This window comes from Muscardinus avellanarius, assembly GCF_963383645.1.
Source record: "Muscardinus avellanarius genome assembly, chromosome: 14".
Taxonomy (NCBI): Eukaryota; Metazoa; Chordata; class Mammalia; order Rodentia; family Gliridae; genus Muscardinus; species Muscardinus avellanarius.
In genome coordinates, this window is record NC_137800.1 from 50,126,568 (window position 1) to 50,198,656 (window position 72,089).

Sequence of the window (72,089 nt, forward strand, 5' to 3'; positions counted from 1 at the left end):
GGCCCTGGGCCGGAATGCACTTAGCACGCCAGACCCCTGGAGAAACCGGGCCCAGTACCCTGGGTCCCGGGCGGGGGTCTCACAGGGCACACAAGCTGGGGCCCGGGTCGCAGGACTCTGGGCCCTGGGCCAAACTGTGTGTAGCACGCCAGACCCCTGGAGAAACTGGGCCCAGTACCCTGGGTCCTGGGTGGGGGTGGCCTGGGGCATGCCAGCCAGGGCCCGAATTGCGAGACTCTGGGCCCCGGACCGGAATGAGTGTAGCACGCCAGACCCCTGGAGAAACCGGGCCCAGTACCCTGAGTCCCGGGTGGGGGTCACGCGGGGCACGCCAGCTGGGGCTCGGGTCACGTGACCCTGGGCTCCAGGCAGAGTAGTGCGGAGAACTCTGGACCCATGGGGAAACCGTCACAGTGATACTGAGTGCCTGATCCCACTACCTCCTCAAACCACATATACTGTCTTCTCTTATTAAAAAAAAAAAAAGGAAAAGAAAAAGAAAAAGAAAAATATCGGAGAGGAGTTAAGAAAGCCGTTGCGGATGCCAGGACACTGGAGATGCAGACAAAACTTATCTAAATGCACTGGAACTTATGGAAAAATTCTATGTGAAGGAGGAGAAAGGTGGTGTTGAAAGTGGTCTCCGTGATGGTGGTGGAGACTTGTATTCAGGAGAAGCAGAAACCAGATCCTACCAACCTTATTTTTTTAGAGAAATTATACCAAATGTTGAATGCTACCGTCACGCATGCTTAGGAACACTGGACAACATTCAGAATGGAAAAAGAGCCTGGGAAGGATTTGAAATGGTGGAGGCAGTGGTAATGGCAGTGGCCAGTACTCAGGGGAGGCAGAGATCTGATACATTACACCTAGAACCTTTGAAATAATAACCCCAGAGACAGTGATCGGAGCCTGCTGAGGGGTTAGGCCAGTGCCGGGGACAATGGCCGACATTGGAGCCTGCTATGAAGCAAGGTCACTACTAGGTCCTCCAAGGCCGAGATCAGTGCCTGCTGAGGGATTAGGCCAGTGCCAGGGCCAGCAAGGCCGGGATCGGAGCCTGCCGAGGGCTTAGGCCGGTGCTGGAGCCAGTGAGGATGGCATCGGAGCCTGCTGTGAGGCAAGGCCGGTACTGGGGCCTCCGAGGCCAGTATAAGAGCCTACTGAGGGGTAAGGCCGGTGCCGGGGCCAGCAGCCGGCATCGGAGCCTTCCGTGAGGCAAGGCCACTACTGAGGCCTCCAAGGCCGGGATTGGAGCCTGCCGAGGGGTTAGGCTAGTGCTGGGGCCAGCAAGGCCGGCATCAGAGCCTGCCATGAGGCAAGGCCGGTATTGGGGCCTCCGAGGCCGGAATAAGAGCCTGCCGAGAGGTTAGGCCGGTGCTGGGGCCAGCGAGGCTGGCATCGGAGCCTGCTGTGAGGCAGGGCCAATGCTGGGGCCTCCGAAGCCAGGATAGGAGCCAGCCGAGGGGTTAGGCCGGTGCCGGGGCCAGTGGCCGGCATTGGAGCCTGCCGTGAGGCAAGGCCACTACTGGGGCATCCGAGGCTGGGATCGGAGCCTGCCAAGGGGTTAGGCCGGTGCTGGGGCCTCCAAGGCCGGGATCGGAGCCTGCCGAGGGGTTAGGCTGGTGCTGGGGCCAGCAAGGCCGGGATCGGAGCTCACCGTGAGGGAAGGCTGGTGCTGGGGCCTCCGAGGCTGGGATCGGAGCCTGCTGAGGGGTTAGGCCAATGCCTGGGCCAACGGCCGGCATCGGAGCCTGACAGGAGGCAAGGCTACTACTGGGGCCTCTGAGGCTGGGATCGGAGCCTGCTGAGGGGTTAGGCCAGTGCTGGGGCCAGCCAGGCCGGGATTGGAGCCTGCTGTGAGGCTAGGCCGGTGCTGGGGCCTCTGAGGCTGGGATCAGAGCCTGCCAAGGGGTTAGGCCGGTGCCGGGGCCAATGGCCGGCATTGGAGCCTGCCGTGAGGCAAGGCTACTACTGCGGCCAGCGAGACCAGAATCGGGGCTTCCCATGAGGCAAGGCTGCTGCTTGAGCCAGCGAGGTCTGGATCAGTCCACCGGGTAGCCAGGACACTACTGGGACTGTCAAGAGTGGGATCGGTACTTGCAACGCGGCATGCACAGAGAAATATTGCAGAAAATATAAATCAGATGCTTCCCCTAATCAGCAATAACTAGGAGGAAAGGGGCAACAGGAAGAGGTTGAGCTATAGAAAGGACCCTATAGTGAAGCAACTAATATGACCAATCAGAGGGTATGGAATAGTGGAAGACGGAGCCTCTTTAAAATGCAGGAGGTATATAAACAAATGTATCAAAGTTAATCACCAAACAAGCATGGGATCAAGGGAGGGGGAGGGAATGGGATGGGGACTGGATGAAGGCTGATTGGATGATGTGTGCTTGTATATCCTATCAAGTCTTGTACTCCAATGTGATTGATATACGACTACAGTGCACCAATGAAAAAAAAGAATAAAAAAATTTAAAATTTTTTTATTGGTGCATTGTATTTATACATCATAATGAAGCAAAAAACTTGTGTAGGCATAAATTCACACATTACCCAGCCAGCCACCTCCCAATTCCCACCCTATTCCCTCCCCATCTCTCCCTCTCATACTTGGCTTAGTGGTTGACTATGATATAAATTAGTACATCATATGCTTGAAAGAGTTTCCTTCTCCCCCCTCCCATCCCCACAGTTAGGTTACTTTATTTGCTCCTCTATAAGATCTCCTTTTGCACCTGGAGTTCCTTCTATGACACCTTTCACCTTAGCTTTCACATATTATGGAAAGCATCTGATTCCTTACTTTTTGTGACTGACTTATCTCACTTAGCATAATGTCTTCAAGATGCATCCATTCCCCTGTAAATGCTGCAATTGTTTTTATTTTTTTATTTTTATTTATTATTTTTTTTTTTTGCGGGTCTGGGGGTGGAACCCAGAGGCACTCGACCTCCGAGCTACACCTCCTGCCCTATTTTTTATTCTTTATTTTGAAACTGAGTCTCACTGAGTTGCAGAGTGCCTCACTGAGTTGCAGAGGGCCTCAGTAAGTAGCTGAGGCAGTCTGCGAACCGCAATCCTCTGTTCTCAGCCCCCCGAATGCTGGGATTACAAGCTTGTGCCACCACGCCTGGCTTGTTTGTTTGTTTGCTTGTTTCTTTTGTAATGGCTGAGTAACATTCCATTGTGTATATATCCCATGATTTTGTAATCCATTCATCTTTTGATGGACATCTTGTCTGGTTCCATAGTTTGGTAATGGTGAATTGTTCAGCTATGAACATAGATACACATACATTTGTTTGGTAGTTTGGTTTCCTTTCTTTTGGGTAGATACTCAGAAGTGGTATTGCTGGATTGAATGGTAAATTTGTTCCCATTCTTTAGCGGATTCTCCATACTGTTTTCCAAGGTGGCTTCACTAATTTGCAATCCCACCAACAATGTTTTGGAGTTCCTACTTCTCCACTTCCTCGCCAGCATTTGTTGTTGATTGTGTTTTGAATGGTTACAATTCTGGTTGGGGTAAGGTAAAATCACAGGGTAGTTTTGATTTGCATCTCTCTGATTGCCAATGATGTTGAACATTTTTTTATGCATTTATCAGCCATTTGAATTTTTTTTTTCATGAAGTGTCTATTTAGTCCACTTGCCCATTTTTTTGATTGGATTATTTGTTTTTATAGTGTTGAGTTTCTTGAGTTCTATATATTCTAGATATTAGTCCTCTCTTGGAGAAGTAGGTGGTGAAAATCTCCCATTCTGTTGGCTCTCGGTTGAGGATCCTGACAGTTTCCTTTGCTGAACAGAAGCTCTTCAGTTTAATGCAATCCCACGTTATTGATACACATTTTAGTTTGTTGTGCCTTTGGGGTATTTTTGAGAAAGTTTTTATCTGTGCCTATGAGCTGCAGTGTTGGTTCTATGCCCTCTTCAAGGAGCCTCAAGATCTCTGGTATCATTTCCAAGTCTTTGATCCATCTTGAATTGACTCTTGTCCAGGGTGAGAAAGTGGGATTAATTTTCAAATTTCTACATATGATTAAGACGTTTTGCCAATACCATTTGTTGAACAGGCTATCTTTCTTTAGTGTATATATTTTGGCCCCTTTGTCAAAAATCAAATGGCTGTAAGTGTGTGGATTTGTTTCTCTGTCTTCTATTCTTTCTCAATAGTCTATGTATCTGTTTTTGTGCCAATACCATGCTGTTTTTATTACAATGGCTTTGTAGTATAGTTTGAAGTCAGGTATTGTGAGTCCTCCTGCATGGTTTCTGTTGCTGAGAACTACTTTGACTATTCTGGTGTTTGTGTTCTTCCAATTGAATTTAAGGACAGATTTTTCTATGTCTGTAAGGAATGACAGTGGTAACTTAATGGGTATTACATTGAATCTGTAGATTACTTTTGGAAGCATTGACATTTTGATGATATTTATTCTGCCTATCCATGAACATGAAAGATCTTTCCATTTTTCAAGATCTTCTTTGATTTCTTTTTTCAATGTTTTATAATTTTCTTTGTAATTTTACCTCCTTGGTTAAGTTTACTCCTAAGTATTTTATTTTATTTTTTTTTTGTGGGAGATCCTGAGTGGAAGTGTTTTCTGAATTTCTTTTTCAGTGGATTTATGGTTGGTGTACAGAAAATCTTCTGATTTTTAAAGATTGATTTTGTATCCAGATTCTTTGCTGAATTTGTTGATCAGATCTATAAGCCTTTTGGTTGAATCTGTTAGGTTTCTAGATATAGTATCATGTCATCTGCAAATAGTGAAAGTTTGAGTTCTTTTTCTATTTTAACTCCTCTGATTTTCTTTTCTTGCCTTATTGCTATGTCCAGGGTCTCAAGTACTGTATTGAAGAGAAGTGGTGATAATGGGCATCCTTGTCTTGTTCCTTTTTTAGGGGAAATTCTTGAAGTTTTCCCCCATTTAATATGATATTGGCTGGGTCTTATTGTAGATTTTCTTTACGATGTTGAGCTATGTTCCTTCTGTTCTGATTATCTGCAGTGCCTTTAGCATAAATGGATGTTGCATTTTATCAAATGGTTTTTCAGCATCTACTGAAATGATCATGTGAAGCCTGGCGTGGTGGTGCACGCTTGTAATCCCTGCGCTTGGGAGGCGGAGACAGGAGGAATGCGTAGGTTCGAAGCCAGCCGTGCTGGCTTAAGAAACCCTGTTTCCAAAAATAAAATAGGTCTGGGAGTGTAGCCTGGAGGTAGAAGGGCTTCCAGGAACCCCAGTACCACCAAAAAAAAAAATGATCATGTGATTTTTGTCTTTGGTTCTGTTCATATGATGTATTGCATGGATTGATTTTTGTATGTTGAACCAGCCTTGCATCCATGGGATGAACCCTACCTGGTCATGATGTATGATTTTCTTGATGGTTTTGAATGCGTGTTGCTAGTATTTTGTTTAGCAGTTTTACATTCAAATTCATCAAAGATATAGGCCTGTAGTTCTCTTTCCTTGAACTGTCTTTATTTGGTTTTGGTAGCAATGTGATGTTGGCTTCATAGAATGAATTTGGAAGAGTTCCATTTCTTTCTATTTCATGAAATAGATTGAGGAGTATTGGGATTAGCTCTTCTATGAAGATTTTATAGAATTCACTTGGGAAACCATCTGGTCCTGGGCTTTTCTTTGATGGTAAGCTCTTTATTGCTGTTTCAATCTCTTTGTTATTGGATGGTTTAAATGTTCTATATCTTCTTGACTCAGTTTAGGAAGGTTGTATTGATCTAGAAATTTGTCAATTTTCTCCAGATTTTCCTTTTTGTTGGAGTATAGTTTTTCAAAATAGTTTGTAATAATCCTCTGGATTTCTACACTGTCAGTAGAAATATCTTCTTTTTCATCTCTTATCATCATAATTTGGTTTGATTCTCTTTTTTTAAGTTAGGTTGGCTACTGGTTTGTCCATCATATTAATTTTTCTGAGAAACCAGTTTTTGGTTTTGTTGATTTTCTATATTATTTTTTTTATTCTCTACTTCGTTATTTTCTGCTTTGATTTTAATAATTTCCTGTGTTCTACTGGCTTTGGGGTTAGATTGCTCCTGTTTTTCAAGGGCTTTGAGGAGTGTCTTTAGGTTATTTATTTGATGATTTTCTGTTTTTCTTATTTGAGCACTCAGTGCTATAAAGTTTTCTCTTAAAGCTGCCTTCAAAGTGTCCCAGAGGATTTGATATGTTGTATGTCTATTTTCATTTGTTTCTAGAAATTTCTTGATTTTACTTCTTATGTTTTCTATGACCCATTATTCATTTAGAAGTGTGGTGTTCAGCCTCCAAATGTTCATGTGGTTTCTCTGCATCTTTTTATAATTGATTTCTAATTTCACTCAATTATGGTTTGAAAACACACAGGGAAGTATGTCACGTTTTCTGAATTTGTTAGTGCTCACTTTGTGGCACAGGATGTGATCTATTTTGGAGAAGGTTCTTTAAGCAGCTGAGAAGAATATGAACTTCACTGTAGTTGGGTGAAAATTCTATATGTGTCCAACAGGTCCACTTGATTAATGGTGTTCTTTAGTTCTGAGGTATCTTTATTGACCTTTTGTCTAGAAGATCGGTCTAATGGTGTAAGAAGTGTGTTGAAGTCTCCCAGTATTATTGTATTGAGATTTATATGTGTTTTAATGTCACTGAGTTTGTTTTATGACAGTAGCCACACCTATGTTTGGGGCATAAATGTTGATTATGTTATTTCCTCTTGTTGTATTGTTCCTTTTTTGTGTGGTACTGGAGTTCCTGGAAGTCCTTCTACCTCCAGGATACACTCCCAGACCTATTTTATAATTATTTGGAAACAGTGTCTCTTAAGCCAGCGCAGCCAGCTTGGAACCAGTGCGATCCTCCTGTCTCTGCTTCCCAAGTGCGGGGACTAAAAGCATACGCCACCATGCCCGCCTAGATTGTTCCTTTCATCAGTAAAAAATGATTTCCTTTGTCTCTTCTAATAAGCTTGGGCTTTAAGTCTAATTTGTCTGATAGCATAGTTGCTCTCCTGCTTGTCTTCGAGTTCTGTTGGCATGGTTTACCTTTCTCCAGCCCTTTACCTTAAGTTTGTTACTATCTTTACTTCTGAGCTGTGTTTCTTGCAACTAGCAGATAGATGGATTATGTTTTTTAATCCATATTTCCAATTTATGTCTTTTTATTGGGGAATTGAGGCAATTTACATTTAGTGTGATTATTGAGAGATGTTTTTTAATTCCTAACATGTTAAGATTTTATTTCAGTTTGAAATACTGTTTGTTCTTTTTTGTTTAGTTGTCTGCTGGATGGAAATTCTTGTTTCTCTGGTTCTGGAGTGTTTTACTTATTTCTTCTTTGTAGTTAATCTCTTTGAGTATTTTATCTAGTGATGGTTTTGAAGACATAAATTGCTTCAGCTTCTGTTTGTTATGGAAGCTTCTTATTTCCCCATCTAATTTGTAAGGTAGATTTGCTGGGTAGGAAATTTTTGGCTGGAAGTAGTTTTCTTTCAGAGTTTGGAATATGTTACAACCGGCCCTTCTGGCTTTCATGACTTAGTGTGGAAAGTCTGGATGATTCTAATTGGTATGCCTCTGAATGTCACGTGGTCTTTTGTTTTTGTTTCCTTTAATATTGTCTCCTTGGCTTCTACATTGGTCATTTTCACTATTATGTGATGTGGGGAAATTTTTCCTGGATCTTGTCTAAAGAGAGTTCTATACATTTTCTGAACCTGTGCATTGACCTCATGCTCTATGAAAAGAATCTTTGAAAATATTGTTGATCCCTTTGGTTTCACCTTCTTTTTCCCCCTCTATCCTGATAATTCTTACATTAGCTCTCTTAAGATAGGCCCATATTTCAATGTCCAATTCCTGTTGATTAATTGTTTTTTCTGTTATAAAGTATGTGTTCATTTTTGGAGTGATCATCTTCTAGGAGCAAGATTCTATTCTCCATGTGGTCTAATGAATTGTTTACAGTTTGAATTGATGCCTTTACTTCAATAATCACATCCTTTATTTCTTTCAGACTCTCTCTAAATTATTTTCTAAAATCCTGAATTATTTCTACAGTTACATTCCTGATTTGATCTTCTGGTAATCTCTGCATTTCGGTGTTATCAGGTTCTGTTGTTGTGGGATTGTGAGAGCTCATTGCTCTGTTGTTGTTCCTCCTTCCCATGATTTCAGAAGTTTATACCTGTTGCTTTTGGTAGATTTCTCTCAGTCTCTAGGTGTCAACTGGTATATTCAAGGTCAAGTTGTATTCAACACTGAAGGTTGAGTAAGGAGGGAAGTGAAGGAGTGAATAGAAGAATAAGGTAAGGTTGAGAAGTTGAGTATATGAGTTTGTTAAGGTAGTATATACTTGAGATTAGAGATAGTACCAGTGTAGTAGAATTCTAGTAACCAATATAGAGTTTCTGGTATAGTAATATGAATTTGATTTAATACAAGACAAGGGAGTGATAAAAGGAAAACATAGAAGATGGAAAGGGAGGAGAGAGTAGATTTATACAAGGGAAGAAAGAAGCTTGGAGGATTTGGTATGAGGGTTAAAAGGCAACAAAAACAAACAAAGCAAAACAAAATATATAAAAACAAAACAACACAAAAAATACACAGTAAACCCCACAAACCTCCTCCAAAAAAAGAAAAAACAAAACAAAACAAAACCCAATGAGGTATACACACAATAAAAAAGAACAAAAAACCCCAAACAATCCCAACAATAAATTGATGAGACTCTACAAATAAATTAAGCAGTTCCCTCTGTGTAGATACTGAGTACTACTGGCACCTTTCCCTCTGTGAGTCTGGTTCTCTGAGTCTTCTCAGTCTATGCAGATGGTTTGATATCTATGGGGTTGGATTTAATATTGAGTGAAGGTCACTCTCCACACTTTCCACTAATCTGAGCCTGAGTCTGTCTGAGCTTCGGATATGATCAACAGCAGATCCCACTCCCATCTTCTCTTGGTTCTTCTCCAGTTCCCCACAACTTCACTTATTGTGCAATGGATCTCTGGGGTGTGTGGTTATCTCCACCGCCACCATTCCTTCCCTGAGTTATACTGCAAAGTCTCAGATGTAGGGAGTTAGTCACAGCTGTGCCAGACCCTGAGGGCACCAGGCTGGTTGCTCTTCTTCAGGGAACTGAGACTAGGGTGTAGTAATTTCTGCAACCCCTACTCCCGCACTGTGTTGAACTGCTAGATTTCAGACCCAGAGAGTTTATCAAAGCTGGTTGAGTCCCTGAGGGCACAACAATGGGATTTCTCATGTAGTGTGCACTGGGCTGGAGCTCGAGGGCATGGTGAACTCACCACTGTTGCTGGCAATATGGGGACACTGCCATACCCTCTGATGTAAGGATGGCATATCTACCCTCTGGTTTTGAGCTCTGTTCTGAATCCCTGGAGAAACTGATGGGGTTGGTTGCTGAAAATTTTAGCCTATCTTTGGACTGAAAGAACTACTGAATTGCATTCAACTGGACTGCAACTGGTCACTTCAGCTCCTTTGCTTTTCCTCCCTGGAGTCTGCTTCTGTGTGGAAAGATGGTGTCAGCGTAGTGGCCACCACCATGGCAGGCCAGTTTCTTTTCTGTTTCTCTGGTTTTTCTAGTCTTCTGTTTTTCTGTCTCTTGTATTTATAGCTTTTATTTATTGTTAGTATTTTTTTTGGCTCTGTAAGGCTTTATTTTTGATACTATGGAGATTGAGTGTCAGCAGTACTCATAGAAGCTGCTTAACTTGGTTGCCATCTTCTCCAGAGTCTGATATGCTGATGTTAGATAATTATTTTCTTGGCATTAACCAACACTCACAAGAATAATAGGTTTTTTAATAGTTTGTCTCAGGCACTTGAAATTATTTTGAAACATGCTATTTCTCTGAAAATTCCCCGAACTTAATATTCCCATTCTTTTGGCTATTCTTTCCTTGGTTAGGGTGAGAGTTTTCTCTGATATTCCACTGTAAGTACATATTTACATATGCATAAGGTGCATATTTTCTACTCATATTTATATTTCTATGAAAATGGAGCAGTTGTTCACTAGGTCATAATATGAATGTAAAAATATATTCCAACTCAAGCATTAACATAATTTAATGTGCATTCAGTGAAATTAATGCAGCCAATATAGAATATAATTCTTATTAACATTTTGAAATGAGAGTAACAAAAGGTTATGTTGCCTTTTTTATAAATGCAAACTGCACACTGATTTAAGCTCTTTTAAAATTTTATGAATTGCACAATATACTCAATTTTAAGTTCCATTGCTAGATTCAATCTCTCATTGATTAATTTAAGGTTCTTTGATTAGGTAGAGCATAAAAATTAATGCCATAAAGAAGAAAATATGCTTAATCTAATTTCCCCTGAACTTTCTATAACATGAGCCATTAATCTACATCAATATATGATGAAGATATGTAAGCAAAATTACTATGTATAAGCTATACACATATCAAGATAAAATATATCTTAAATACCATAGCTTCATTAAGAATCTTTGGGTTTTATAATCTGTTTTTATTGCTGCTATGATTCTTATTTTTATGCTGTTATTGTTTTATGCCAAAAAAATGGGCATAAATAAATAAATACGCATGCCCAAGAAATGGTTTCTGGTGGTTTAAACAACTAGAGATTTAGGGTTATCTTACTAGCTTGGCCTAACCTATATAGGAACAAATATTTATATGCTAGTTTCAAAGTAGTTCTAGCATTTTTCCTCAAATTCTTGTTTGAGAAATTTTTTTCTCAAATTTATTGTTATATGTTTTTTATTGCCGCTATGGTCTTATTTATTTCAAATTTTAATACATCTGTTTATCCTTTGAGAAAATGTAGACAACTGATACTGTAATTGAGATTAAATTTTGAGAAATATGATAAAAGAACTACATAGAACTAATATTTGGCTGACTTAAGTTTTATTATGTTCAGGTGTCAAGTAAACTAAGATATCCAAAACAGATATGATGAGGTATGAATTAAATTTTGAGTTGTGCCGGGCGTGGGTGGTGGCGCACGCTTGTAATCCCTGTGCTTGGGAGGCAGAGACAGGAGGATCGCGCAGGTTCGAAGCCAGCCGTGCTCTGGCTTAGGAGACCCTGTTTCCAAAATGAAAATGTAAAAATAGGTCTGGGAGTGTAGCCCCGAGGTAGAAGGGCTTCCAGGAACCCCAGTACCACAAAAAAAAAATGGGGTTGTACGCATTATATCTTAGAAATTAACTTAAGACACTATGCTACTAGCACATAAACAGATACATAGACCAATGTAGCAGAATAGAAGACTTGGAAACAAATCAATATACTTTCAGCCAATTGATTTTTGACAAAGGAGCCAAAAACCTGCATTGGAAAAAAGATAGCCTGTTCAACAAATGGTGTTGGCAAAACTGGTTAACCATATGCAGAAAAGTGAAAATAAATCCCACTTTCTCACCCTGCACAAGAGTCAATTCAAGATGGATTAAAGACTTGAAAATTAGATTAGAGACCTTGATGCTCCTTGAAGAGGGCATATGTCCAACAATGCAACACATAGGCACAGGTAAAATCTTTCTCAACAAGACCCCAAAGGGACAAGAAACTAAAAGGCGAACTAATATGTGGAATTGCATGAAACTGAAGAGCTTTTGTACAGCAAAGGAAACTCTCAAGAACCTCAATTGAGAATCAACAGAATGGGAGAAGATTTTTGCCAACTATGCCTCTGATAGAAGATTAATATCTAGAGTATACAGAGAACTCAAGAAACTCAGCACTAAGAAAACAACCCAATCAAGAAATGGGCAAGTGAATTAAATAGACACTTCACAAAGGAAGAATTTCAATTGCCCAATAAATGCATGAAAAAATGCTCAACATCATTAGAAATCAGAGAGATGAAAATCAAAACTACCCTGAGATTTTACCTAACTCCAACTAGAATGGCAATCATTCAAAACACAAACAACAACAAATGCTTGCAAGGATGTAGAGAAGTGGGAACTCTAACACACTGTTGGTGGGATTGCAAATTAGTGCAACCACTTTTGGAAGAGAGTATGGAGGATCCTCAGAAGAATGGGAACAAACTTACCATATGATCCAGCAATACCATTTCTGGGTATCTACTCCAAAGAAAGAAAACCAAACTATTAAACCAATTAATGCATGTATATCTATGTTCACAGCTGCACAATTAACAATTGCCAAACTATGGAACCAGCTAAGATTTCCATGAACAGATGAATGGATTACAAAACTGTGGGATATGTGCACAATGAAATTTTACTCAGCCATAAAGAAAAACACAATTACATCATTTACAGAGAAATGGATGGAACTGAAAGATATTATGCTCAGTGAGATTAGTCAGTCACAAAAAATAAGAAATCGGATGTTCTCCCTAATATTTGGAATCTAGGGATAAAATGGGTCATAGGATGAACTCTAGATGAAGAAGATTCTATGGATGAGAAAATAAGGCAACCTGAGGAGATGAGAGGGGGGAAGAGAGAAATTCCCTAATGCACATCATGTGCTTGTTATTTGTTAAAATAAAGATACATGGCTTCCAATCTCTTGAGAAATCTTTCTTTATGAAAAAGATGAGAAATCCCCATTTCTATTTACAAGTATGAATAAATATCACAAAAGACCTATCATTTGTTTATACAAAATATATAATTCTTTCTTTGACATTATTTTGGATCCACAACTATCAATGACATTTGTGAGAAATGAAGTGTATTAAATTCACCTGAGAGAGTGAGGAGAAATTCTGTACCTTCTTTACCTTGTGATAGATTTCATTATTCCAGACCTTTTCTAGACAGCCCAGTAATATCTACTTTCTCTGAATTGATAAGGTTTATGATAGTCTTGGTGATTAATTGTGCAATGAATTAATACATGGTCTGGGTGTGTTTTATTGAAGAGATATTGTTATATTGGGTCCTTGAGAAACATATTTTTGGGCTCTGAGATTTATAAGAAAAAAGTTTATTGGGGAATCCTTTTAGAAATGATGCAAAAAATGGGAATGGGCAAAGGGAGAAGTTGAAATAAAGATTCAATAGAATCCCCACCAGTCTCTGCAGGGGTGAGTCGGCCTTTGGCTGACAAGGCTATCTTTGCCTAGGGGCAAGTTTTAAGAAAAGAGCAAGCTTAAAGGACTCACTGGTACCCCATGCCAGCATTTTATAATAGATCCTGGGTCCTGAAGTGGGGTTCATATTCAGGAGGTGTACTACAGTATCCACTAGAAGAGGCAATAACAGCATGTATTGGGTAACAGCATGCCTCAGGAGTCACATAACCTGGTTTGAAATTTGTTTCTACTAAATACTGTCTATGACCTTGGGGAAGGCTATTTAACCTTTCTGCTTCTATGAAGTGAATACTGAAGGTAATCTTAGTGAGTTATGAAAAATGGATGAGTAAATACATGTAAAATATATAGCAATTATTGTAATATGGTGATCACTCAATAATTGTCAACTATCATTATTAGAATTTGAGAAAAAATGCTAGAACTACTTTGAAACTAACATAAAAATATTTGTTCCTATATAGGTCAGGCCAAGCTAGTAAGATAACCCTAAATCTCTAGTTGTTTAAACCACCAGAAACCATTTCTTGGGCATGCTACATGTATTTCATGTGTTTACTGGTATTATACAACTGTAGAACTCAAGCTGATAGAGAAGTCACTAACTGGATAACTCCTATTGTGTTGGTGGAGATAAAAGTAGTATTTGAAGTCCTTCATAGAATGTTCCTCTTAAAGCGATACATGCCATGTTAACCCACATTTTATTGATTAAAAAATCACAGGGGTACATGCTTCCTGAGAGTTGGAAGGAAAGAGCCATCCCAAATCTTTGTCCAGAAGGAAAACTGGAAATATTTTATGAATAGCATTAACCGCTAATACAATTTCACTTCTTAAAAAATGGGAAGATATACACTTGACAGTGAAAAATAAATTTTCTTGAGCACTTATCACATGCCAGGAACACATACAAAACAATATTGTGAAATCCTATTAATATCCAGTCTTGTAAATTAAGAAAAATCTGAGGCTTAGAAAAACTTAATGTATATCACAGTAGTGGTAAACATCTGCTTTACTTCAGGCTTATTTCCTCCCAAGAACTTCAGGGATAGCAGCATGACTCAAAATATTTTTAATACACACGCTCAATTTTTATTTTTATTATTATTTTTATTTTTGTTGGTGCATTGATTTTATACTTCTTAATGGGATAAAAACTTTGTTAAGATATACATGCACACATCACCCCATTAAATCCTACTCCTCCCTGTCCCATTCCCTTCCCTTCCCTCCCTCCATGCTTGGCTTAGTGATTGACATCTATATGTTTTTTTATGCACATCATGTGCTTTAGAGAGTTTCCCTCTTCTCCCCTCGCATTCCCTCAGTTAGGTTGCCTTGTTTGCTCCTCCATAGGATCTCCTTTTTCACCTGGAGTTCCTCCTGTAACCCATTTCACCTAAGCTTTCATACATTAGTGAAAGCATCCATTTTCTTACTTTTTGTGACTGACTAACCTCGCTTAGCATAATGTCCTCCAGTTCCATACATTTTCCTAAAAATGATATAATTTGTTTTTTTAAATGACTGAGTAAAATTCCATTGTGTACATATCCCATAGTTTTGTAATCCATTCATCTGATGATGGACCTCTTGGCTGGTTCCATAGTTTGGCAATGGTGAATTGTACAACAATGAACATAGATACACATGGATTAGTTTGATAGTTTGCATTGCTTTCTTTTGGATAGGTACCCAGAAATGGTATTGCTGGGTCAAATGGTAAATTAGTTCCCATTTTTATGAGGATTCTCCATACTGTTTTCCATAGTGGTATGGTAAATTCTGGGAAGTAGAATCAACTCTAATAAGACACTGCTCTGGAGAAGAAATGTATTACAAAATGAAGTGTTTTTGAGATATTCTCTGTTAGCCTCAAGTGTATTTACCTGATGCTAAGGTTTCTTCATTTCCATGAAAACATAAAGCGTAGTCCATGAGATGGATAATGCTTCATAGGCACACAGCTGAACTACATGTCCTAGCCTTCCATGTAGTCTCAAGTGGCCCTCAGCATGAGTTTATAGTCAAATGGTAATTATTAGTTTATAGTTAAAAGGTAATTATGTATATAACTACCATGACTGGTCTATAGATGCCCTTCTGGCTGTCTGGAAGGAAGATGTCCCTTGGATGCCTTGTGCTGAATAGGGTGAAATCTCCATCTGTTTGACTAAGTTACAAAGTTGAAAAGGATCACTATGCTTAACTCTTTTCCCATATAATACTATCACTGAACAAGAAATAAGTTTTTACCACAAGAGAGACTATATATATTTGCAGAATAACTGAGGAATTATATTTATCTAAATCATAGACCTTTTTGCCATAGTTTTTCACTGGTTAAGAATGCTTGTAGCATTCTTTGGTAATAACTAATAAAAGAGGCTGTAGTCTGAACTAGAAGAGGTTTGCATAGGCTCCTGTGATGCATGTTTTAGGAGCCCATCAGACAACCAGACAGCTCAAAGTCTGGGAGGAGAGTAAACAGTTCCACATTTATCTTCTAGACTCCCCCTCAAACTATAATTTCACATGACATGGAATGGTGGATTGAATTTCTGAGCCACAAGATAATTTTGAAAACCATTGCAATTAATTGGAAGGCTTAAACTTAAATTTTTAAAATGGAAATAGGGATTAAACACAGGGCAGTCTACCTCAGATCTATACTACCAGCACCCCCTCTTTATTTTTTTGGAAATAAGGTCATGCTAGTTTGCTGACACTGGTCTCAAGCATGCAATCCTACTGTCTTAGTCTCACAAGTCCTGGGATTACAGGCTTGCACCACTGCACCTGGATCTGATGAACTTTTATTTATATGTATCATATTGAAAATGGCATACATTCATACAGTGCTTGGTGCTCTCCCCTCCACTTCCCCTTTCCCCCATCCCAACAATGAGTTTCTAGGTTAACCATGCTATATTCACACTTATACACATATGTAAATATAACTCCTCCACTAATCAACCTCCATCTTCGTTCTCTCCTACCCTTCCTTTCTAGCTTTGCTGAGGTTTCCCCTTCATTATATGGAGTCCCTTTGGTATCGCTAATACTCCCTATTTTGGACATATTAGAGAAAACATATGTCCCTTCTGTTAAGTTTGTGCATGGGGAAGTAAAGGTATGAGAGAGACCAGGAAGCGTGGTACCAGCTTTAATGGTCGAATGCGGTCCTCTAGAGGATGGGGGATGGGCAGTCTCAAAGACCAGCAGGCCCCTCTGAGGCCAGAGTGCAAAAGCTGCTTCTTAAAAGGGGGTGTCTTGGAGGTGGGACTAAGCATGAGAATGCTGCTTTTCTTGCGATATCTGTAGTCTGCTGAGTGAACTCTCCACCTCCAGGGTTCTGCCTCCTGCCTTTGCTGTGAGATCACGTGGGGAAGGGGGAGGGACCCAACTCATCATCCTGGCCTTTTGGTGATAATTGGCAGAGATTCGAATCTTAAACTACTTCCTGCTGTCAAGGGTGTCGTAAGGGGGCCCCTTGGCCAGGAGAAGTCGGGTCCTTCAGAAGTGGGCAGGTGGGAATATGGCTGCAGCATGAGTCACAGGTTACTCTGCACAGCTTGGTGATGTGTGCTTGAGAAGACTTCAGCAGGCAAGGGGCTATTAAAATAAAAGGAAAATCATGAGAGCGGGTCCCAGGTTGGGCAGGAGCCCTTTTAGAGATGAGGTAGATTGTCACTAGATTTATTAATATGCTAGCATTTTCCCTGAATAAGACATACACTGTCCTTTTAGCAGTTTTTTTTCATTTGACCAGAGTCATTCATAGTAGCATTTTCCTGAGAGAGACACACATGCCACTCTTTTCATCAGTGAGTGGGTTTAGGTCCATCTGGTTAAATGAAAACATGCTATTGGGTCAGGAGTATCAGTAATAGATTTCAGAGGTTTAATACTTATGCAGTTTGGCATCTGAGGAGGGAGAGCACTGCAGTATGTAAACAAGTGGATCTGCTAAAATAAAAACATCAAAGAGAGTTATGCCAAGAAAAACAAAACTTAGTAGGCCCTAACACTGTGCAAGATAATTTGTCATGGGACTGTTGTAACAGAGCCCTTTTAGATTTGGCCTAAGCTTCAGGCAGAGCAATTTTGTCCTGTAGAAGAGGGCCTGTAGTGTGTGGGCAGGAGAACTTGCTGTCAATCCCCTGGACCAAGATCAGAAAAGGAAACTAGGACCTGAATGGATGGAAAGACTGAGCAGGCAAGCAATAAGGAGATTGGCTTACCCTGTACCTGTAGAGTTACCTTGGGCCAGCAAGAAGGATGGAGATTGAGGGATCCAGGAGCTGTCAGTCTTCAGCCAGGCTGAGCAGGGCCAATGACAGGTCCTGGTCTGGAAGGGTAGTCCCCCTGTGTTGAGGCACCTGGGGTTCACCGCTTTTCCAAGGGCACTCACCTTTCCAGTGGCCACTTAATCCACACTTAAAACAGGCTCCTAGAGGTGGTTGTCATTGCTGTTCTCTTTCCCTAGGTGGCACTCATTGCCCTGAGGGCTGACCATTCTCAGCTGGCAGCAGGGCTGCTACCAGGGCTTGGGCCTGTAAATCTGCCACCTGGCAAAATCAGAGTGTATGTTGTAATTCTGCCTGTTCTTCTCTGGAGTTAAAAACTTTAAATGCCGTGTTCACCAAATCTCGGATAGGCGTTTGAGGACTGTCTTCAGCCTTTCTTAATTTTTCCGAATATCAGGGCCTGATTGCCTAATAAAATGGGTTGCCAATACTACTGAGCCTGTCTCAGAAGATGGATCTAAGCAGGTAGAGAGGGTAAAAGCCTCTTGCAACCAATTAAGAAAAACAGCTGGGTTTTCATTTGGACCCTGGGTGATTTCCTTAAGCTTATCATAATAAACTGCTTTGTGGGTGGTGTCTCGCATGCTATCAAAAAGGCAAAGTATCATGTGATTTCTGTTTTTTTATTCCCTCACCCCTATCATTATAATTCCAGTGGGGGTCCTTGGAGGGAACTGCAGCTGTTCCAGAAGGGAGCTGCAGATTGGTTAGGTGAGCCTGGTCAGCCTGTTCCCTGGCACCCTTCAGAATACGACTGTGTTTGTCTGGAGTTAAAGAAGAGGTTAAAATGACATGAAAATCCCACCAAGTTAAATCATATGCTTTACAATATGTTGGAATTCCTTAATAAAAACTGGAAGGAAAAAGAACCCAGTCTCTTTTCAAGTTGAGCAAGGTCAGGAAGGGAAAAAGAAACATGGACATGGACTACACCCTCTGCACCAGCCACCTCATGAAGCGGGGCCAAGAGAGAAGGGGGAGTCTCTGGAATGGGTATGGTGACCTACAGTGGTAGGCAATGGGGAGGTAAGGGTTGGTCCCTTAAGGGAGGAAGGTGGGGGAGAAAGGAGTGGGTTAGAGTGGGAGGCTGCCCCAGAATAAGATCGTGGTAGTAAGGAGAGGTCTTGTGGGTAAGGGTGGTCAGAAAATGGGGCCTATAACTTGGCCAGGTCACACTACAGCATCCATGTGTCATGACAAAATGGTGACCATGAGTCAGCAGAATTGCAGGCCTGTGACCCAGAAAGACCACCAGGTGGCACCTGTGAGTTGCCATGAGGTGACCAAGATGGAGGCTGCGGCTGTTGGGAATTCCCAGCCAGCATGACTTGGGTGGTAGAGTCGGGATGGGTGGAAAGGGAAAGCCAAGGACACATGTACAGAAAAGCCTGTACGTACAGAACCTATGACTATTTACCTGCCCACTTGCAGAAGTTACTGAGATCAGTCAACATTCTAAGATCCAACAAACCCATCTCAGGCCATCAAGAACCATTACCCAACTCCTAAGTGGGTCAGACCTTTGTGCAGAAAAAAATGAGTCATTTGGGGCACAGTTCCCCAGATAAACCTAGAGTCTGGAGATTAACCAGAACACAAGATAGTGCAGACTGGGAGTTGATCTTTGATGGCTGGCTCCCCCCATGACTGGTCAGCAGGTGAGGATTAAAGCAGGGAATTTGCATCCCAAATCCTGCCATCATCCGGAAATAACATGGCTGTGTTTGAGAAAGGACATCTCCGTTTCTTTTACACAACCATAGGGTGGCCTGGCCACCCCCAGAGAACTTGGAACCAAATATTTGGATTTATTTAACAGCTGTGAGCCCATGTCCAGAAGAGGCTAAAAGCTGGGACCCGCTTGCCCAAGGAAGGGGAAGCTTACTGCAGTGTAAGCGCTAAGAGGTTGCAGAGCTGGGGGCGTGCTGTGGAGCTGTCAGGTGGAATCAGGGCTGGATGAGATTTAAGATGGCCGCTAGGTGCGTGGGTGGGTGGTATCCAAGATGGCGGCTGGCTCTCTGGGCTGATTGGAAGTCTCAGGGAAAGATAGAAGTCAAGATGTTCACTGGCTGACCCCACTCCCAGGTCGCTGGTTGAATGGTGTGGTTACCGGGTCCACAGTACCAAAACAAAACAGCTACCAGGCTCCCACCAGACACTGAGGGCAGGCCATGTGGCATGCACCCACGGGAGTCTAACTCAGGTGAGCAGGAGGGCCTAAGTCTGGGCTGGGCTGAAGCTGAGGTGGGCAGGAGCCAGCAGGGAGTACAAAGAAGAAGCTTCAGTTGTGGGAGGGTGGTGGGGTTTTTTTTTTTTTTTGGCAGCTTCAGGCCAGAGCAGGTGTGGCAGGGAAGGGCAAGATGTTGGTTTGGGGAGCTGAGGCACAGGCAGGCGGAGAAAGCACTAAAACAGCAGGATTTGGATCCCGGGTGTGAGCGCACCTGCTGGCTGAAACCCGGTGGAAAGAAACTGCAGTCGTGTGAGAGGGTCCTGAGTCCAGGCTGAAGCAGAGGTGGGTGCTCCTGAGTCCAGGCTGGAGTCCCCGTAGCATGCAGAGTCCAATATGGGTGCACCGAGCCCATGGGGAGCTGAGGTGCAGGGAGCCCAGAAGAGCGGGACACCAGGCTGGATGAAGTGCAGACAGAGGAAGCACAGAAAGGAACTGGGGCACCTGCCTGGGTAGGTTGAAGGTCGAGCTTAGGCAGAGCCACGAGGAGCCACAGCCACGGGATGCAGGACCAGAAAAGGGTGGCCCCCAGTCTCCAGTCCGGGCCGGCACATGGCAGTGCTGGTTTCAGAACCATGGCAGTTTCAGGGCCATGGGTGTGGTGGTCCGAGGGACCTGCAGTCCAAAGGCTGCCCAGGCAGCAGGCAGATCCAGCAGTTCACGGGATGGTGAATTTAGCCACGCAGGTCAAAGAAAAAAATCCGACAAAAGTTCAGCACCATAATGTTAAGTTTGCGTCTTGGGAGTAAAGGCACTAGAGAGACCAGGAAGCATGGTACCAGCTTTAATGGTGGAATACGGCCCACTCAGGGATGGGGACTGGGAAGTCCCGAAGACCAGTGGCCCCATCTGAGGCCAGAATGCAAAAGCTGCTTCTTAAAAGGGGGTGTCTTGGAGGTGGGACTAATCATGAGAATGCCGCTTCCTTTGTGATATCTGTAGTCTGCTGAGTGGACTCTCCACCTTCAGGGTTCTGCTTCCTGCCTTTGCTGTGAGATCACATAGGGGAGGGGGAGGGACCTGACTAATCACCTTTTCTTTCTGTAGTTGGCTGATCTCACTTAATGTAATGTTCTCCAGGTCTTTCCAACTTCTTGTGAATGACATAATTTCATTCTTTTTTTTTTAATAAACTTTTTTTGGTGCATTGTAGTCATGCATCTCAGTGGGGAAAAAACTTATGGGGATATACATGCATACATCACCCAATTAGCCCCTACCCAATCTCTAACCCCTTTCATCCCCCTCCCACCTAACCATGCTTGGCTTCCTGATTGACTTTGATATGTTTAAGTACATCATGTGATTTAAAGAGCTTCCCTTATCCTCCCTCTTATCCCCTCAGATATTCCACCTTCATTGTTCCTCTATAGGGTCCCTTCTTCATCTAGAGTTCCTCCTGTTACCCATTTCTCCCCAATATTTTGCACATTAACAAAAGCATCTGATTTTTTATTTTTATAACATTTCACTGTAAATGCCATAATTTTGTTCTCCCTTATGGCTGGGCAAAATTCCATTGTGTACATATCCAATAGTTTTGAAATCCACTCATTCGTTGAAGGACATCTTAGCTGATTCCACAGTTTGGCAATGATGAACTGTGCAGCTATGAACATGGTTGTTCATGAATTAGTTTGGTATTTTGGTTTTCATTCTTTTTGGTAGATACCCAGAGTTGGTCTTTCTGGATCATATGGTAAGTTTGTTTCCTTCTTCTGAGGATCTTCTATACTGTTCTGCAAAGTGGTTGCACAAACTTGCAATCCACCAACAGTGGATTAGAGCTTCTCTTTCCCCATACTACTTCCCACTTATGGAAAACCTGAAAGCCAGAAGGTGAGTAACTTTGACAGGATGATCCACTCACAACCAATTATTTTTTAAAAAATAGAGGTCACTTGGGTCTGGAAATCTGCTGAGAGATTAGGTGAGGCAGTGGCAGATTCTATTGCTTCCTGGCCACACAGTTGAAGAAACCTTCTGGCCCTTTGCTGTGAAGCAGGCCCCAGTTTCAGGCCTGACACGCATCAGGCTCCAGGCCCTGCCTCTCGCTGGCTCCAGAACTGGCCTTGCTGCCCGGCAGGCTCTGGTTACTGTCACTGTGTTCATGATGTTTACAGAGGTGTATATATATATATATATATATATATATATGAATATATATTTAATGAAAATAGCATGTGCCATTTGCAGAAGCTGAGAGCCCAATTCCCTAGCAGCAATGGATTTTATCTCCCCACTGAAAGTGGAGGCTCACAGCCTCACCATGGAGAGCAGGATCCACTGATCCAAGGCTACCCTGATCCCCAGTGAAGTGCAGAGGAGCAGTGGCCATGAGCTGAGGTCTTCCGGTTCCTCCGGTATAGTGAATCAGCCCAGCAATATAGGCGGGGCTGCCTCTGACTTGCTCTGGACATTTTTATTACACAGTATGTTGTCCAGAATTCCTGCACATGTGTGGCAAGAGCAGTCTACTGTGAAGGAGGTATTTTAAAAAATCCAAGGTGGATTGCATTGGATCTGTCTGCCTATCCCGAACACTGGCTGCTGCCGCTACCACCATTTTGGTCCATCTCTACAAAACTTTTTCTTACAAAGTATGTTGTTCAGAGTTCCTGAGCATGTGGGGCAGGAACAGTCTACTTTTGGAGAGATTTCTTCAAAAATTCAAGGTGGATTTGGTTGAATCTGTCTGCCCCTCCTGAATACTGGCTGCCGCCGCCGCCTTCTTAATCTCTCCTAAAGTATGTTGTTGTTAAGTATTCCTATGCATGGGTGGCAGGAGCTGTCTGCATTTTGATCCCTTCTGGGATATCCCTCCAAAAATTACTTTTCATGCAGTAGCGGGCACCGCACTGCAGTTTTGCCTCTAATTCCACCATTTTCCACTCTGTCTCCTATTTTTCAGATAGGATGTGATGACTTGAAATGTTTCTGTGTGTTGTCCAATTCAGCATTAAATCAAAATCTGTTATCCAGGGTTTCTCAGGGGGATGCATATCCTTTTCAGCTGCTACTAACCATCACCGCTGTGGTCATGGTTGCAGCTACAGCTGCAACTACAGCTTCTGATATCTCCCTCCCTCTTCAATATTTTTTAATAAAAGAAAACAGTACATGTCTTTTGCAGGAGTTGGGAGCCCATGTACTTAATAGCAATGTGTTTTATCTTCCCACCAAGAGTGGAGGCCCACAGCTTTATCAAGGAGAGTAGGTTCTGTTGCTCTGAGCGCACCCAGCCCCAGCGCTGCACAGAGGAGCAAGGTGGCCAGGAGTGCCCTTGGCTCTTGGGATGCACTGTGCTCCATCTGATGCACCCTGAACATTTTTCTTATATAGTATGTTGTCCAGAGTTCCTGAGCATGTGGGGCAGGTGCAGTCTACTTTCAGGGAGATTTCGTCAAAAGTTCAGGGTAGATTAGAATGAATCTACCTGACTCTCTGCAATACTGGCCACTGCCACTGCCACTATCTTGGCCCTCTTCCCAATCATTTTTCTTGCATAGTATGTTCTCCAGAATTCCTGAGCATGTGGAGCAGGAGCAGTCTTTTCGTGGGGAGATTTCTCCAACAGTTCAAGATGGGTGGGATTGGATTTATCTAGCTCTCCTGAATACTGGCTGCTGCCGCCGCAGCTTCCAACTCTGCCATCTTGGTCCATCTCTTCTGTCTTATATTTTAGGTAGGAAGTCATGGCTATAAATGTATATGTTGTCCCAATCACATATTAAACCAAAATCTGATGTTCAAGGTTTCTCAAAGGATTTCCTCTCCTATTTGGCAGCTGCCAGCTATTGTTGCTGTGGCCACAGTTGCCAATGCAACCATGGCCTCCACCATCTTCCCAGAAATCTCTCAGTTTTGTTCTTCTTTATTGCTGAGTAGAATTCCATTGTGTGTACTTCCCATAATTTTGCAATCCATTCATCTGTTGATGGAGACCTAGGTTGGTTTCATATTTTGGCTATCACAAATTGTGCTGCTAATAACATGGATATGCATATGTTACTGTAATTCTCTGATTTCAACCCCTTTGGAAAGATACACAGGAGTGGTTTAGCCAGATCATATAGTGGATCCATTCCTAGTTTTTAAAAAAATCTTCACACAGATCTCCATAGTGGTTGAACTATTTTGTACTCCCACTGACAGTGTAAAAGAGTTTTTCTTTCCCCACATCCTCACCAGTATTTGTTGTTATTTGACTTCTTTATGCTTGCCACTCTTAGATGGAATCTCAGCATAGTTTTGATTTGCATCTACCTGATGACTAATGATTTTGAACATATTTTATGTATCTATTGGCCAGTTGTATCTCTTCTTTTGTGAAGTATCTATTCAGTTCAGTTGCCCATTTATTGTTTGGGTTGTTGGCTAGTGTAGAGTCTTTTGAGCTCTTTGTATATTTTGGATATCAGCCCTTTATCAGAGTGGTAGCTGGTAAAGATCGTCTCCCATTTTGTAGGCTTTCTCTTTAGGTTCTTATGGTTTCATTTGATGAGCAGAAACTTTTTAGTTTGATGCCATTCCAACTCATTAATTCTTGCTTTAATTTCCTGTGCTTTGGAGGTCTTGTTGAGGAAGTTACTGCCTGTGCCTATATGTTGTAGGACATAGGCTCAACACTACAACATATAGGCACAGGCAGTAACTTTCTCAACATGACCTCTGATGAATACTTTTAAAAAAACCTTTTATTAGCACATTATAATTATATATCATAGTGAGGTTCAAACTGATATAAACATCTATGCACATAGTACTTGGTGTGTTTCCCTCCAGATCCGACCATGATAACTTTTTAGAAGCTTCCACTTGTACATCAAGCTGTAGCAATTGTATTGTCTACTGCCACTACTAATCATAGGATAAGTAAGGACCCTAACATTGGGTTATTTTTCATACCTAATGTTGGATTCTATGTCATATCATGGTTCTAGTGTGGGTGTCATTACAGAAATTATGAGACATCTGGTTCAGTAACACATATTATTTTTAAAAAATTTAAATGCCTTTACAGATATTATATTATTTAGATTTTGTTCATCAGGGAGGTCAGGGTCTATGTTCTTACTGTAGTCTGTATTTCTTGCCTAATTCAGGTTTGTAATATTTTGTAATATGAAAAATATATTTACAATAGCTCTAAAAGTTATCAAAGCAGCTACCTACATCATCATTTGGCAGGATAAAATAATTAGGTTGAGCAAGATTATATGAACTTTCCAAAGTCACTTGTTCTATTTTAAAGGAAGTTTGACTGACTTAATTTTCATTATTTTTCTACCCATGTTGCTTATCACATTCTTTTGCAAGTTCCTAAAAGTAGCAAATATTCATATTTTGAGGGTAAATTCTAGTTTTGAAAATAGCCAATAGTTGTCCAATATTAAATGTGCTAAATAAAGTTGATGACAAAGTTGGATAATACTACTTTGGATAACAAATGAGGTGTATTTATAAAGTAGCACTTTAAGGCTCTTAAGCTGACACATAATACATATCCCTAAGATATTTGTTGTTTTATTTAAGAAAAATGTGTAAGTACTTAAAATGTCTCTCTAAAATATGCATTTCAGCCATGTGACTGTTAGCTATGTTAAGATCAGAAACAGAGTCAATGAAATTGAAAACAGAAATTTACAGGGAGAAAATATGCAGAGTTCAAACTATGGCCATTTTTAAAGGCTGAACTTAATTTTTAAGTGATTTTTCATAAAATCTAGTACATAGAACTGTTGTAATTTTGTATCTAAGAGAGATTACTTATAAAGGTGGAGAGGGAATGGACAGTTCTTTATATACACTATGTGTTATGTGACTTCTTTAATTCTTATACTTCTCTAGAAACAGATATTTCTATTTTAAAGATGAGAAAGAGCTCATGATTTTTTTGTGTGTGTGCGTGTGTGTGTGTTTGCGTGTGTGTGTGTGTGTGTGTGTGTGTGTGTGTTACTGGGGTTCATGGAAGCCCTTCTACCTCTCGGCTACACTCCCAGACCTATTTTTAATATTTTTATTTGGAAACAGGATATCTTAAGCCAGCTGGCTTCAAACCTGTGTGATCCTCCTGTCTCTGCTTCCCAAGTGCGGGGATTACAAGCATGCGCCACCATGCCCAGCAGAGCTCAGGATTTTTAATAACTAATTAAAAGTCATACAGCCAGAGTCACACAACCACAGTAGGAACCAGAGCTAGAATTATAATCCAAGTCTATTTATTCAAAGTCAAGATTTTTCTTCTAAACAACACTGCTTTTTTTTTTTTCAAGTATAGGAAGGATGAAGGTAGACTGAATGATAGTTTCATTCATGGATAGTTGTTCTGTGGGTGCTAGTCATTACAAAAGGGAAAGAATAAAAATTATAATGATTGCAAAAGAAGACAAAGAGTTTTCTTTTTGCAAATTTTTCACATAAAAATATGCAAGAAAATTTATAGCACTCAGTGCTCACATAAGAAAAACAGAAAATCATCAAATAAACAACTTAATGACACACCTCAAAGCCCTTGAAAATACAATCTGAACCCAAAGCCAGTAGAAGACAAGAAATTGTCAAAATCAGAGTGGAAATAAATGAAATAGGGAATAAAAAAGCAAAACAGAAAAACAAGAAAACCAAAAGCTGGTTCCTCAAAAAAAATTAATAAGATAGATAAACCACTAGCCAATTTGACTAAAAAATGAGAGAATCAATCCAAATCTTGACGATAAGAGATGAAAAAGGAGATATCACAACTGACAGTGCAGAAATCCAGAGGATTATCAGAAATTACTTTGAAAAACTGTACTCCAACAAAATGGAAAATCTGGAGAAAATGACAACTTTCTATATAAATACAACCTTCCTAAATGAAGTCAAGAAGACATAGAAAACTTAAACCAACCAACAGCAATCAAAGAGATTGAAACAGCAATAAAGACATTATCATCAAAGAAAAGCTCAGGACAAGATGGCTTCCAATGTGAATTTTATAAAACCTTTATAGAAGAGCTGATCCCAGTATGCCTCAATCTATTTCATGAAATAGAAACAGGACTTTTCCAAATACATTCTATGAAGCCAACATCACATTAATTCCCAAACCAAATAAAGACAGTTCAAGGAAAGAGAACTACAGGCTAATATCTTTGATGAACTTGGACGCAAAACTGCTAAACAAAATACTATCAACACGCATTCAAAACCACACACACAAAAAAAATCTTACACCATGACCAGATAGACTACATCCCAAGGATGCAAGGCTGGTTCAACATACAAAAATCAATCCATGTAATACATCATATAAATAGATCCAAAGATGAAAATTACATGATCATTTCATTAGATGCTGAAAAAGCATTTGATAAAACCCAACATCCATTTATGATAAAAGCACTGCAGAGATCAGAATAGAAGGAACATACCTCAACATCATAAAGGCAATCTACAATAAGCCCAAAGCCAACATCATGTTAAATGTGGAAAAACTTAGAGAATTCTCCCTAAAAAAGGAACAAGACAAGGATGTTCATTATCACTACTTCTCTTCAATATAGTACTAAAGACTCTAGCCAGGTCAATAAGACAAGAAAAGGAAATCAAAGGAGTAAAAATAGGAAAAGAAACACTCAAACTTTCACTATTTTCAGATGACATGATACTATACCTAGACGACCCAATAAACTCAAACAAAGGACTTTCAGAACTGATCAACAAATGCAGCAAAGTATCTGGATACAAACAATATAAAAAAATCAGAAGCTTTTCTGTACACCAAGCATAAATCCACTGAAAAAGAAATTCAGAAAACACTTCCACTCAGGATCTCCCACAAAAAAATAAAATACTTAGGAATAAACTTAACCAAGGAGGTAAAAGACCGCTACAAAAAAAAAATTATAAAACATTGAAAAAAGAAGATGGGAATATCTTCCCCGTTCATGGATAAGCAGACTAAATAACAAAATGGCCATACTTCCAAAAGTGATCTACATATTCAATGCAATAGCCATTAAATTACCAAGATCATTCCTTATAGACAAAGAAAAATCAGTCCTTAAATTCATTTGGAACAAAAAAAAAAAATCCCAAAATAGCCAAAGTAGTTCACAACAATAAAAACCATGCAGGAGGAATCACAATACCTGACGTTAAACTATACTACAAAGCCCCTGTAATATAAACAGCAGGGTACTGGCAAAAAGAAACAGACATATAGACCAATGGATCAGGATAGAAGACTCAGAAACAAATCCACACACTTTCAGCCATTTGATATTTGACAAAGGGGCCAAAAACATACACTGAAAGAAAGATAGTCTGTTCAACAAATGGTGTTGGCAAAACTGGTTAACCATATGCAGAAAAATGGAAATTAATCCCACTTTCTCACCCTGAACAAGAGTCAATTCCAGATAGATCAAAGACTTAGAAATTAGACCAGGCACCTTGAGGCTCCTTGAAGAGGGCCAACACTGCAACACATAGGCCCAGATAAAAACTTTCTCAACAAGACCCCAAAGGCACAACAAACTAAAAGGTGAATCAATAAGTGGGACTGCATTAAACTGAAGACCTTCTGTTCAGCAAAGGAAACTGTCAGGATCCTCAACTGAGAGCCAACAGAATGGGAGAAGATTTTTTGCCACCTATGCCTCAGATAGAGGACTAATATCTAGAATATACAAAGAGCTTAAGAAACTCAACACTGGAAAAACAAATAATCCAATCAAAAAATGGGCAAGTGAACTAAATAGACACTACACAAAAGAAGAAATTCAAATGGTCAATAAATGCATGAAAAAATGTTCAACATCATTGGCAATCAGAGAGATGCTAATCAAAACTACTCTGAGATTTCACCTAACTCCAACTAAAATGGCAATTATTCAAAACACAAGCAACAACAAATGCTGGCAAGGATGTGAAGAATTTGGAACCCTAAAACATTGTTGGTGGGATTGTAAATTAGTACAACCACTTTGAAAAACATTATGAAGGATTCTCAGAAGAATGGGAACTAATTTACCATTTGACCCAGCAATACCACTTTTGGGTACCTATCCAAAAGAAAGCAATCCAAACTACCAAAGGAATCCATGTGTATCTATGTTCATAGCTGCACAATTCACCATTTGCTAACTATGGAACCAGCCAAGTTGTCCGTCAACAGATGAATGGATTACAAAACTATGGAATATATACACAATGGAATTTTACTCAACCATAAAAAAATCTTACATCATTTTCAGGGAAATGGATGGAACTGGAGGATATTATACTAAGCAAGGTTGGAGTCAGTCACAAAAAGTAAGAAAATGGATAGTTTCCCTAATATGTGAAAGCTAAAGTGAAATGGGTCATAAGAGGACCTTCAGGTGAAAAAAGAGATTCTATAGAGGAGTAAACAAGGCAACCTAACTAAGGGGATGGAAGAGGGGAAGAAGGAAACTCTCTAAAGCACATGATGTACATTAAAAAAAAAATGTCAAGCACTAAGCCAACCATGAGAGGGAGGGAAGGGGAGGGTATAGGATTTAATGGGGTGATGTGTACATGTATATCTACACAAGCTTTTTATTTATCCCATTAAGATGTATGAATTCAATGCACCAATAAAAAAAGAAATATGCAAGAATTTAAATCAACTTTGAGAACCAATAAGCAAATTTAGCAAGGGCACAGGAAACAAAATTAATAAATTTAGGTTGTTTATATCCAAATGGCAAAAGTTTGAAACTGAAAAAGGTATCATTTATAAGAACACCAAAATATAGAATGTCTATGAAAACGTTTAAGGAAAAAGGTCCAAGTTCTTTGTATATTCTAGATATTAGTTCTCTAATGGTGGAGTAGTTCGGAAAAACTTCCCGTTCTGTAGACTTGCTCTTTAAACTCTTTATAGTTTCCTTTGCTGCACAAAAGTTTTTTAATTTAATTTCATCCCATTTACTAATTCTTGTTTTAACTTCCCGAGCTTTGGAGATTTTGAGAAAGTTTCTATTTTTGCCTGTATTTTGAAGCATTGGTCCTATTCTCTCTTGTAATAAATGCAGTCTCTCATCTAACTTCTAGGTTTTTGATCCATCTTGAATTGTTTCAGGGTGGAAGGTTGAGGTTTAATTCCATTCTTCTACAAATACATAACCAGTTTTCCCAGGACAGTTTGTTAAAGTTTGTCTTCTCTCCAGTGTATGCTTTCAGTTTCTTTGCCAAAAATCACCTGGTATAAGTATGGGGATTTATTTCTGAATCTTCTATCCTGTTGCATCACTCTGAAATTCATTATTATGTATAATTACAATGCACCTATAAAAGTATATTTTTAAGAAAGCCCAGGACAACTACACTGAAACTATAAAATTCAGAGAGAGAAACAAAGGAGATATAGGTAAATGCTTTTAGATTAGAAGATTTAATATCTTTGTAAAGGGTATTATTTTCTCCAAGTTGGTCTATAGGGTCGATGTGATCCTAATAATTTGAGTAAACTTTTTTGTAGAAATGTACATCTTGTTCTAAAGTTTATATGAAATTGCACAATCAAATACATTTTTATAAATAAAAATGGAATCAGAGTTATCTCACCTAATTTAAATTCATACAACAAAGCTACAGTAAGCAAGACAGTGTGGTTTTGGTAAAAACACACATGTATAGCTTAGAACAAATAGAGTTAAAAATACTCACATGTTCTTGGTCAGGTAGTTTTTGATAAAGATGATAAATGGTGGAAAATAAACGAATAACTTTCAAAAATGATTCTAGTGTACCTGCATATTTGTAAACATCTATTCTTATTTCAGACAACAATAAAAAATTAAATTAAATGGGTTTTGGGTGTCAATGGAAAATATAACACCATAAAACTTCTAGAAGAAAACACAGCACAGGGGAATAGTTTTGCAAACATAAGATATCAAGAGTTTTTTTTTTTTTTAGGACACAAGATACATGAAATATAAAAAATGAAAAGTTGAATTTTTTTTCAAAATAAAAATAACCATTAGTAAAATGTAAATTCAAGCCATACTGGGAGATATTATTCATAGCAGTTATATCAAGAATCTGACAACATGTATATTTAGAATATGCAAGGATCATTTATGACTCAATAATGAGACAAACACTAAGTTAAAAAAATGGGCAAAAGATATAAGTTGACACTTCAGAGAAGAGATGGACAACAAATGAACAAATTGAAAAAATATAGAAGCATCACTTATAACCATCATAAAATGTGGCTATAAAGACATATTAAATAGCTAGGTATAGAAAAAACTGCCCATTCCAAATGTTGGTGAGTAGAGAAATTTAAACTTTGTTATACTACTGGTTAGAATGTAAATTTGTGCAACTACTTTTCAAATGTTTGCCAGTTTATGAAGAAGTTGTACACCTATCATATGAGTCAATCATTCTACTTCTAGCCATTTGCTCAATTGAAATAAAAATATAAAACATTATTTATTTAAAGACATTCCATAAATGCTTATAGAACTTTGTTTGTAGTATACTCAAGTTGTCAAAAACCTAACTTTCCACCAATAGATACATGGATAAGTAACTTGTGATGTAGCCATACAATGGCATACTACTCAGCAATAAACAGAAATTAGTTATTGGTACATGAAATGACTCGTATGAACCTCAAAATAATTATTATGAGTAAAGAAGTCAAGAAAACATGGTATGTGAGTTATTATTTCATTTATAAATTTCTATATATTCTTAACTCAGTTTGGGAAGGTTGTATATATCTACAAATTGGTCAATTTATTCTAAATTTTCCATTTTATTGTAGTTTTTCAAAGTGCTTTCTGATAATCCTCTGAATTTATATGCTGATGGTGGTTATATCTTCTTTTTCATCTATTATTCTTGTAATTTTGATTGATTTTCTCTTCCTCTTGGTTAGGTTGGCTATTGGTTAGTATAGCTTGCTTATTTTTTTCAAAATAACAGCTTTTGGTTTTGTTGATTTTTTTGTATTGTTTTTTATTTTCTATTTCATTGATTTATGTTTTGATTTTAGTAATTTCCTGTCTTCTAATGGCTTTTGGATTAGACTGTTTCTGTTTTTTAAGGGCTTTGAGGTATGTCACTAGGTTACTATTTGGTGGTTTTCTGTTCTTCTCATGTGGGCACTTAGTGCTATGAATTTTGTTCTTGATACTGCCTTCAAGGTGTCCCAGAGGTTTTGATATATTTTAATTTGTTTCTAGGAACTTTTTAATTTCAGTCCTTACTTCTATATTCCTTATTCACCACTGTGGTGTTCAGTCTCTAGGTGTTTATGTGGTTACTCTGGGTCTTCTTAGAGTCCATTTCTAGTTTTATTTCATTTGGGTCTGAAAAGATACAGGGAAGTATATCACATTTTTTGAATTTGCTGAGTGCACACTTTGTGGACCAGGATGTCATCTATTTTGGAGAAGGTTCCATGAGCAACTAAGAAAAATATAAACTCTGCTGTAGTTGGGTGGAATATTCTATATGTGTCTAATAGGTCCATTCGGTAGATAGTGTTCATTAGGTGTGAGACATCTTACTGAACTTTTGTCTAGATCAGCCTAGCAGTGTGAGAGAAGTGTTGAATTCTCCCAGTGTGATTATATCTAATCAATATGTAACTTAATGACACAAAGAGTTTGTTTTATGAAAGTAACTGCACCTAAGTTTGGGGCAAAAATGTTGACTATCATTATTTCCTCTTGCTGTATATTTTCTCTTACCAGTGAAAAATGACCTAATTTGTCTCTTCTGCTAAGTTTGGGCTTGAAGTCTTAATTGATTTGATATCACAGTTGCTACTTCTGCTTGTCTTCAAGTTCCACTGGCATGGATTACCTTGCTCCAGACATTCACCTTTAGTTTTTGAGTTTCCTCACTTTTAAGGTGTGTTTCTTGCAGGCAGCAGATAGATGGATTCTGGTTTTTAATCCATTCTGCTAACTCATATCTTTTTATTGGAGTTGAAGACATTTGTTTTCAGCTTGATTCTTAAGAGATGATTTTAGTTCCTAACATTTTGAGTTTTAACTTCTGTTTGAATATTTTTAATATTCAAAATGTTTTTTTAATATTTTGAAAAATGCTAACTAATAAATAGGACACAAATAAGATCAGTGGTTGCTTAGAGAAGGGGAGAATGGTTCTAATCAGGAAAAAAATCTTCAGGAATAATGAAAATGTTTGATGTTTTTGTCACAGCAACTTGTGTGGACAAATGTCTAATTCTACACTTTAAATATGTGTGGTTTTGAGTACTTCCAGTAAAACTCAATAAAACCTAACAAATTAAGTTAAGTCCATAGAATTTCCATCTATGAAGCAAGTTAGCTTTCTTTCTTAAGGGGTCCTAAGTTAAATTTCAAATAAATGTGGCATACATCTAATTTTATTAACTCCCAATACCCCCCCAAAACTTGATAAGTAGTTTTTCAAAAGTATAAACACATAAGAAGGAGGAAATTAAAAGATGGTATTTTGAACATTAGCAATCAGATTAACAAGTAGCAAATTCCTTGAAAATACCAATTTTCAAGCTGGAAGTCAGTAAAATCAAGAACAAACTCAATCATAAAAGACTCAGGGATTATCAATGAAAACCCCTTCACTGATTAAAAACAAAACAAATGCTAGTGAAGACGTGTAGAAGTGGCTTAGGCTTCTCTGAAAAATCAAACATGTTTTAGAAATGGTTAGATGCGCAGATTATCCTCACCTGCTCCATGCTGCTGCTCCTTTTCTACCCAGACATGAAACTGGAATTTTATTCCTTGGATAAGGCAAAACAGGGTTTTTGGACTGGCGATGTCTGACAAAACTGAGAAGCACTTTACTGAAAATAGGTTACTCAGTGCATATGTGCACACTGACTGCTGAAGCCCCAGATCTCTTTCCCTTGTGGGCTCAAGAAGAAATTGTAGTCATGTCTTTACCTTCCATAAAAGAGCATTTCTATGGCATATAACCAGTCAAGGATGAATAAACTTAAAAGGAATGATTTAGAAGGTTCCAAACAACCCACTCACTTCTCTGGACTCTGAAACCCTGGGTACAAAAGCTCTGCCCCTGAGCACAGACATCTTCTATGAGCTTTTTAGCTCCTTTTCCTAAGGAAAAAAAAACAAACATTACTAGACAGCTAAGGAAATCTTCTAAATAAATGATAAGTCAAAGAGAAAAATGTAATCTAATGAAAAGAAAATTGTAAAAATACTATTATTAATATTCCCAAGAAGGTAAGAATATTTTTATATTTAAAGAACAAGATGCTTTGAAATGAATCAAAACAAAAAAGGACTTGGAATTTTTTATTATATTTATTTATTTTTTATTTTTTTATTGGTGCATTGTAGTCATACATCTTAAAGAAGGACAAGATGGTAGAGAGATACATGTACACATAACCCAATTAGCTCTTACCCAAGTACCACCCCATTTCCTCCCCCCTCATTCCTTCTCATGTTTGGCTTAGTGATTGACTTTGAAATGTTTGTGAATGTACATCATATATTAGAGAATTTCCCTCTTCCTCCCTCCCATTCCCTTCATGTATAGTTTCTCATTTGCTCATGTATAGTTTCTCCTTCTTTATCTAGAGTTCCTCCTATGACCCATTTTCTCCCTAGTTTCCACATATTAAGGAGAGCATTGATTTCTTACTTTTTGTGACTGACTAATTTCACTTAGAATAATGTTCTCCAGTTACATCCATTTGTAAATGACATAAATTTGTTCTTTATAAAGCTGAGTAAAATTCCATTGTGTACATATTCCGTAGTTTGTAATCCATTTTATCTGTTAATGTACATCTTGGCTGGTTCCACAGTTTGGTAATTGTTGATTGTGTGGCTATGAACATAATATGCATGCATTAGTGTGATAGTTTAGTTTCCATTCTTTTGGGTAGATACCCAGAAGTGATGTTGCTTGATCATATAGTAGGTTCATTTCCCATTCTTCTGAGGATCTTCCTAGTGTTTTCCAAGGCATTTGCACTAACTTGTAATCCCACCAACAATGTTTTACAGTTTCCACTTCTACACATCCTCACCAGCATTTGTTGTTGTTTGTGTTTTTAATGATTGTCATTTTAATTGGGGTTAGGTGAAATCTCAGGACAGTTTGATTTGTATCTCTGTGATTGCTAATGATGTTGAGCATTTTTTCATACATTTATTGGCCATCTGAATTTCTTCTTTTGTGAAGTGTCTACTTAGTTGACTTGCCCATTTTTGATTGGATTGTTTTCTTAGCAGTGAGTTTTTTAGTTCTTTGTATACTCTCTATATTAGTCCTCTATTGGAGAAATAGTAGACAAAAGTTTTCTCCCATTATATTGGCTTTTGGTTGAGATTTTAGATAGTTTACTTTGCTATACAAAAGTTACAAAATTTCTAGTTACTATGGTGAAAATTTTTAGACCCTCTAACATTCCTCCTAAATAAGACATGCTTTATTTAGATCATGGGAACTAGAATCAAACTCTTTACTCTAGGATTCCTGGACTTCTATGGCAGTTTCAGCAAGGGCTTATATCTGACTTGGCCAACATCCTGGTGAATAATAGAAAAGTAAAACTACCCAGATTAATATTAATCTTTAGCAGGGTTTAGGGAAACTAAATTTTATAACACTGAGAATAGAGATAAGATGAGGGTCGGTCCCCTATTAACTAGCTTGTTTTCATGTTTGAGGCAGATATATTAAAAAATTAGCTATTTGGGGTATACAGGTGGTATGATCTGCATTTGTGTCTTTTCCTAATTTTATATTTTGAAGCCCATACCTTAATGTAATGATATTAAGACATAAGAAGTGATTAGATCATGAGGGCAGTGTGATCTGTGTCTCTTTTAATCTGTTTTTGTTGCTGTAACAAAATAATGGATGCTCAGGCACTTTATAAAGAAAAGAGATTTATTTAGCTTACAGTTCTGGATGTGCAGAAACATGGTGTTGGCATCTATTTAGTTCTGGGAAGGCCCTCTGGCTATATCACAATGTGGCAGATTGTATCACCATGTTGGGTGCACAAATAAGAGGGAGAGATCACATGATGAGACAGGAAAGGAGAGCCCAGGGGCCAGGTTCACTCTTTTTTTGTGGTACTGTGAGTGGAACCCAGGGGCTTTCCTACATCCAGGCTATACTCCCAGACCCATTTTTTATATTTTATCCGGAAACAGGGTCTAAGTTGCTGAGAGCCTCACTAAGTAGCTGAGGCTGGCTTTGAACCTGTGTGATACTCCTGTCTCAGCCTCCCAAGTGCTAGGATTACACGTGTGCGCACCACCCCTGGCTTCAGGTTCTTTTTTTTTTCTCTTTTTTTCAGGTTCTCTTTTTATAATAACTCAGTCTCTCAGAAACTAGCAGAGGTCCTGTGAGAACTTCACTTGTTTCTTCCCAGTGTGATGCCCCATGAGATCATTACTTCACTAGACCCTGTCTCTTAGAAGTCCCCTGCCTATCAACATTGGGGACAGCCTTTCAGCACATGAACCTCTGAGGCACACACTCAAACCACGTTCAAACCATAGCAGTGCCATTATGAATGAGGCATAAGGGGGCCTGTTTTCCCATTTATGTCATGTAGGAACACATGAAGGCACTGTCTATAAAGCAGAGACCTCCTTTCAGACAAAAAATCTGCTGGTATCTTGATCTTGAACTTCCTAGTCTCCAGACTGTGCAAAATGAATTTATTTAAAAATTATTCAGCCTAAGGTATTTTGTCACAGCAGCCTGACTGGCCTAAGACAATGGGCAAAGTAAATAAAGAACAGAGAATCTCAGAGCATATTCATTTATCAAGTCAAGAAGGAAGATTTTATTGTTCATTTAGACCAAGAATTCATTTCAAGGGGATGTTTGCTACTTTATATGAAATTGAATGTTCTGAAAAGTATTTCTAAATGAGGCAGTATGGCAATATCATATTATAAAGGACGGAACTTTATAAGGAGCTTTTTCTATCTTTGATCTGTCATCTGTAAAGAAATAAGAGTCTCTCTCTCACTCGGTATTTTATGTCCATTATTTGGAACTCTTGGCATGATTTCTTGTAGAAACATCCACAGGTAGTTGGATCTATAATACCAACCCTCTAATGACCCTTTAATACCTGGTTTCTTTCTCTTTCTTTCTTTCTTTCTTTCTTTCTGGTGGTACTGGGGTTCCTGGAAACCCTTCTATCTCCGGGCTACACTTTCAGACCTAATATATATATATATATATTAGAAACAGGGTCTCTTAAGCCAGCGAGACTGGCTTCTAACCAGTGCGATCCTCCTGTCTCCGCCTCCCAAGTGCGGGAATTACAAGTGTGTGCCCAGCTTCCTGGTTTCTATAATGGCACAAAATAAGCCAGTATTTATATGGAAAAATTCAAATATATTCATATGGTTAAGCTAGGAATACATGCAACATTGTGTGTGTGTGTGTGTGTGTGTGTGTGTGTGTGTGTGTGTGTGTTGGAGGTGGGTACTGGAGATTGAATTCAGGGGGCTCTACCTCTGAGTTATGCCCCAACCCTTTTTATTTTTTTTTATTTGAAGCAGGGTCTCACTAAGTTTCTGAGGCTGGCCTTAAACCTGTGATCCTCCTGTCTCAGCTTCTCAAGTATTGGAATTACAGGCAGGTGCCACTGTTCCCAGCTTGCAATACTTTCTGTAATGGACATTTAAAGGGAGTAATGAGGAAGTAAGATCAGGAACAAAGATGCTCTTTAAAAACAAGAGAGTGTTGCTGGGTGTGGTGGTGCATGCTTGTGATCCCCGCACTTGGAAGGTGGGGACAGGAGGATCAGGTGGGTTCAAAGCTAGCCACGCTGGCTTAAGAGATCCTGTTTCCAAATTAAAAAAAAATATATATATATATATATATATACACATACATACACACACACACACATTAGGTCTGAGAGTGTAGCCCAGAGGTAGGACTTCCAGGAACCCCAGTACCACAAAAACAAACAAACAAAACAAAACAAAAAAAACCCAAAAAACCCAACAACAAATAAAATAAAAGAACAAACGAGAGTGTTATTATAAGGAAAGAAGAGATTTTAGCAATGAAAATTTACTTCTCTTCTCTTAGTGCTTCTCTTATACTTCTAGGCAGAAAAGACTATTATATCCAGAGCATATTCTGAATCTGAACTGATCTAAAATTCCTAGTTCAGAAGGGACTAAAGAAGTAGTTAGGAACATTTTTAGGGAATAAAAGGTTGAAATGATAGGAAAAAGTGCATTCTCAAGAAGAAAGTAGGAAGGAATAATTTTTTGGTCACATGACACGGCTCAACAACTAGTGGGTGCATGTGCATGTGTGTGTGTGTGCATGTGTGTATGTATTTTATATATGTTGCAATCATATAAATATGAAGCTGCCTGTACATCCTTTTGATGTCCTGTCTACCTAAATAGATCATTATCAGTGAACGACTTGAAATTTCACAATTATGTTGAGATTAACAATCTTTAAGAGATAAAATTATAAACTGAATTAAAAAACTTAATAATTAAGAATTTTTGCCGTGGGGCAAAGGAAGAATTTCAACTATTGTATATTCATTTAACTTAATGAAGAGAAAAGCAACTATTTAAAGAGATGCCCACTTTCTGAAATAATAGTGCACATAATTGGATGATCACAATTATATAACAAAGGATGCTCAGTCTATCAAACCCCATTTTTTTGTGTTACTGGGGATTTAACCCAAGGACATTCTACCTACTAGCCTTACACACAGCCCTATGTTTATTTAGAAACGGGGTCTCACTAAGTTGCAGAGGGCCACACTAAGTAGCTGAGGCTGGCCATCAACCTGCAATCCTCCTATCTCAGCCTGCCAAGTACTGGGATTACAAATGTGCACCACCATGCTTGGCTCAAACCCAATTTTAATTATTCACACATCACATCTACATATTTACTATCAAGATAAAATAACTTAATGTTATAATATTTTCCAAAATATTTGCATTTGATAAACAAAATTTTTCTACAGATAAAACTGAGGGGGTACAATGTGATGTTTTAATTCACGTGTACATTGTGTAATAATAAAATCAGAGTAAGGATATCTGTCACCTTCCTAAGGAAAATTCCTGTTCATCTGCAAAAATGCTAGTGTTTGGCTGTCTGACCAACTAAGGTCACTGACACCCAACCATTATTAGCTAGAGATAACTAAATTGCAGAGCAATTTATGATAAAAAGTGCACCTTTCCTTTAGTTTCTTCTTCCTCCACCCTGATTCTGGAAAAAGCAGGAAATGGTAGAAATAGATGGGAAAGAAGAGAGGAATAAAAAGACCAGTCTGTCCTCCTAGGGAATCTCTAAGTTGGAGCAGTAGGAGAGAAGATTGGAATCAGATGTGGAATGGAATTTTGATTTAGATGGACCTGAACCTGCTAAATCCCTGCATGGATGCCATCATTCATCAAAGGGATTTTCATTTTTCTGGAAGAATCTAGGGACTCTGTCTGAAACAAGGACCAAGTTTAAGAATGGTGACCAGAGAAAATAAGGCCATTTTCCACTAAACCAAGACTGTTCAGTAAGTCAGTAAAATAAAAATGAATACACTGGGGCAGATTATGTGCTAAAATTACTTTGCTAATGATTACAGGGCTCTTTGAGGACATTGTTCCAAGAGCAAAGAGAACAACATTTATGAATTGCTTTGTCCTGCACACACAAAAAGTAACTTCATGGTAACTGACATGGGGCTCAAGGATAAGGATAAAATCACAGTAACCTGTATACTACCTACTTTGTGTGAAGCTCTTTTCTAAATGTGCTATGCACAATAATCCAATTACTTTAATTTTAAGTAGTTATTGTTACCATTATTATTTTATAGGTAATAAAACTGAGACATGAAAAAGTTATTAATTTTTTAATTATTGCACTGAATTCATACATCTTAATGGAATGTAAGATGTGGAGACATATATGCACACATCACCCATTAGCCCTTACCCAGTTCCAACCCCATTCTCTCCTCCTCCCTCCATCTCATGTTTGGTTTAGTGACTGATATTGACTTTGTTTGACAGTGATTGATGCATGCATTAGTTTGGTAGTTTGGTTTCCTTTCTTTTGTGGAGATATCCAGAACTGGTATTGCTGGATCATGTAGTAAGTCAATTCCCATTCTTCTGAGGATCCTCCATAATGTTTTCCAAAGTGGTTGCACTAATTTGCAATCCCACCTACAAGGTGTAAGAGTTCCCACTTCTCTAGATACTCACCAGCATTTGTTGTTTGTATTTTGAATGATTGCCATTCTAGTTGGAGTTAGGTGAAATCTCAGGGTAGTTTTGATTTTCATCCCTCTGATTTCTAATGATATCAAGCATATTTTTATGCATTTATTGGCCATTTGAATTTCTTTCTTCATAAAGTGTCTATTTAGTTCACTTGCCCATTTTTTGAAAATGTTAAATAAATATCCTAAGGTTATATAGCAAATTCATTGAAAATGAATTTGAACCCAGAAAAGTTGGCTGTTTAGGTATGTCTTATACGATACTGTCACTTATGATAAGGATATTTCCTTTAATATTTATTATTATTTTGCTGGCACTGGGAATTGAATTTAGGGGCATTCTACCTCTGAGCTAATTTCCAGTTCTATTTTGTATTTTATTTTGAAATAAGGTCTCCCTAAAGTTGCTGAGGCTGCCTGCAAACCTGTGTTCTCTTGTCTCAGCCTCTTAAGTACTGGGATTATAAGTATGTACCACACTGCTCCATCTTCTCTAATATATATATATTCTAATTTAGAATTATTAAGTTTAATGGTAATAATAGAGGAAGAAGGATTCCTGTGGCCTGAGAAAGCATCAGAGTTAAGGGTCCTAGTGCAAATTTCTACAAATGACAACTATGTTTTTAGGATCAGCCATGAAAGGGTACATTCGCCTGTGGCCCTTAACGGGTACATTCGTCTGTGTCTCTTAAAGGGTGCATTAACTGTGGCTCATGCACAAAGGACATAATTGGAAGAGGAGAGCTTGAGTAATCAAACTTCCATCTGAACCAAGTCAGCTGTGTGACTTTATGATAAGCAGCTAGCTTCTCTGAACCTTTGCATTATTTATAAATATAAGGATTTCACCAAGAATAGCCAAAGTAGTTCTCAGCAACAAAAACCATGCAGGAGGAATCACAATACCTGACTTTACACTATAATACAAAGCCATTGTAGTAAAGAAAAAAGCATGGTACTGGCACAAAAACAGATACATAGATCAAAAGAGGAGAATAGAAGACTCAGAAACAAATCAACACACAGCCACTTGATATTTGACAAAGGGGCCAAAAACATACACTGGAAGAAAGATAGTCTTTCAACAAATGGTTTGGCAAACTTGGTTAACCATATGCAGAAAAATGGAAATAAATCCCACTTTCTCAACCTGCGCAAGAGTCAATTCAAGATGGATCAAAGACTTAGAAATTAGACCAGAGACCTTGACGCTCCTTGAAGAGGGCATATGTCCAACACTGCAACACAGACACAGATAAAAACTTTCTCAACAAGATTCCAAAGGTACAAGAAAATAAAAGGTGAATCAATACATGGGATTGCATAAAACTGAAGAGCTTCTGTTTAGCAAAGGAAACTGTCAAGAACCTCAATCGAGAGCCAAAGGAATGGGAGAAGAGTTTTGCTACCTATGCCTCAGATAGAGAACTAATATGTAGAATATACAGAGAACTCAAGAAACTCAACCCTACAAAAACAAATAACCCAATCAATAAATTGGCAAGTGAACTAAATAGACACTTCACAAAAGAAGAAATTCAAATGGCCAATAAATGCATGAAAAAATGCTCAACATTATTGGCAATTAGAGATATGCAAATCAAAACTACCCTGAGATTTCACCTAATTCCAACTAGAAAGGCAACCATTTAAAACATAAACAACAATAAATGCTGGCAAGATGTGGAGAAGTGAGAACTCTAAGACATTGTTGGTGGGATTGAAAATTAGTGCAACCACTTTGGAAAACAGTATGAAGGATCCTCAGAAGAATGGGAACACATTTACCATTTGACCCAGCAATACACTTCTGGGTGTCTATCTACCGAACGGAAAAAAAAAATCAAACTACCAAATTAATGCATGGGTATCTTTGTTCATAGCTACACAATTCACCATAGCCAAACTATGGAACCAGCCAAGATGTCCATCAACAGATGAATGGATTAAAAACTCTGGAATATGTATACAATTGAATTTTACTCAACCATAAAATACCCCACAATTACATCATTTTCAGGGAAATAGATGGAACTGGAGGACATTATGCTAAATGAGATTAGTCAGTCGCAAAAAGTAAGAAATCAGATGGTTCCCTAATATGTGAAAGCTGAGGAGAAATGGGTCATTGGAGGAACTCTAAGTGAAAAAGGAGATCCTATAGAGGAGCAAATAAGGCATCCTAACTGAGAGGATGGAAAGGGGGAAGAAGGAAACTCTCTAAAGCACATGTTGTACTTTAAGAAACATATAGTTGTCAACCACTAAGCCAAGCATGGAAAGGAGAGTTGGGGAGGGGATGGGGTGGGGATTGGGTAGGGGATAACTGGGTGATGTGTGCATGTGTGTCTACACAAGTTTTTTTTTTTAATCTCATTATGATGTATAAATACAATGCACAAATAAAAATATTAATTAAAAATAGAATAAAATCCAACAGTATTATCCTGGAATCACAATAAAAATAAATGTAAAGATTTCAAATGATGATTTCTATGATCCTTTCCTGGTCTATCATTCAATGCATTTCTCTATGATTCAAAGAAAAACCTAATGGGAAAAGTTTGTGATATTCTATCATGGCACCTCGGTTAGGTGGTGGAGCAAAGTATTTATTTATTTGGTATTGGGATTAAACCAGGGACATTCTACCTCCAGTTATACTCTCAGTCCTTTTGAATTTTTATTGTGAAAAAGTCTCCCTAAATTTATCCTCAGGATATCACTCCTTAGGATCTAAGTTGCTGAGGTCGGTCTTTAAGCCATGAGCCTCCTGTCTGAGTATCTCAAGTACTATAATTACACACACGTGCCACCACACCTGGTGCAAAGTCTTTATACTACTCTTTCATTAGCAAATTTAGTAAAAACTAGTGTAAAAGTTGCCAGGAGGGCAGGAGATTGACTATTTCTCATGTTTGAATGTCCTTAACATTATTTTTCTGGTTCCTCAGCTTCCATGTTATCCTCAATCTAGGAAAACTCTCTTCCATCCTGAAAACTTGGCTGAAAACTTCAGAATAAAAGTTTAGTGTTATGTATTTTTTAATTTTTTCTATTCTCTTCTTTTTTTGTGGTACTGGGATTGAACCAAGGGGCATTTTACCTCTGAGTTATATCCACGGTCATTTTTAATTTTTTGTTTTGAAACGGGGTATCACTAGGTTGCTGAAAGTCTTGCTATGTTGAGGCTGTCCTTAAACTTGTGAGTCTCCTATCTCAACCTCCCAAGTACTGGAATTAAAGGCACATGCCACCATACACAGCTGTGGAGTTAAGTTTATGTTAATGAGTTCAAAGTGTCCTATTAACATTTGTGGACTTGTGCTAAGCATAAGAATCTATAAAAAAACAGTGGAAAGCAAAACTGACAGAATTGTAGTGTTTTATTCTCATAGAAACAGATGAGTGAAACAATGTGGCTTGCAATCCCACCTGAGTTATAACAATCTATTTCCTGTTCTTTCTTGTCACCAGCACTTTCATGGGAAGTATGATACTAAGAGCTTCCATGACAAAATAATCAGGAAAATTTCAAATTGTAATGAATTGAACCCACCTTTATTTCTTTTCTTGAACTCAACAGGGCTGTATATTACTGGAAAGCTTAGAAGAAAAATCCATCATAAATATGAACATTTAATTTTCCTACACATTTTCAAAAGTTTCTTCCTAGGTTTTATTCGTCCTTATGAAAAATCCCTTCAAAAATTTTAAGACTGTCTAGTGAATCATTGGAAAAACTTGGAAGAAAGCAAAATGATTACTGGCTGTGGAGGCACAGGCCTGTGATCCAGTTGGGAAGCTGAAACAGGAGGGTTGTAGGTTCGAGGCCAGCATCAGCAACTTAGCAAGATCCTGTTTCAAAATAAAGAACATAAGGGTGTAGCTTTGAGGCAAAATGTCCTTGGGTTCAATCTTTAGTAAAATAAATAAATAAATAAATAATTAGGAGGGGGAAAGAGGGAAAGGAATGAGGAGGAGGAAGCAAAAATACTGGTTTGTTTAGTTTTACTTTCGAGACAGATGGAATTAAAACAAGCTTATCCATCACATCCCTCTTTTACTCAATTTTGGTATATATGTAAATAGCAAGAAGGTCCACAAAGTGCTCCTAGAAATAAAGTGCTTGTTCATTATTCCTGAATATCAGTGTCCAGTGAGATTTCTTTATTTTTTTTTTTTGCAGGTCTGGGGATGGAACCCAGGGGCATTCAATCTCCGAGCTACAATGCCTGCACTATTTTTTATTCTTTATTTTGAAACAGAGTCTCACTAAATTGCAGAGGGCCTATCTAAGTAGCTGAGGCTGTCTGCAAACCACGATCATCTGGTCTTAGCCTCCCAAATGCTGGGATTACAAGCGTGCACCACCACGCCTGGCTCCAATGAGATTTCTAAATCAAATTTTGAGGGGAAATGTGTGCCTTAGGTGCATTACTGTAGGATCTCAGGTGGAGTATTTATGTTTGCTGGCTCTTTGTTACCAGTATGGTGCCTCACTACTGAGGCACAAGAAAGACACCATTTAGAAGCACTTAATCAGGTATAAAATGCCAGGGTTGGGAAAATCTTTTCAAGTTGTTTTGCATTGTGGAGCTAGTTGCTTCCTCTTCAAACTAAACTAGCAAAAATAGGACTTTATATTAACCCACATAATCCCCCCCCCCCTGCTTGAGTAGGTAAAAGATTCCAGAAAACACAATGACTGCTCTTATCTCAGCTTTCCTTTTATTTCCAACTTTGAGCACAGAGGCAAGCTAAGCCCCCAAAGAACACTGTCTTAACTGTTACAGGTAGTTCCACCCAGTCCTCCTTAACTGGTAAAGTCTTTAAATAGCATCAGCCCCTAATGACCAAGAAGGAAATGCACAGTTCCTCACTGCAATTGTGATGGGGAAAATCATGATGGAAGGGATCCTGAATCTTTGAATACAGTTTCTAAGTTTGTTTACAGGTTCTTATAAAGTGGAAATTAAAATTTATAAGTCTCACATTTTGGGCAGTGGTTTTCAAAGTGTGTTCTCTCCACTAGCAGCATAGCAGTATCACCTGGGAGCTTGTTAGAAATGCCAGGTTTGGGGCCCCCACCCAGACCTACAGAATGAGAACTTCTGGAGGTAGAGCCCAATCAATGGTAATGATGTACCACTGAGGTACACCACCAGCTCTTTTTATTTGGAAACAGGAATTTGCTAAGTTGCCAGGCTGGTCTTAATAAACATGTGATCTTCCATGCTCAACCTCCCAAGTTTCTAGGATTACTAATGTGTACAAACATGCCCAGCACTGTGTAAATTTTTTTATTCTGATGTACACTAGTGTTTAAAAACAACCAGTTTTAGGATATTTCTAAGAATGAGCTTTTTTGTGCTTTTAAAATAGTATCTATTTTCTGAGCAGCATTTAATCACACTGAACAATTTTTCATACCCCTCTTTAAACATATGCTAACCATATTAGAAATACTATTTTCTTCTGATTCAAAGGGCAAAATATGTAATATATCTCTAGTATGGTGCTTTGGTAAACCAGGGCTCCAATATAAGAACTGAAATGAAATATATGTGCAAACAATTCTTTGTAGTGAACTGTTCCATGAGGGTTACCTCGGCCCTTAAAAATGCCCATATGAAGCCGGGCATGGTGGCGCACACTTGTAATCCCAGCATCGGGAGGCTGAGACAGAAGGATCACAAGTTCATGGCCGCCTCAGCTACTTAGTGAGGTGCCTTGCAACCCAGTGAGACCCTGTTTCAAATTGAAGAATAAAAAATTGGGCAGGGGGTGTAATTCAGAGTTTGAATGCCTCTGGGTTCCATCCCCAGACCTACAAAAAATAAAAAAATAAAGAATAAAAAATAGGGATGAGGGTATAGCTCAGAGGTAGAATGCCTTTTTCTGGGTTTCATTCCCAGTGCAAAAAAAAAATGCCCATATGAATTATTCCTTAATAGAATTTAGCAGAGAGGGCAAATGGGAGAGTAGGTCAAGGACAGTTTTAGACTTACCTTTTCAGAGAAAAAGCATGATCATAGATAAAATGCTTTGTAAAGTTCTAAGAGTAGTATCTATGCATTTAGTGACTCTAAGCCAGCACTTTAACAATTTATTGTTGTTTTTATTGCCTAAAATTCCATCTCGGAATTTTCAGGCCAAAGAGAAATGGAGAAATCAGTAGGATTGGATATCTAAACCACTTTTTTCAGTAAATAGCTAGAAATATCAATGTTAAAGAGAACACATACTGGAGGCCAAGTCTGCTCTACTATGCTGCTATAAGGTCATGCATCTTTCCACGTGGTGAAATCCAAGATGAGCATCCAGAGAAGTGCTTCCCAGCCAGCCTTTGAGGGGATGACGTCTTGTTTTCTAGCCAACTAGAGGATGCCAAGAACAAAAGATCTCTGTGGCTTAAAGCTTGTATGCCATATTGTCACAAAGTGCAACTTGTAGAGTAACTCCGGAGTCATTATAATAAGAAGTTAGAGTGCTTTAAAAACTTTCAGTTTTCACAACATGGATCTATCGAACAACTTTAACTCGGCTTTGCTAGGTCATTGAAAATACATTTACCATAAAAGAGCTTAAGAGAAGGTATTTACCATGAAATACTTTTGGGTGGTATTGCTTGAGTTGGGTTGTGACAGATTCTTGTTTGAGAATAGCTCCTTAAATTTGACAGCGCAGGTGTCCAGTAGGGGAGGCATGCAGGGGTGGAGTTAGGGTGAAGGGCGTGGTATTCCTTTGGAACAGTTTTCTAATTCCTGATGTCTGGGATCTTTTGTTCCATTAGCCATTGAAACAAACTGATGCGTTGACAAAGTGCCATAAACTTTACACAACACGGCTTTACTGAGCATGTATTCTACTCGCACTACTACTTCCACCACACAGGTCGCACAACCAGGGTAAACCAGGAATTTCAATAGAAGGACAGGCAGAAGAGAAGTCTGAAGTGTTACTCAAGAATGGAGTGCAAGAGGCCTCCTATCTGACCGTGCACACTGTGTGCGCGCTCTGGAGGGACAGGGCGTTTTAAAGTTATTTTAATCGCCCATGTCTCCTATGAACATGTTGCTCTCTTTTGGCTGTCAAGTAATCAACTCACCCAACTTTTCTGAACAGAGCACCTGCAGGTCTCGCGCCCCACCCTCGCTCGGCCTGCCTCCCGCTGGCATGGGCATCCTGTGCTGGCTAACAGGTCCCTGCTCGCTGAGGCATCACCTCTCCTCCCCAGTCGATCTCCGCAGCCCACTCGGACTGCAGCCTGTTTGCCTCTGGTCCTCGGGTTGCAGTAGGCAGGGCGACCGAGGCGGAGGAGGAGCGCGGGGAAGGGTAGCGGGAGGACCTCCTCGCCCGCCGGGCTTCTGGATCAGCAGGGGCAAGGGGCGAGTCCGCACCCCAGGTAAACAGGCTGGCGGGGCGCAGGGCGCTGCCGCCGCTGCGGCCACCCGGAGATTTCCAGGCACGCAACTCCGCCTCCAGGGCGCTCTCCCTCGCGCTAGCCCCGCCGCTCGCTCGCAGCCCCAGCAGCCGCCGCAGCATCACTTCACACAAAGGACTGCTGCCCGCGGAGCAGCTCCTCCACCTCCACGTCCTCCTCCGGTGACAGCAGCCCCGACAGCCGGGCTCGGGCGCGGCGGCGCGGGGGGTGGGGCTGTCACTCCTTGCACCGGAGGCGGCGGCAGAGGATTTTTTTTTCTCTTTTCGCTTTTGATTTATATACATTTTTTGCCTTTAGAGCTCTTCTCTTTTTTGTGGTTTCACCCATCTCTTTCTCCCTCCTCCTCCCATAAACAACTCTCCTAACCCCCATAAATAAATAAAGGAGGGGGGTGAAGGAGGGAAGGAGGAGTGGTGCTGGGGGCGGGGAGGGTAAGGGAGGCAGCGCCACTGAGCCGGCAGAGTCCGAACCGACACCCAGGAGCCCGCACGCACCTCGCACCATGAGATGGCGACGCGGCCCCGACCCGGCCGCCCGCCCGCCGCCGCCGCCGCCGCTGCTGCTGCTGCTGCTGGGGGCCGCGGCCCTGGCGCGGGGGGCGGCGGCCGGCGACCAGGCGGCTCCCGCGGGGCCCGCGGTGTGCTACGCGTCCCCGCCCAGCGTGGGCTCGGTGCAGGAGCTGGCTCAGCGCGCCGCGGTGGTGATCGAGGGGAAGGTGCACCCGCCGCGGCGGCAGCAGGGGGCACTCGACAGCGAGGCGGGCGAGGCAGGGGCGCGGGGCGCCGAGCGCCAGCCGCCAGCCGCCGGCCCCGGGGCGCAGGGGCCCCCCGCCCAGGACGCGCTGCCCTCCCGGCCCGCGACCCCGGCGCCTCGCGCGGGCCACCCCGCGGAGCAGGAGGAGCCCTATGTGGTGAAGGTGCACCAGGTGTGGGCGGTGAAAGCCGGGGGCTTGAAGAAGGACTCCTTGCTCACGGTGCGCCTGGGGACCTGGGGCCACCCCGCCTTCCCTTCCTGCGGGAGGCTCAAGGAGGACAGCAGATACATCTTCTTCATGGAGCCGGATGCCAACAGCAGCAGCCGCACCCCTGCCGCCTTCCGAGCATCTTTCCCTCCTCTGGAGACCGGCAGGAACCTCAAGAAGGAGGTCGGCCGGGTGCTGTGCAAGCGGTGCGGTAAGTTCCTTGCTCCCGGGCGTGTGTCGCTGGGCACCTAGGGCGCCGGAGTCCCGGGAGTGGCCAGGGTCTGGTGCGGGGATCCTCTGAACAAGAGCTTCCTTGGTTCCACAGGCAGTGCCTTCTCCAAGTTCCTTTTCCCAGGCGTTGCCACTGGTGAAAGCTTCAGTTTGGTCCTGGGTTGGAGCTGCTTGAAACTTTTTAATCCTTTGGGGTTTCGTTCACTGAGCAGAATTGAGATGTTCCTGCTGCTTTCTCGCCTGTGGTTGTTGAGCTTTGGTTAGAGCTGGTGACTGTGAGCCCCAAGCCCAGGAATGGGGGCTTAAAAAAAAAAAAAAAAAAAAAAAAAAAAAACTCTTGTCCTTCATTAGTAAGCCTGAGTGTGGAGATGGGATGGCCAGGGATTGTGTCCAAGGAGATCCCCGACAAGGGCATGACAACACCGATTCCTCTACAGATGTGGCAGAGTATTTGGTGAACTGGTGTCCAACAGATAGCTGCAATCTGTACCTTGCAAATAATTGTATGCTAGAATTACAAAGTGATTTTTTTGGCGAAATTATGTCGGGAATATTTGTTTTCTCAGTATTTTGGTCTGGAGTATGTTTTGGCACTTGAGCGAATCGGAATAGATGAGCCTAATTATTGAGTTTCACGTGTAGGCCCTGAAAAAGAATTTAGAAGAAATTGGGCAGTGGATTCTCCGGACCCTTCCCTATTTCACCACTATTCTCTCCAGGTGTACATAATATTAACAAGTTTGACACATTAGCTGATAACCTCATTGCATTTCTGAGGTAGTAGCACTGCATTTATGCCATTCATAGGAATTTCTGAGCTTTAAATATCTATTTTCTGATTACCAAATAATCGCTAACACATGCAGGGTTTCTTCTCAAACAATAAATTAACATGATTACACATTGCAAATTCTAACACTCATTATAGCTTTTTTCCCTTGGTCTTTATATCTCTGCCTAATAGATGGTTAGATTAATTGAATTTTCACACAACTCAGCCTCATGCCCTGCTCAGTCTGCCTGTGGTGCAGTATGTCAGTTCTTTTAAATTTGTATCTGGTGAAGGCCAATTATTTAAATTTCTGGTTGGCATTTGTGGTCCTTGTGTCCTGTAGTTAATTAATAACCCCTGGTTTGGTTTCTGTGGTGTGAAAGAGCATTGTTCACCCACCACCCCTGTTAACAATGTACTTTGTGCGCCAGAGACCTGTTAGGATTGCACCACTCTGTGGACAGAAGCTGAGTGACGTTGGGATTCCCCAGGACTGGTTGATAGATGTCACTGTAGAACATGGGAAATGCTCTGCTGGTAGCTGTCTTACCAGGGAATACAGAAACTCGACACCATTGTACTGCAGTGTATGTTATTTTGTTATGGAATCTGAACAAAACCTTTAAGGTGTCCAGTGTTCACACGTTTTTATTATATGTGATTAAGGAAACATTTGGGTTTCACTCCAACCCTTATGAGTTTTGAACTGTTTACTTTGCATAGTGGGAAGTAGATATAATGGGGATTATAGCTACCAGTGAGGCCTGGGCTTGGGGGTGCATTTATTGGATTAGCAGTTGTGTTAGTTATGCCTATTAACCAGGGACAAGTGTCATACTTTAGAGGTAAAGTTCTTATAAGCACCCAGAGGATGTTTGGACATGGAAAATTCATTTTGTCTAGAGGAATCATACTCTATTTGTGCTTGTAAGGGGAAAATGCTTTACTGAGGGTCAGTAGTTTGCCCTTTGCTTGCCAGTCAAAGGAAATAAAATAGTTGTAAATTACATCGTGTTTTAATTTTAAAAAGTGAGATTTTTTAATGTATTGGAAATTTCTCTGTGTGTTTGGTGATCTTTGTATTATATAACTTAAAATAATTAAGATTGTACATAAAATTTTAACTAATGGTCTAGATAAGGACTACACAAAATCATGCTGAAAGTTTCTCTTGCTTTACCTTCATAGTAATTACGTGATAATGGAGGAGGAAAGCAAATAATATAAGCTATTTTCTATAATGTAAACTCAGTAAATCCCTATTGGGTGTAAAAGTGTGTGAATGTGTATGTTTGGAAACTTGTAAATTCATGCAGTTGTGTGGTCTTAGTTAATACCTCCAGAACCCACCAGGCCAAGGAACTCAGACGAGTGAAAAACATATCTAGATGGAACAGGGGCTATTGTCCTGGCGGGGCTGCTTCTGTGTGCTCCTGGTTAAAGGTAGCTGGGAGAGCATTGCCACACTGGGTCTTTACCTAATGGGGGCATGTGGGAGTGTGCAGGCTTGAGCCATGATACTAGGCTGCAGACCGAATATAGCAAAGTCATTTTGTGATATCATACCCCGGGGAACAGTTTCCAGATCCCATGATTTCAGCTGCAGTGGCCCTTCCTACAAGTTGATTACTAGCATGAAAACTACATGCAACAGATTAGCCTGAGGGTTGAGGTAATAGAAAGCATCCCTGAAAAAATTTTACTCCGTAATACAAACTCCTGAGTTATATTCCTATAGAAAGGTCTTTGGAAAATGGAACTTCTGGAACTGAAACTATTTGTGTGTTTGAGAAGACTATGGAATTTCATGGTTTTGCTTTGTAGCTGAAGTTTGTAGGAATGATATTCTATTTGTAGATGTCTCAATTCTTCCCAGTCTTTGCTCTTGTTTTCTTGCTTGATGAACGACCTAAGAAATATTACTAGCTTTATGTTAATCAGAATGCAAAATGATTCTCTGATTTCCTCTCCAATAAATTTATAATATTCAAACAAGCTATTTGGTGTCCTACATTTTTAGCTTTTAAAACATTGTGGTTATACTAGATAGAAAGTGATATTCAAAAACAAGTAAAAATATGGATGCTGAATAATAACTACAATTGGGCCATACCAATTTGCACATCATTTATGTTCTTATGAGCCAATCTAAATATGCCATACATCATATGATATAGGAATGAAGATGTATAGATGTATCCACAATGTAAACATGAGTATCAAATATTTATAACAAATGACACTAGCTCTTTTCAATACCCTCAATCACTGGTTAATAAAGTGTGCTGACCTTCTAGTGTTATGAAAATGAAAAATAAATGCTGCAGGGATTTTTCAGTCAGCGTTGAAGAAAATTATTCTTAACAAAAGCTATATTTACGAAGTAGCAATAGGAACAGATACAGCTTGACTGCATGTATTTCATGAATACACATGTAAATTTAATTTCCCAAGTGTTTGTGACTGCTCTTTTTAAATCATATAAATCTTGCCATCAAAATGTATACCAGATTTATTTCCTCCTATCGGGGAGAGAAACTATATATGTATTTATATTTATATTAAAAATAAAACCAAGATAAGGCATTTGGGAAAACAACTCTTTAGAATAAAAATATTTTTAAAAAGTGAATTTAAGTATTTGAGTTAGAATCTTTTACTAACACCAGGGAATAGTTCTCATCAGTTGCAAGGGATCTATAAATCTTCTGAAGCTAGGGAAAGTGTTAGCATATGTCTTAATGATTAGCTAAGACTGGGGAGCTTAAATAACTGAGAGGATCAAAACAATGAGCTGTGTTTCCCCAACTTGTATGCTGAGATTGCTCAGGTTACTGCCATTGTCCAATATGATCTAGTCATTGTTGAGGAATTCTTCTTTGCTTCAATACCCATTTTCTTCCTGTTATTTTTTCAACTATATACATAACATATTTTAAAACCTATTTTTACATTTCAATGACAATTTATAAACTAACCAGATGTCCAGAGATCTTCAAATGCTCATCTGCTTTTGGTACTTAGAAATACTTGGGTTTTTATGATTCATTTTTAATAGGCTTAAATGATATAAAAATAAGATAATGTCTCTGGATAGCTCTTTTGAATGGATATTTTGATTAACTTTACATAAATGATAATAAAAACAAGAAAATATACAAGTGGGATTCTTTCTGATTCAAATAACTTATAACCCAAACAACCTGTAATGTGCCTTAGTTTTTATAAGAAAGCAAATTAATTTTTAATGTTTCCATTTCTAAATAACAAGTAGGTGTTGTGAACAGTTTTCAATTCACTTAGGAATGTCCTGAGTTTTTGCCTATGTTATTCTGGGCTCTTATGTTACCAAAAGATTTAGGTTAAAATTTTTAAAAATTATAATATCTTTTTATGATTTAACTAATTTACTCCCATCTTCCCTAATATACCAGTTGTTTTATATTACTTGAACAGGTGCTTAGTGATAGATCTTGCTTAAATGTAATGTTGAATTACCTGAGAGTTTTTAGAATGCTGATGAGTCTTGCTGGGTCTAGGGGTTGCTCTAGTTGAAGGACTGTGCTTTTATATTGCCTAAGTTGTTCAGTGCTATCATGAACTTGAGGCAAACCTGTTTCTGAAGGCTGGCTTCCTTGATTTCCAACACCGCAGTGATCCATACAAATTGAAATAGACAAGAGCAATTTTGGTGTAGCTAAAAGAAAAAAAAAGATTGAATGATCACTGCTTAGTACAGATCCAATTGTTAGGGAATAATCCCCCAACCCCCATAGAGACTAACATTTAGGCATTCTAGAGGCTGGGCATTCAAGATGTAAGTGGTAATTTACATTATTTTTTATCATTTTTAAGAGAAGATTTTCCCTAGGGAAAATGGTTTCCTAGGACAGGACACTGTTTCCTAACTTTATTCACCCCATTGAAACTTACTAAACTTTGTACCATTTTTTTTCAAAAATAGAAAAATCTTACTTACAGTGAGATGGTACATGGATGAATATCCTAGAGCTTCCTGACTCTGGCTCCACATGTGGTTTTCCTTCATCTGTTTCCCTTCTGAAGATAATACAAGGGAAGCCTTAGGGGAATGAGGGTGTTGTTGAAGTGAACCTTAGTCTGAGATAGGATTGCTGTTCATCATCACATTGACTAGCCTTCCCTTGATACATAGGAATTTGGCTGCCTGGGTTCAAGCATATTGAAAAACACAGGTCTGAGAATACAAGGCTGTGAAGCAAAGGGTTTTTCTGTCCTTAATAGGCTCCTTGTGCATCCCATGAAGACACAGCTGGTAACCTGCATTGCATCTTTAGTTCAGAGGTTTTCCCCCCAAAGCTCTGTTTGACCTTGGTTGCTGGAAACTATTAGAAAACAGTTAAGTGGTGCCTAATTCTGGTGGGTAGATTTAGAAGATGACTATGGGCTCAGAGAACCTGGAGGAGGGAATTTGTAGTTCCTTTTGCTCTGCCGTGCTTCAATACATGAGCTTGGACAGAGCCCAAGAGAACATGTCTGACAATGGTACTGGAGTATTTAAAGTACTCAAAATGAGTCGGGATGGTTTTGGGAATGGGTTAGCTCAAGACAGTAGTAGAAATTTAGTAACAGTTCCAGATTTCTTGCATACTTTGTGTATTTACAACACAGGAATTTTCCTCCAGTGCTAGGCTATAATGTACATGAAATAAAAATCATACCAAAATAATTTAGACCCATTTCTTGATTAGGGCACTGGAATCTGGTGGTGGGTATACTTAGGAGGTAGGGTACAGAGCAGGGATGCTGAGAGATAAAAAGTCCTATCTTTTCTGCTCAATTTGGAAAGTCCTCAGTAGTCTTCTGTTGCCCTAAATGTTTGTCTCTAATTTGAAAATTGCTATTAAGACAAAGGAAGCTAATAAATTGAGGAGTTAACTAAAACTGGGTGGTTATAACATCTACTCATTGAATTTGTATCTTTTTTGCATCTTTCATAGATACAGCTTGATTTTTATGTATAAGTTAAATACCTACCAATAATTAAATGATAAATGACTAATGCATCCAAATTGGTTTTATAGTTCATAATCACTGATCTTGGCTAAATTTAGAAAGAAAAAAAATCCCTCTGATTCTTTCTCTTTATGTCACTATTTTAGGGAGATGGGTAACTGTAGGAAGTAACACATACAGCCATATCCTGCCAAGACAATAATTGCCTCTTCTTACTACCCAGATCCTCATCTCACTATATGATCCTTGAGCTTCAGAGAAAGAATATGGAATTTCTCAAAACTTTTTTTCTCTATATTATTTGTGGGTGATATTTATTTCATGTACTTTATAGCCCAGCAACAGAGCAAAATTTCTGTGTTGTAAATACACAAAAGTACACAAGACATGTAGAACAGACAGTGACTCCCTAACACTGCCTTGAGCTGATCCATTCCCAAATCATCCACTCATTTCGAGTACTTGACTTCAGTATTCAGAAGTGCTCTGTTTTCCTTTGAATCCTGCTCAGAGATTTAAACATCTCAGTACTACTTCATGTTGAAATCCTGTTGTTGCAGCTGAAGATGTAAGAGCACTGCTTGTATCCCAGTGAAGATGTTAGATGAGTTACTTTGGTTGCTTTTCGTATAGTATCAGCTCTTGGTTGCACTTCAAGTGGGGAAGCTTGTGGCATTTGTCTCTGGTAAATAATGAGATCCTTTTCCTTCACCTTCTTGGCTGGTCCTGGAGGCACCATGGGAGGAGCGGGGTCACCTGGGAAGCAGCAGATCCTTTCTTGGCAGGGGGCCTCCAGGCTGCACAGAACATGGTAGTTGTCTACTGAGAAGGAAATGGATGTTTATGTAGAACTTGTCATCAGATTTTGCCCTGGCACTTAGACTCCCATGGCGACTGCCAGGATGGAGGGTTTGGCTGGGAGTGGGTGTGTTCACTGCTCTGTCATTGGCACACCAGGGTGGCGGCCAGCATTGAGATGGCCCAGGCTCTCTTTCTTTGCAAGCCTGGACCCCTCTGGGAGGCTCTTGGCCCCCATTATCTTCCTTCCCATCTGGAGGCATAGATCATTCTGTTCTCCAAAACACTAGCAACTTCTTTCATTGGAGAAAGAATTTCATTAAAATCTCTAGCATTTTGGAATATAGTTTTGTTCTGGCAAGCAGTTTTCTTCTGATGATGGAAACAAAATTTACCATTTTAACTATTTTTAGATGTGTAGTTCTATAGCATTAGATATTCATATGTTTGAATGACCATCACCACTATCCATCTCCAGAACTTTCTCACTTCCCAAACTAACATTCTATACTCATTAAGCACTAACTCCACATCCATCCATTCCCTCCTTCTCTGAAAACCACCAGTCTATTTTCCATCTACAAATATCATTAGTCTAGTTATCTCCTGAGTGAAATTATACAGTAATTGTTCTTTTGTAATTGGCTTGTTTCACTGAACATAATGTCATCAAGGTTCTTCCCTATTAACATAGGTCAGAATTTTCTTATTTTTTAAGAGTTGAATAATATTCCCTTATATGTGTCACACTTTTTTATCCATTCATTCATCAGTAGGCATTGGGCTGCTTCCACTTTTTGGTTGTTGTGAATGCTGCTGCTGTGAACGTGTGTACAAAAATCTACTTGTGTTCTTCCTATCAGTTTTCTAGGTATATACCCAGAAGTAGAATTGACAGGTCGCAGTGATTCTGTTTGGTTTTTTGAGAAATTTGCATGCAATTTTCCACAGCACATTTTACATTTCTACCAGCAGTGCACAAGAGTTCTGTTTTTGTCCATCCTCACCAACTCATGCCATTTTCTCTTGTTTTGGTAACAGCCATCCTAATGGTGTGGGGTGATGATGAGCCATTTTCATATCATTGTCATTTTCTGGACAGTTGGTATCTCTAATTGCACCATCATCAGTGAGAAACAGAAGTTCTCAGAAAAGAGAGGCATCGTTTGCTCAACTCTTTTTGATTCGGGGGATTGAACCCAGAGGCATTCTGTGTCTGATCTATACCCCTTGTGATTTTTCAGATTTTTTTCTTCTGAAACAGGGTATTGCTAAGTGCTAAAAGTCTCCTTAAATCATTTAGGCTGGCCTCAAACCTGTGATTCTCCTGTTTTAGCTTTCCAAATACTGGGATTACAGGCATATGACACTATGCCCAGTTTATTCACCCAACTCTTAATTTACATAACATTTAGAAACCTGAATCTGAAGCCACCAAATAATATTACAGCAAATAATATCTTAATAAAAACAGCAAAAGGTTTGAATAAATTTGGCCTTGAAAACTTGGAAAATAGTTTTTAAATGATTATCACAAAATATTGTATTTTTATTTATACTGCTGTCAACTGAGTTCAGAGGGGCACCTTATGATGCATAGAATAGTGTCAGAATATTTTAATTGATTTTATTTATTTATTTTCTGTTTTTACTTAATTTCTCTGTCTGTATTCTCATTCATTCTCCAGTCTCCTCCCATTGAGGACTGCACAGAAACAGGCCATATGGTTTTCTAACTCTCCTATTTTTACATAGGCTAGTTCCTCTGGGTGGGTCTCTTTCTTCCCTTATTTCTACCTGTGAAAATTTTGGCCCTTCTAGTGACAGCTCAAGTCCTGTTGTTTCCATGATGGCCCTAGTAATTATTCCTATTGTAAATACTCACTGTAGTCATTGAGCACAAAGTGCTTCTTTACTGTGTACTTTAGAGGCAACACTGTGATAGTTTTCTTATATCATCTTAGTTTTTCTACAGTTTAGATATTTTTAAATCTTTCTCTGTGTGTTTCTGTCTTGCTCACCCACAGGCTGTACTATTCTTGTGGGCCTGCTTGCAATTTCTTCAGCTTATACTCAAAAAGTACCTTGGCCTCAGGGTCAGGAGAATCCTTCTCAACTTCGTAATTCAGTACCTGTGTGGTTTGGAGTAACTATCGTTGTTTACCAGTTTCCTAATATGAAAAGTGAGAAGGGATAACCAAGTTGTTTTTCAGCCCATGCACATTGCACCAAGCTCTGCTCTCAGAAATGACCCAGACACAGGATCCACCACTGTTGCCCCTGGAGCTTTTCCTTTCCTTGCCTCTAATTTCAGCATTGTGCTAAGAATAACCCTACAAAGATAACTGTGAAACTTCTAGACCCTCGGAGAGGAGAAAAAGAACTGAAAGAGAGACCTTTGAAGGAACATGTCTCCTCTCTGCAGATCCTCATCCCTTTGCCCTTATATGTCATTTTGTTCCACTATCTAAAATTCTAACATTTCTTTACATCATTTTCTTTACAAAAAGCAAACAGCCCTGTCTCTGCAAGTTTTTCTCTGAAACAGTGAAGTATGATTAAGTGATTAATCCACAACTGTAAATTTTAGAGCAAAAAAGTTGTTTGCAATAAAATGAAAAGAGATTCAAACTGTGCTACTATGAGTTTGTGTTAACATCATAGACTTGACACTGTTTGGGGTTGTTAATACTTTTGTGGAAATAGACGAGGCTAGCACAGAGTAGAAAAGCTCTCAGTCTCCAGTGGGATGACACCTGGGAGGGACTTCATGATGTGATGCAGAAGACAAGAGACCTTTTTGGCTTACAGTTACCATTGTTTGGGCAAGAATAAAATACAGTCAGTCCTTTCATGGTTAAAAGGAGCCATGCAGCCAGCCTCAGCAACTTAGCAACTTAGTGGGACCTAATTTTTTCAAAATAAAAAATAAAACAAAGTAAAATAGGGCTGGGGATGTAGCTCAGAGGTAGAATGCCCCTGGGTTCATTCTCCAGCACCACCACCAAAAATTTTTAAAAAAGGGAGAGGAGCAACGTGCAAACAAGTTATCGAGTGAGGAATAGTTTATTCTAACTTTCTAAATTATTGCTAGGTCTAGTTTCTTCCTTTTAGCACAGTTTACCTAGAGACCTTGCTGTGTTCATCTACTGAAGAAGTTTCAGTGCTGTTTTATAGATCATGGATCATCAATCTGTTTTGAGCCCAGACATTTCTTTTGTGGTTTTAGATCCATATATCCAACTACTTACCAGATAATGTGGATGTCCTATTCACTTTTTGTTAAACAGTGTCTCATTTCCCCTGCCAGACTGGTATGCATATCTGCATACTAATAAGGAAACTACCATCACTACTACTATAATCACTACCATTATTCTCAGAGGCTTCCTTGATTGATATTTATTCTATTCCAAATCCTGCTACAAATTTACCTAACCCCTCACCATTAGATAGCATTAGTATTTTCTTCTTCTTAAGTATACTTTTATAAATAAAAGTACAAGATACTTTTATTTATATTGGTTTATAATAATTACACACCGTAGTGATGTTCAGTGTGAAACAAACATTCATGATATACCACTTACCCCAACCAGAAAAGCTCTCCTGGCCCATAGCAGTTCAGTGACCAGATCCTATTGATTCTACTTCCTTAACAGACCTCAGGTTCCTCCTTCTGGAATTGTTCCCATTCTTAATGTACAATTCCTATATATATTCTTAATGTAGATTCCTATGTACATTCATGGTATATATTTATATGTAGATTCTTCCTTCTAGAATGGTTCCCACTATCAATGTGATAATATAAACCTCATTTCTTTGCCCTTGTATTCTTCCCTCCTAGGGTCTCTTTACTGTTGCTGGAGGGATCTTTATAAAACAGAAAGGATCATACTATGACTTTAAGCTCTTGACTGCCATCAGTATAAAAATCCAGATTCCTTGGAATGACATAGAAGGCCTTTCCCCTCTTGTCACAAATGTTCTTGTCCAGTTCCTTTTCCTGGCTGAAGCCTCAGGCTACCCCGATGGCACTTCTTTCTATGTGCAAGTGTCTTCAGGGCTCTGTGCACCTTTTCTCCAGGTCTATCTGCTTCTCTATCTTTTGTACCTTTACTACCCAATGTTCTAGATTGATTATGTCTTTCAAGGGGAGAGTGGTTAAATCAAACTGTAGAGCCAAATGATAAATTACTCTTTGGGCTTTAAGAATCTTCTTATACAAGGAATATGATAAAGATCTGCTTAGTCATATGACATGATAACTTATATTAGAGATATGTTCATATATCAAGTGTTAAATACAATATGTGTGTGATTTATTAATCTATTGATATATTTAGCTCATCCATTTGTGAATCAAGAGAAGATCCTTTTTTTTTTGGGGTGGTACTGGGTTTCCTGGAAGCCCTTCTACCTGTGGGCTACACTCCCAGACCTATTTTATTTTTGGAAACAAGGTCTCTTATGCCAGCACAGCTGGCTTCAAACCTGCGCGATCCTCCTGTCTCTACCTCCCAAGCGCAGAGATTACAAGCATGCGCCACTACGCCCGGTGAGAAGATCCTTTATTTATCCTTTTAGAACATTTTCTTTTTCACAATAGATATATCAAAGTAGGCAAGTTGCTGTAAAAAATGGCACTCAAATTATATAATAGTTCAGATACAATAGTTTATTTATGCCTAGTGAATAGACAAAACATGAGACATTCTAGTCTTTTCTTTCCTCTAACACACATTCTGGGAAAGGTACGATTCCAATTTGTGACTGCCATTTTATTTTTAATGGCACATCTAGCTTCTCAAAAGTAGACAAACTTGCCGGGCATGGTGGTGCATGCTTGTAATCCCTGCACTTGGGAGGCGGAGACAAGAGGATCGCGCAGGTTCGAAGCCTGCCTCTGCCTTAGGAGACCCTGTTTACAAATAAAAATATAAAAAAAAAAGTAGACAAACTTGTTTTCTGCTGCTTCATTCCAGAGGAAGAACCCAATAGCTATGTGCAAAGCAGGTTATAAAAGGCATTTATATTTATTGTAAATAAACAGCATATTAACTATATGTTCTTCTTTATGCTTAAGTTGACATTTTACAGGTGAGTTTTGCAATAAGTCTCTGTGCTCCAATGCTCGCTATGTCCGGTTTCATGTGATGTCATGGAACACGCAGTGGGTCCAGCCATACCTGCTGTTCCTTTCACTGCTGTGTTGGGATGCCTTTTAGAGCTTGTGTTTGATAAATCATTTGCTATAGGGACTGTGGAGAAGTACTCTCAGGCTTTATCACTGCCGACTTAATTGAATTTCACGATGCACTTTTTTATTAGTAGGGCAAATTAAAAATGTTAATGTTGCCTGTAAAAGAAAAATTGTAAGGTTAAACCTGCCCAGTATATTAAATGTATTGATGAGTAATCTGTCTACTGTTTTTAATCACTTTCATTAACTCTTGAGTAGTTTTTTTTAGTAACTTGCTAAATAACTGTCATCATGGACTCAGTCATATTTCTCTTTAAAATACGATTGAAAAGTCATGTTTCCTGATAGTAAAAATTGTTGGTGATTTTATGAATAGTTGTGCATTTCAGAAGGACAGAAACTAGATTCAAAATGGGTGAATAAATACTAGGGATGATTTTGGAGCTGGATAAAATAATCTTTTATACAACTGCATCATCATGTTATTTTAAATGTCTTTAAGTACTTTTATAAAATGTTGAGAACATAAAGAAAATATGAATTACATGCATAACATAAAGAGTAATGGTTTATTTGTTGTGTTTTTAGCCTTTTCTGTGGGCTATTTGGCTTCAAAAGGTTCTTTAGTTGTATTAACTAAAGAACATCTAAAGCATTACCTTTCCTACACACCAATAAAAGACATATCTATTCATTGTAATGCAATGAATAGATGTCATTAATTTTGTCACTTATTTATTTTGCCATTATTTCTTTTTTCCAGTCAATTTGTGTAGCCCACAAATCCAGTTTCTCTCCTCTGATATTTAGACATTCCCACCCTGTGGAAGAAATTATAGGGACATTCTGAAGATGTTGCCTAAAGAATTAATGAAGAGCACAAGACTGCTAAACAAATGATAACCAAAAGAGAGAGGCAGGGAGTCTACTTTGTTAATTATTCAGCAAATATTTTGGGACATCTAGGTTCTGTAATGATTTATGGGATAATAATGATGAAGTAATATTAGACACCATCCATTCTGAATAGTTGCACAAAGAATGATATAATATCTGATTTCAGTTTGCTACATTTTATAAGGAGAAAGTATGGGATACCACCAGATTATATCACAGAAGAATCTGTCTTGGCCTGAAAGATATGAGAAGCTTTCCTTGAGAAAGAGGCACTTGTGAGAGGGTAGTAATGAGGAGGGAAGGAGGAGAGGAAACCTTTTTGGTCCTGATGTAGAGTGAGCAATAGCAGAAAGGAGAGTCAGAGTGAGAACAATGTCTACCAGGTAGAGAGCTATAAGAACACTCTAGACTTTTTAGGATTCTGTATTTTGTCTTAAAACCATAGGAATCCATCAAAGGGCTTTTGAGCAGAGGACTTGCAAGGTTTTCATTTTACACACGTCACAACTGGTCATTTGTGGACAATGGACCAGAAGTGACCAGGAGTACAAGTGGGAAATTCAGGTGGGGAAAATGACTCCCTGGTGTCATTGGTGAACAAATTGTGTGTGTGGTAGGTATAAGGTGGGGAAGGAGAAGGGGGTTAATTTAGTAGAATTTTGATATTTCCCAGTAGAAATGTCAAGTAAATCCTTGAAAGTACAGAGCTGGAGATGAAAAGTCTGGGTTGAATTATGAATGTGGCAGTTTTGACCAAGGATGTAGTATTTCCATGGAGATAAAATTACTTAAGGAAGGAGGGCCAGAGGTGAGGAACGGGTTTAGAGGATGGAACATGAGGGCATAGCACCTCTTTCTTTTGGAACTTTGGATTGAACTCAGATGAGTCCTACCTCCATGCTAACCCCCCAGCACTTTTTTTTAATTTTTGAAACAGGTTTCACTAAGTTGCTGAAGGTCTTGCTAAATAGCTTAGGCTGTCCTCACACCTGCAGTCCTCCTGTCTCGCCTGCCAAGTACTGGGATTAAAAGCATGCACATGTAGCCCAGCCTAAAAGCAGCCTTTATAGTTGGTGTGGGGAAAGAGGCAATCAGGGGAAAGAGAGGAAGAAAGACCTGCAGAAGGTCCAGGATGGAAGGAGTGTCCAGCTACATTTGAATCCCTAGAACACCCTTATGGAGAGTGGGGAAAAAGAGAACAAAACCAGCATTTTTTTTTTTTTTGAGTTTTAACCACAGCCAGAAACTTTGAATTGGAAAGAACACATTGCAGGTAGCAGCAGTGAGAACTTACAAAGCCTCTCTAGCCAAGGCCCGGAGTGGAGTCTAGACAGGAGTGGGTTCAAGTACTAATGGCCAACCTCTGGATTATCAAAGTTAAGTTTAGTAATACTTTTGAGGACAAGAAATAGGAACTGGTTTAAACACTATAAGGCTTTCACTTTGTGTGTGTGTGTGTGTGTGTGTGTGTGTGTGTGTGTGTGTGTTACTTGGAAGCCCATCTACCTCCGGGCTACACTTCAAGACCTATTTTATACTTTTTATTTAGAAACAGGGTCTCCTAAACCAGGGTGGCTGGCTTCGAACCTGCACAATCCTCCTGTCTCTGCCTCCCAAGAGCAAGGATTACAACTGTGTGCCACAATACCCAGCCACTCTAAGGCTTTCTAAAAGGGGAAATGGGCGGGTGTGGTGGCACAGGCCTTTAATCCCAGTACTTGAAGGCTGAGACAGGAGGATCTCAGTTTCACAGCAGGCTTCAGCAAGTAATGAGACTCACATCAACTTGGCTTTTCAAATAAGAAAATCAGGCTGGGGGTATATCTCAAAGGTAGAATGCTAGTACTATAAAAGGGGGGGTATTGGGGTTGTAAAAATAAAATAATAGCCAGGCATGGTGGTGCATGCTTGTAATCCCAGCATTTGGGAGGCTGAGATGGGAGGATCACAGTTTGTGGACAGCATCAGCTACTTAATTGAGGATGTTTTGCAACTCAGTGAGACCCTGTTTAAAAAAAAGAATAAAAAATAGGGCTGGGGGTGTAGCTTGGAGGCAGAATGCTCCTGTGTTCCATCCCACAAAAATTAAAAAAAATAGAATGACTACATTTGAGAGATAGAGGAAGTTTATGATTCCTCTATCTCTTAAATCAAGATGTGATTTAAGAAATTCATCAAGTATAAGTTATATATAGTGTTACTAAAATATTGTTGAAGGTTGCCCTTTTATTCACTCATTTTCCTTTAGCTAAGAATTCCCTTTTATGTGCCACCTAAAGCCCCTTCCATGACAAATTATTCAAAGTTTTCTTGAACTAACTACTGTCTCTGTAGTTGGTACCCAGGTCCTATGAGAAAACAGTGCAGTGTCACGTAAGAACTTGTGAAGTGACATCTATCAATCTGATTTAAAAGAATATTTGAGTCAAAAAGTCCTTGAACCATGTCTTAGATTGACATGGGAGTTACCTTTATCTGAAACTATGACTGAGCATTTTAATGAGCAGTAGTCAAGAAATTCAAAGTTATTATTCTGACAGTAACTGAATGCATTTTTCCTGCCTGTCTATGTGCAGCCTTTTTATTGCCTAGTAATTGGCTGAATTGATGCATCAGAGTAATTTGCATAAGGAGTTTGAGCCACTATGGGAAGAATGATTTTGAATTTCCTGCTTCCATTTGCTTGCTGCACCATGATACTATTTCCACCAGAGGATTTTTTTTTTTTTGGTATTGGGGTTTCCTACTTTTAATACAGTGTAAATAAGTGAGGAGCTTTTTAACAAAACCCCACATTATACATCAAAGGAAATGGGAAAAAGGTAGAAATAAAAGTTCTGAAATCTCTGACCTCAGCTACAGGCTCCTCAGTCTAGTTGACCTTGTTGAGCCATAGATGAGATATTCAGCCAGATGTTCTGATTTTAGAGATGTGCTTTGCAAAATGTTTTGCACATTAGAATGTGGAGATTCCTGAGCAGAACATCTAGGGAGCCATGTGTGGTGGTGCATGCCTGTTATCTCAGTACTTGGGAGACGGGGACAGAAAAATTGTATGTTTGAGGGAAGTCATAGCAACTTTGCATAGCTCTCAGCAGCATAGCAAATAAAAATAAAATTTGGCTGGAAGTATATCTTAGAGGCAGAAAAATGCCCGTAGGTTCAATCTCCAGTACCACAAAAACAAAATATCAAAGATTTTTAGATAATAATACATTTAGTCCAGGGTTTGTCCAAAGAATTGAATTTTTGAAAGTTCTTTGGGTGATTTTACTGTGCTCTTGGGTTTGAGAGCCTTCAATGCTGGTTTTCTTTCAACTAACAAAGTTGAATATTTTTTACAGAAGAACCAGGAAAGGAGAATTAGAATTTACTCAATGTCTACTACAGGCTGAACATTTCTACATATTTTCTCATTTGTTCCTTAACATCATCTTGCAAGGTATATCATTTATTCCAATTTTAATCCAAGATTAAAAAAGTTTTGCAAAATGTTATCAGAAATGCAGCTGCTGGGAGGCCCAGCCTTTGTCTGCACTCAGGTCACCGGACCTGCTGTTGGACTTTTGACGAGGTTGGGAACAATTCATTGGAGTCTAGTGGAGTGCTAGCCACCATCACATGGCCAAGTGGCCTTCTGTTGCCACGTGCCCATTGGTAAAGGTAGACTTTGTATTGGTCCTTTTATTTATTTATTTTGTGATACTAGGGATTGAATCTATGGGCTTTCTACCTCCGAGCTATACCACCAGCCCTTTTTGTGTGTGTGTTGAACAGAGTCTTACTAGATTGTTGAAAGTCTCACTGTGTTGCTGAGGATGTCCTCAAACCTGCAATCTTCCTACCTCAGACACCCAAGCATTGGATATACAGGAGTGTGCCACCATGCCCAACTTCCTATTGATCTATCTTTAAGAGTGTATGTGCAGTGAGAGGACTGGTGATGTTTTGAATCATTGAAGTTAGATGTACTCAAACAAGCCTGTATCTTCAATCTCCCATGGATGTGCCATATTACTGTGCCCAGACTTGACTTTGTGTCTCTCAAAAGTTGACGATAACAAGTTTTGTTGTCTGAGTAGGGAAGTAACACACTTCATGCATAAGGAATTGAAGCATGGTGAAGAGTCTGGGCTAGACTTGCCAAGTGGCTTAAAGAGCAGGCTGTGGCTCCTAGATCTCAGCCTGTTACCTGTGAACATGGGGAACTTGATGTTTCTACACGTGATGTATTCTAAATTTTAGTTTTGGCTTTATAAAATGGAAATAATATCTCATCTTCAGTGATAAATGCATGCCAACTGAGAATGTATGGAGAGCTTCCAGGTTATGGTTAGTGCTCTATTATTGAGAGAGGCAATGGAGAGCATCCCAAAAACTGACTCTAAGCTGAAGGAAATGGTGGAGCTGAGGATATGGAAGAAGAGGTAGTGACAGAAGAAATTAAAATTTTTCACCTACCTACCTACCTACCTGATTGCTGTGGTTGCCATTCTTTACCAACAGGGAGTTCTCTCAATATGTGGGCCAGCGATCCTTTAACAGAGTGCTATCCTAGGTGTAGCTTGCAAATCAACAGCATTGCAGCAAACTGGTGCTCATTAAGGCTGCAAATTTCTGGGTCCCCACTGCACGCACTGCTCTTTGGGCTTTTCTGATGCTTACTGCAGTGATTCACACTGAGGCGACTTCTCTCAATGTGGATCACATCTGGAGAAGTCACTTTGTCAGAGAGGAATATCTACCATGCTTAACTGTATGGGAACTCCACATATGATAGCAGTGACTGTAGCAGCCACAAGTGGAAGACACTTCAAGTAGGGGAGTAGAGAGAGAGAAATAAGTGGAGAGAAACCCTTCCTAGAAAAGTAAAATGATAACAAACTCCTTTCCAAATGGATTTTGAGACATTGTAGCAAGAATGAGCAACACTAAAACACCCAGCAACGGTCCCCTTTAAACATCCTACACCCTGGGAGAAGATGCGACGATGCTGGAAGTGGGGGAAGGAGGGAGTCCTGCTCCCACAAAGAGGACAGAGAAGACCTCTCTGAACCTCTCACCAAGGCATGAACCTCAGCTGTCACAGATTAGAGCAGAGTCCCTGGAGAAGCCAATCAAATTGGCCGTTTCTTCAGTAACTCCAAAGGGAACTGTCCAGCACAGGTGCACTAAGACAGCCTGCTGAGTTCACTGCCTAACTGGAAGACAGGGCTGATGCTCAAACACTTTGAGTTTGAGGCTTTTTGAGGATTTTCCATCATGCTGTGTGCTCTGTGAAGCTAGGAGGATGGAGCACACTTTGTGCATTTAGAATATCTTGTAAACTGAGCAAGATGTAAAGCAACTTTTCTGTAGCTACAAGGAAAAGAAGAAAAAGGACAGACTCCTGCTTTCTGTCTTTTCTGAACTAGAAATAAGGATTTGGCTTATGTGCTTGCACTGTGTTGAACCCTTCTTATCTGTTGTCTCACCCAAACCTTATAAAAACCTAAAGCTTGGCATCATGAGATCTGTTTTATGGATTAAATTGGCCCAGAGTGGTTGGTAGGATTTGCTCAAGACACACAGCTGAGTGAGTGGTGAAGCTGCCATTCAGAACCAAGTTAGTCTTATTAAAACGTAGTCCTATGGACCTGGTGCTTTGAAAGAAATGAAATGCAGCTAATGGAGCAAATATTCTAATGTAAAATATAAAGGTAACAGTACTATTGTCCTCCTGGATTCAACAACTACTTATTGATTATTTACTGCTTCCAACTGTTATTCTGGGGAATATGGAGAAGTCTGAGGAATTTATAATACAGTCTGGGAGGAAGGTGGTAAGCAGGCTTGGCAAGAGTGAAGCCATTGCCTCCCATGGTAACTAGACAAAGGAAGTGGCACCTTTGCTGGGATGCAGCTGGGAGAGCTTTAGTGAGAATACCAAGATGAGACAGAGATTTTAGGGGTAAGAAAGACACTTTGATTTTATGTTTACAGAGTATGTTAAAACTGTTTGCAGAAGTGTATTGCTTGTATTTGTCATGCCTTGGAAAAAAATATTAGAACAAGGAGAGTCTTACCACTGTTAGACACTTGCCCTTTCTTTGGGTAACTTCTGTGATAAGGTAGGCTTACCTGCCACTAGAGATAGTAATATTCTCACAAAAGAATCCCACCAAATGAAGGAAAAGTTAATTTTGGATTTTTTTTTGGATAAAAATGTATATAAATCATTTTTCTTAGAAGAAATATGATTTCTTCTTTTTTTTTTTTTGGCGGTACTGGGGTTCCTGGAAGCCCTTCTATCTCCGGGCTACACTCCCAAACCTATTTTTACATTTTTATTTGGAAACAGGGTCTCCTAAGCCAGTGCGTGCGGCTGGCTTCGAACCTGCGTGGTCCTCCTGTCTCTACCTCCCAGGCGTGGGGATTACAAGCGTGCGCCACCACACCCGGCAAGAAGTATAATTTCTAAGTCAGGCATGGTGGCATACTTCCAGTACTTGGGAGGCAGAGACTGGAGGATCACAGGTTTTAGGCCAGCCTCAGCAATTTAGAACCCCAGCAACTTAGTAAGATCCTGTTGTAAAAGTTAAAAAAATGAGCTGAGAGTTTTGCTTGGAGGTAAAAATGTTCCTGGGTTCAATCCCCTGTTAGTAAGAGAAAATACAGCCATGCCCTGACTTAAATTCTGAGGAATATCTTCATCTTTATCTTGAGGTAAGGATTTTCTCATGAAGTGTTAGGAGTATGTAATGACATATTATTTTCTCTAGTATTGTTTGGCCATCATTCTTTTAAATTCATGTATCTGGTCTCATTTATAATTGTTTGAATTTTTATTACTAACATTTAATAGTGACCACCAATTAAAATGATACAATTACTAAGTATATTATAAATTTATCTGATGTGTTATTACTTTGGATTATAAGCAGGAATATAATTAAAATTCTTGTTCTTGTTGTAATGCTATTATTATGATTTAGTATTTCCTCAAACAGTTTATATAATTTGGTTCTTTGCTTCATTTGCTTCTTTTTTATTTATTGGACAGGATATTTCAATAATCATATTTAAGAGGAATAAACTTTCCAAGCTATTGATTTGAGAAAAAACTTTTACAATGCCATATTAATCTATTTAGGGCTCAGACATTTCTTACCAGAACAAAGGAATTTGCTGGCCACTCCCAGAGGCCTAACTGACTTTTATCTGACTTAATGAAGGCAAATATAATTCCTCAGCTTACCAGGGTCTGGCCCTGTCCCTGAGTGAAATAGTCCCCAACAGGACCTTGGGAAAGGAGTAGAAGCAAGAAGCATCCATTTCCAAATCTTTAACCTTCTTTTTCAGTAAATGCCTGTTAAGATAGTTCTTGCAATATGAGAGCAAGCTCAGATTGCATAGCCTAGATTGGCTAATAGTTCAGACAACATGGGTCCTTCTCCAAATTTTGATGGTTATTCTGATTTCTGGGTCATTCATTTCAAATAGGTCTGCAACACCTCATGGATAAATGGGAGTGAATCAGAGAGATCTCCAGCCAATATTCCCCATATTATTGATTTCCACAGATGTTTTCATACCTAATGACTTTTTTTTTGTGTGTGTGGTACCGGGGGTGAACCCAGAGGCTTTCTACCTCTGGGCTATAATCCCAGACCTATTTTATACTTTATTTGGAAACAGGGTCTCACTAAGTTGCTGAGAGCCTCACTAAGTAGCTGATGCTGGTTTTGAACCTGTGTGATCCTCCTGTCTCAGCCTCCCAAGTGCTGGGATTACAAGCATGAGCCACCATACCAGCTCCTAATAACTTTATATGAAGTTATTAATTGATAGATTCTTATCTTTTATTAGCAATTGTCATCTACAGTATAAAATCCTCTACAACAAAACATTAAAATTAAGAGAAAAAGGTCTTAAAAAATTTTTTTTATTGGTGCATTGAGTCATACATCTTAATGGAGCACAAGATGGTGGAGGCATACATGCACAGTTCACCCAATTAACCCTTACTCGATTCCTGTCCCATTCTCTCTCCCTCTCTCATTCTCATGTTTGGCTTAGTGATTGACTTTGATATGGTTGTTAAAGTACATCATGTAAGTTGGGCGTGGTGGCACACGCTTGTAATCCCTGCACTTGGGAGGCTGAGACAGGAGGATCGCACAGGTTCCAAGCTAGCCTCAGCTACTTAGTGAGGCTCTCAGCAACTTAGTGAGACTCCGTTTCCAAGTAAAATATAAAATAGGCCTGGGAGTATAGCCCGAAGGTAGAAAGCCTCTGGGTTCCACTCCCAGTACCAAAAAAAAAAAAAAAAAGGTACATCATGTACATTAGAGAATTTCCCTCTTCTCCCCTCCTATCTCCTTGGATAGGTTGCCTTATTTGCTCATCTATAGTGAAAAAGTCTTTAATGTAGTGTTGCTCTTGATCTCCATATTCATAGCCAAATAATGAGTAAATATTCTTTGAGCACTTGCCATGAGCCTAACGCTGTGCAGGGCATTGTAGACACAGCACTGAACAAGGACCTTGCCCTTGGGGTGCATTTTCACATGTTACCACCTCAGGCAGAGCTTCTTAAAGACCATTTTTCTATAAGGAGCTTCTGAAATGAAAAGAAGAGTGATATTAGCATTTAATTTGAATTTTGTTTTTTTCCTGACCACACAGTAGGATGTGAGGGGGGTAATGAGAAAGATAAAAGCATACCTTATTAAAGCAAATACCTTATTAAAGACTTTCCATTATAGGACATGAGTTGGCACTTCCAATATAAATTCCTAAAGTTAAGCTGTGTGATTGAAAGACTACTGAAAAAGTTAGGAGAAAGCTCTAGTAAGCTGGGCATGGTGGAACACACCTATAATCCTAGTATTCATTAGCTGAAACCAGAGCATTGCAGGTTTGAGGCCACCCTCAGCAACCTAGTGAGACTCTCAGTAACTTAGTGAGAACCTGTCTCAAAATAAAGTGTAAAATAGGGCTGGGGATGTAGTTCAGAGGTAGAATGCCTCTACATTCAATTTCTACTAAAACACACATATACACACATGTACACACATACACATGTAAACAAGAAAATAAACAATAGATGGAATCCATGTGATTTCTAGCATTGTTTCAAAAAGATGAGAAAAATGTCAAAGCTTGTTCATTTTCAATGCCCACCAGTTCCACCTGGCTTCTCTGCAATACTGGGTTCTGTCTTGGTCCATTTCTACTTCTCAATTGGTCTATAGATGTCTACTTCCCTTCAAATTCTAGTACCTGTGCATGTGAGATAAATGTGGTGATAAATAAAAAGTTTCCATCTTTGGGGCCTTGTCCAGCTCCTTCCTACCAACTTTTTGATAGGTGCTAATGGAGCGTCAGGTGTGCTTTGTATAGGACAACTGTGAGCAAGAGTCCTCCTTGGTTAGATTTCATCATTAACCCTAGGTTGGAATGGGTTTGTGAATGTTAGAAACACTTATATCCCAGAGAGAAAAATACCTGCGTAGGCCTTACTGTTGAGATATGAGAGAAAATAAAGGGATCATTGGGGTCCTTTGTTCCCTATCCTATATGTTCCTCCCATAGTAAGAGAGGTGCTCATATGATTGGCCCAAACTGTCATTCCTTGAGCCTTTTTCTTTACCTGTGCCCAAGCCTGGAAGACCTGGGTTCCCAGGGATGGCTGCACCCACACTCTTGGCGGCTGCACATGCAGGCCTCTTGTCTTCCGTGCTGTGTGAGTGGGACATGGCACTGTCGGGGCCGATGCCTGCTGTCTGTGTCAGTACCATCACGTTGGTTTGGTGAAAGGGCTATTGTTCTGTCCAAGGAGGGTCCAGTATTCTTACCTTTACTGTTTGTTGGGTGCCCATGATGCCTTAGGCTATGGATAATGGTGTATCTTTTCCTTGTTTCCCTGGTTAGGTTCAGGCAGGAGATGGAACTTTTGGGTGTCTCACATAGCCACTTAAAGAGTAGTTTCCATAAATCAGGACTTACTGCAGTCTTTTTTCAAATGTGGCATTTATATGACATTGTATAGAGTTAGGCCTTTAATGTAGTAGTGGACAGGATTATGTCGTTACTGGGCAGGTACATCAGGCTTTTTTGTAGGTGAGGGACTCTCAAAAGCATTAGTTTTCTCTTATGGTTAGTTTTCTTCTCTAATTCTTCCATTCTTTTCTATTTTTTTTTTTTTAGTTTTTTCTGTTTGTTTTTTGTGGTATTAAAGATGGAACCCTGGGGATTTCTACTTCTGAGCTATACCCTGAGGCCAATTTTATTCTTTTTTATTTTGAAACAGGGTCTCACTAAGTTGCAGACAGCCTCACTAAATTGTTGAGGCTGGCCTCAAACTTGAGATCCTCCTGTCTCATCCTCCCAAACACTGGGACTACAAAAATGTGTCACCATTCCCAGCTCTTTTCTGTGTTTTGATAGTACTACAGATTAAGATAACTGGGGAAAATTGGAGAGGAGATGGAGACACAAGAAGACAAACTGAGCTTTGTTAGTTGGGAGAGTTTGGCTTTTCCCTGTAAGTAATTAATGGGATTGTTTGGCTGTTTAGCTTGAGAGAAAAGATGGGGAGAAATGCTTTATTTTTTTGATATGTTGTAGACAGTTATAATTTTGTCTATCTGGTGCCTAACTCCTCACTATCCTCAGGTAGTAGATAATGATCCACAGAAGCTTCCTGCTCCCCTTTCTACTTCCTCCAACAGGGAGAGGCAGACACCAGAAAGTTCCCCTGTATTCCAGACTCATTTTGCACAAAAGGAAAAAACCATCGATGAACTAATTCTACAACTTATCAGGCTTCTTTGAAGGCAGTGATTTAAATA